The following is a 71,511-nucleotide window of genomic DNA, read 5'->3' as shown; positions in this document are numbered from 1 at the left end:
CTAGTGGTAGTTGATAGATTTTTCAAAATCGTTGATAATTTCAGAAGGGGAATGTTTTAAATTAAATCGAGCAAGTTTCTACATTGATGAATGGACGGAGGGACGGACGGACGCTATTGGTTTATTTGGAGAGTTAGATAGTTATTTCTGAGGTATCACAACAACGTAGGAATTTCAGTATGTGCAGTCATTACAACATTGAGTTTATCAAGGCTCAGGATTTGGCCAATTGGGCTGCGGGCTTGGAGCCTCCCCTGAACTCCTACGCTTCCAGGTAAATCAGAATCAACGATTGTAACAATTTCTTCAGTCATTGAAAATTTATTAGTTCATAGCAATTAACGTCACATAGCAATTGAGCAATTAACAAGATCAAAAATATATTAAATAACTAGACAAACTTTTAAGCAACAAAGCAACTTGTTTTTTCACTTTTTACTTGAGTTTTTCATCATTTCTCTCTATATGTTATTTGCTAGATATATATACCTTGAGTGATAGTGCAAGATCAACGGTTGCTATCGACACGTGTTGTCTACTACGATTTGTAAAATAGGCTCTGATTTAATTTAGTCTAATCACTAAAATGTTTGACTTGTATTCTCTGAGAATTAATGTTGTTTATAGGTTCGTCGAGACCAAATGTGGCTCTCTGGCTACAATGTTGATGGACGATGAGCTAATCGATAGGAGCGTAGTTCCCAAAATTGGTCACCTGATAAACATGCGGGAAAAGTTGGCATTTTTGGTGAGGGTATTATATGACATCAAGGACGAAACTGTGGAGAGCTTGGTGGTAAGTTGCCCTTTTTTAATGACTGGTCTTGAATGAAATTTTAGGACAAGAAAATTGATTGAAATGTAAATATTTGAGGAAGCAAGTGCGGTATGACGCTGTTCCGAATAAATCAACAATAAATTAGTCAGCTAAAGATATGTCATCTAGATGGACTTTATTTTGAAGTTTAATTGTTCTCAAAGGAAGTTTGTAGGAATTATATTAGTCCTAGTGGTCATTTTAAATGCGGTTTTGCGTACTACCGTTTTTCGTCTGATAGTATTTTTTCGTCTGACAATTTGACTTTTCCTTATAAACTGGATAATCACGTAAAGCCCGGAGGGCATTAATCTACTGATCAGTTGTTTTTATAAGTCTCTAAGTATACAATTCACTAATTCTTCACTTTGAATTCACGTGATGGGCGGTTCTTAACCTTAATAGGTTGACAACTACCCCCTAAAGTTGAGAGCACTTCGCCCGAGGTTAGTCGGTTGTTTTGTTTCTTCACTTCCGTGAATTACTCTTCACTTCACTATCTTTTGGTTATCTTCGTTTTGTAGACTTGCTTTAGCGCGAGTGTTCATTTGCTTAGGCCTCGTGGTTATTAAGTTCTGTCGAACAAAGTTTGGAGTTTTTGTCGTAGTTATGTTTTTTTACAACTGGAAGAGAAGTATTGGTATTCTACATTTTTTTAATGCTGAATCAAGTTTGTTCATGATTTGAACTTTAACTTACTTGGTTTTGAACATTGACTAACACGTAAGCCCCACCCTACGTTCACGCTTGACTTCTTGGTTCTTAACTCGATCTAAAATGTTCCCTCTTTTAGAAATTTTATACAGCTGAACTCAGTTTGCAGCAGTTTACTACAAAATCTCGAAATGAAAAGCGGGCCTAATTGGTTTCTTTTTATGGAAGTTTTATTGGCCTATTTGAACATCATAACTTTGTTTCAATCCTCTTTAAAACTGTTGCCTTGTTACTACATTGTTACCGCTACTAACTCCTCTTCAAGCGTGATGAAGCAGGCTACACTAAAATTGGGCTCTAGTCATTCGTTTGAGATTAATTCGGTTGACATCATTCGATGGTTCTTTTTTACAGGGTTTTTGGTTAACGATTTGAGTTTGTGTTGAATGATACGAGATGCTGGTAAAGACCGCCGTTGAAGTGCTTTTGCCGACGTTGGTCGGTTAATTTCTGTTCTTACTGTCGTATAGAGTTGTGTATAGTTGCTTTTTCTAGAATTAGATATTTTACGCACGTCTTTGTTTTTTCATGGCAAAATGGAAAGGATTAAAAAGTAGTGGTCTACAGAAAATGGTTTTGGATCCTAAACCTACGTTCTTCATGCGTTAGGTCGGAATAGAATTATTATCTTGCCTTCGAGGCTCCATATTTATTCTGTTTTTCTGCAGATGAAGTACCAAACAGGCGCCAGATCACTTGAGACCATTATCAGAAGGCGGAGGTATGAGTTCGCGCCACAACAGGTCCACTCGGCCACACGAGCCACAGTGCCCAACAATGTATTAAGTCACGTGTGTGACATCATGGCAACCGGAAGAGACATCTGTTCGTGGCTGATCAAGGCACCCTTCTCAGATGGAACTGGAAGTTACAAAGAGTTAGCCGAGACATTTATGCAGAATAACCGAGAAATGGGTAAGGTCTAGAAGCTCATAATTATCTATCTAGAACTTCTAAATGTGGACACGGATCTGTACCGAAACAATGGATATTGTGTTTTTGCCTTAGTTGTGACTAAGCATTCTCACTTCTCATGAAAAAAGGCCAATGATCTGGAGCTCAAAATTACAAACGTCACAGTTGGGGGGGGGGGCGAAATAGACTATAAGTATTCATCTATCAGTGTATACTGTCACTCTTTTATGCAAAGTAGCATTGATTGGGATTTTCTTTTGTTGAGCTGTGTTTGATTTCGTTATGTGTTCGAGCTGTGTGCTAGGGTACTCTGTGGTGGGTGATAGATGGACTCATGAGTTGGAGGACTTATTAGTGAATCAGTGCAGGAAGATGCAAGAGTTGTGCCATAACTTCATTGAGAACTGCACCGACTCTTCTATCATTACTCCCGCTTTTCTAGAACAGGTATTGGTCTTAAAGCACATCTTGTTGTTCCGAAGCCATTATATGGGGGGAGGAACTATATACTGAAATGGTTTTTTTGTTCAGTCAATTTTCGCCGATCGATATATTCAATATAGTGAGTTATGAGAGGTATCGTTAAAAAGCTTGTCCAGCGTAGATTATAGAATTGTTATCGGAGTCCAAAATTTTGTGAACAGTCGGACATTTTTGTTCACAAGTTTCCTATTTTTTTTCTAAAATGGTGGCCATAGTCCCATTGGTTTCACATTTAAAGATAAAAGGGAATTAGTGAATTGTTTGAACCTAAAATTTTTCCTAAATTTTCAGCTAAGTATTTGAAAAATCAAAAGCTTTTATTCATAATAAAAGCAACTATTGCTTTTTGGCCTTTTTATCCAGTTTGACAGTTAAAGCAGACATAAGAACAGACGCAATCTCTGTTTGCTCAGCAATGGGCTTGTTGTACATCTCGTTCAGAAGAAAGTTTTCTGGAAATAACATTTGTGCGATTTTCCGCCAATTTACCGATATTGACACATGCATAGTTTTTTGATTCATAATGATTTTCTTTTGCCAAAGAACACTACGAAACGTTTTAGGAAAACTGACTTTTTCAACAGCCGCGCACGATACGAAGGCCAATTTTGGTCACATTGTCATCTTTTCAATGGAAAAAGTATTGGAATACGTTTTGTATCTGTCTTTTTTAATTTTTGCAATTTTTCATCCCAATTACATTCAAGTCTTTTTCATTTTAAAAAATGCAAATAAACGCAGGTCCCATTTTCGTTCAAATGAGATTGATGTGAATAAATGTTATGTATTTTTGGTGTGGCGCATGGATTTTCTCCATCCGACAAGTGTTTTCCTAAAGTGGAATTTTGTAGTTAATAAATTTTCGGACTTGTTGCGCGCTCTGTATTTTTTTAAATGTGGTTTTCCTTTTTGTGTCTTGTATCTGTTAGTTACAGAACAGAATGATTTCATATCAAACCTCACAGATAAGGCCTCACATTTTACTCGCAGATGAAGGCCAATGATTGTACTTGATGATCTCAGCGGAAACCATATCTTTTTTGCTTCAACGTCGTTTGCGTGAAATAGTTTGCGAAGTTTTGTCTGAGAGTTCTGTCTGTCGTCGTTGTTAATTTGTAGTCTTTGACTCTCTCTCACTTATGACGTATCCAATTGGCTAACTAAGTAGTAGCAAGTCAATTTTCTATCATTTTTCATTTGAAAACTCAGTTGTTATCTCTTGCGGTTTTACAATATTTATATTAAAAAAAGGTTTTTCGAGATTTGGCACTTTGAGTCTTATTTTTGCCAAGTTTTAGCGTAGTTTTGTCAAGGAGATTTCTCATTCTTTGTCAAGTGAATTTCAGTTGAGTCTTCTTGGTTGTTTTTTTATTTAAATAGTGGTTTTTGGCGTTTACTGCGAGTTTTCATAATTTTTCAATTTTTTTTAAACTTTCCTTTTTTGAGGTTCTCTTTTGTTCGATCGTCACATTAATGAAACTATAATGAGAAGTGGCATCGTTGGCTTCGAAAGAAGGCGAAATTGATTGTTCACAATATTTTAGTGAATAGATTGTGATTTTATGTGTGTCGACCGTTTTATCGCAAAATTGAGTTGACTGTTTGATTCTTGGATGTTTTTTCTTTCTGTAGTCGTTTGCCATTCTGATAATGACAAGTCTCAATGGTTTTGTTTGAAGTTATACGTGTAGTCATGGAATGATTTCAGGTTATGGCTAATGGCTTTAAAAACTTGAATTTAATTGTTTTCAAAAAGTGTGGACGTCTTTTCTAAGTTTGTCCTTTTTGTTTTCTGTCTACTTATTGTTTATTCTCAATTATGACAGGTCAATTTTCTTTTCTCGTGAAATGCAAGTCATTCGGTGTAGTTTTTTTTGTCGGATGCTATTTTGACTTTTTCATTAAGTTTTAAAAAATAGATGGACAGGGAGTTTTGGGCTTGAGTAATGCTTATTTGATTTTGTTGTTTGGCTTGTCTCTTACTCTCCTTAATGTCGGTGATCATTGGCTCTCTACTGTTTTATTGTTTAATTTGTGTAGTGGTTAATAGCCGCCCTCATCTTCTCAGCCGGCTATTATAGCGCTCCTATTTTTTTTTTTAACTTCGTCGAATAAAAAAATGTTTCGCTTTACCTCATTTTGCCGCCTTTTCAACATTTTGCGTGAAATCTTTTTGACTTCTCTTGGCTAGTTTCTCTCTTCTCTCATTCTGCTAAAAGTGATTTTGAACATCAGTTGCTCAGCAAAGCAATTCAAAATGAACAGAGTCAGTATAAAAAATTGAAGTCAGAAATAGAAACGGGATAAACCCATAAAGCCCAATTTTAGATGCCCGCTATTTGAACGTCGTTCCTATAAGTAATAGTTACATCTCTCTAATGCTTATTGTTATTGATAGTAGCCCCTGTAGCCTCTCTCTAAGAAACAGAAGTATGTTCAACTACGAAATGCCATCAAAATAAATCGGACTTAAAAAAATGTTTTTGTACAAAAATCTTTTTTTTTTCAATATCTTCTGTTATTTCAATCCCAATCATGCTTATTGGAATCAACGGCGGCTATTTTCCGGCAATCTGCCGGGTATGTTTTGAGATTAAAGAGGTTTTAAATGTTTACACAATTTTGGTTCGAAAAAAATCGATTTTTTCTCATTCTCTTCCTCATTTGGTGGACAATTAAGTCAAAAACGTGTTTTAGCAGGGTCGGAACATTATGCGCAAACTCACATTTCCGAGCCTCTTGGTTAAATTCATAACGTTGGTTTTCTTCGTCAAAGTATAGGTTACTTGACTCTGAAGTCTCTGTGAAAATGACATTACTCGAAAAACGCGTAGTTACTCGAGATTTAAGCCATAATTCCGAAGTGACTTAATCTTGAAACATGCTCTTAACAAATTTATTATCTGGCACCAAATATAGAAAAATCTAGAATTCAATAATCTAGTCCTGCAGAGGTTTGGCGTTTTAAAATTTGCAATAATTGCAATTAACGTTCCACGAATTGCACATATTTTTCACTGATGCCATTTTAAAGGCATTCAGAGAAAGAGTTCCAAAAATCGATTTAAGACCGGGCGTAGCTTAATATTTTAAAATGATTACAAACATTAAGTGCGTATTTTCGCATGCATTTAATGATAACTTATTTGGTCGTCCTGACGTTTGTTTGGTTTATTTCTGCGATAAATTAAATTTGAAATTTTTCAGGTGACCTTGAAACGTCAAACGCCAGATGAACCCTTAGGTCTACCCTTCAAGTCTAACTTAGAAGGCATTATCTGTGTGACCAATGTTCGTCCAAATTCAGTTGCTGCAAGGACTCAAAAAATCGATGTCTTCGACGATATAGTTCAAATTGACCACACATGTGTACTTAACTGGACAACGAAAAGCTTCACGATCAAAATGAAGTCACGTAATGATATTTGCCTCACTCTGAGAAAAAGACCTCGTCATTTCAGTATGAATTACCAATTTAGAAGAATGAAAGTTATGTGCCCGCCGGATCCGAGCAAAATCATATATCGTCAACCCAAAACGCGCTCAAGAAAGTCAACTATGGAATCTAAACAAAGTTCATCCGGAAATGAAGCTGATCTCAAAACTAATGCCTTAGCAGTAGAAACAACCAGAGCATCGCTCAACCCATTGCTTAGCCCAGATAGCAGAATACCCACTGATAGCTTGTCTTCATCGTACAACAGAGCTTCAGCGACTCGTGCCAGTGGTACTGCTGGTCGCGTGGGTTCTCTTAGACGACGCTCGCTATCAGCAACTTCGCTTATGAATGAACCGAACAAACAGAATGTGAAACCTTTGATAACTGTCGTTAGTCCTGCAAGCGGAACTCCAACTGCCGCGCCCTTCTATCGTGAACAAATGCTGACCAGTGTGAGCTCATGTGACCCCAGTACGTCATCGGGGGCCTTAAGCAGTGACCAAGATTCATCGTCCGTTTTTCAAACGCCGGCAGTTCAAGTAACACACGAAAAGCACGCTGTGATTGATCGCCGAGTTTCTCTTAAAGACCTCGGCGAAACTGAAATAAGCGGAAACCTGTTCAGAAAGAAAGCAGACAATGATTGGAGCTTCTGTTATTGCGTCATCAAGAATGGCTATTTTTATGTATTTTCATCACAGAAAGCTGAGAAGGCGGATGTAGTTGTCCATTTGAAATCCGTTGACGTTGCAAAATCTGATCAAGAAGATAGTTTTAAATTTGTTTTCACCATAAATTTTACATATCAACAGAAAAAGTACGTTTTTGCTGCAGAGAACAGGTTAGAACTTGGTCATTGGGTCAACAATTTGCACACTGCGAAGTTGCTCTTAAACAGTAAAAAGACAAGTGTAGCAGCTAGGAACACATTAGCCGTTGAAAATGAAGTTGATGAAAACTTTGCGTTAGAAAGCACAAGTTTGGACAAATCCTTCCATGCCAGCTCGGACAATTTTTCAGAAACGGACGACGAAGATGAAAAAACAGAAAGATGTGAAACAAAAGTTGCAACAAGTAATGAGTCTCTCGATTTACTGAAGTATTCATTATTGGCTACGTCTGGACATAGTCCCTTTTCTCGAAGTTCGACCATTGAGGAATCGTCGGTACCTGGGTTTCCTGGTGCTCATGGAATTCCATCTGAAAGTTCCTTGCAGCAAATTGATTCCAGTTCTTTTTCAACACCTCTGCGGCTAAGAATCCCGGCTTCTGCTTCAAGCGAGCACGCTCCAAGTTCCAGGAACTCGTTAGGCGAGAAAGAATCCGAAATGTGTGAGTCAACTCAAAGCGTGAAACTGGTACTAATGTCAGAAATTAACGAAGAAGCAGCTGTGAAAGTATGGGAAGAACCAAGAACGGAGCTGGATCAACTTAAAAGTAAGCTAAGAGCTTTAGAACGAAAATTACTCTCGAAAGAATCGGATCTTGCAAAGATCGAGAGTTTGATTGAAGTTGGCGAAAAGGATCCTTCCCAAATGATGTTGTCACCTGTTTATCATGAAGAGACTTCTGCTATTCAGTGGCACGCATCTACTGACGATGAATCAAGCACAATTGATACAGAATTATAGTATAATAGTAAACCATATTAACAAGAAAACTAATTTAAAACTCGAGGCTGTTTGAAGTTAATTGCAAAATGCGTTCGTAATGTCGCATTTCTATCTTTATTGAATTGTCTTTATAGTTACCAAAATGAATTTGAAATCTGGTTTTAAAAAATCGCTTTTGTAGCGTTTCCATTGATGCGTAATATTTGAAGAATGATTCCTGGTCCGTTGAAGGTGTTTGAAATTAATTTAAGACTTCCAAGAAATCTTTGAAAATGCACTCAATATTGCCGAGGTTTGAGTCATAGCAGGAATCGGAAAATCTAGTGAACACTTGCAAAAATTTTGAAAATCTTGAATGCGTTAGAGTTTGATTGATTACCTTTAGAGATTGATATATCATAAATCTTTACTGATATATCATAATCTAGTTGATTTCCTTCGTAATTAGTCAAGCGTTAATGAGTCCCTATGGATTTCAAGTTTATTTTTCAGAATGGTTCACGGAATGATTTTTTAACCTAATTTTTGTGCGAATTAATTTTTTCACGTAAACGGCCGAAATTACTCCAAATGGCACTTGATTACTTTTATTGCGGATCCTAATGTGTTCTGTGGAATCCTAATGTGTAAGTGAACGCTAACAGAGAGCATTATCTGATAGTACCCCTGTGATTCTGGATTTTTTCATCGTCTTGAATCTGATCAGATAATTACTAAGAATTTTTTATTGTTTTAAATCTGATAGATAGTTACCAACAGTTTTATTGTGTTAAATCTTATTAGATTGTACACGAGAAAGTTTTGATGATCAGAATTTCTACAAAATAAAACCTGACCAGATATCTCAGCAGTTAAACTTTCTTCAAAATAGAGTTATTTTTTAAGATATGTGAAAATAAAATAATGGCGCAAGTTATTGTCTGAGACCTGAAAGGAAGGATTATTTTCGTGTATAATTTGGTAAAATTTTGTTGGGTAGGAATTGATCACACTACATAATTAATAGACGCGAAGCGATAGCTAGGGGCGCTCGGGAATAAATTTGGGTGATGTAATTTTTTTTCTGTTCGCACTTACTTTTTTACTTATCTTTGTACTTTTTTTATTAAAAACTTTTTGATCGTACACAATTTTTCTATAAAAAAAACAACGATTTGAACTTTTTCCTTGCATTATCGCATTTTACGTAGGTACGTTGTTTGAAGCGCTCAATCTTTTTCTGACTTAAGCTCTATTTTTCGTCGTTAGATAAAGGGAATTTTTGAGATTTACCTGTGTTTATTAATTGCTCCGAACAAAATTTGAAGCAAATATATGTGTCTTCTTAGTCTTTTTATGCGTTTTTATGCCAAAATTTTCGTTTTTGATTGGTTTATCGTTTTTTAAAAGTTTGACCCTTTCCCACTTCAAATCGCCCTCGTCCGCTTCACCTCCACGTTTTTCCACACGTAAACCAGCGTGCTCGCCCTCGTCCCCTCCCATGCTCACCCTCGCCGCCCTATTGAGCTGTCGCGAGCCTCCCTAAGCCACAGCTAGCTAATAACCAAGACATCTGCTCGCCAGTTGTTTGAGAGGAATTCGCCCGACGTTTGTTGTTTTTTGTCTCATCACGCAATATTTTTAATGACAGGTCTCATCTGTTGTTAGTGAGGAACAAGTAAGTCTATTAAATTGGTCGAATTCATAGCTGATGGACAACAAACATAACTTGGACAGTTTTAGTGTTCAAAGTTCAAAACCTTTGAGTTTTGCCCGTTTTTGTTTTTCATTTCGATGTTGTAACAATTGCTATCGTTAAATGATGTCATTTTGGTTTTCTAACGAGGCAATGGTAAGTTGCTTAAGTATCTCAGTTCATAGGTATTAGTTTTTTTTTACTTTTATTCTTTCTCCGAGATTGTGTATTGTCATTAAACTCCTTAATTGTTCTCAAAGGAAGTTTGTAGCAATTATATTAGTCCTGTCGGTCTTTTTTATGCAATTTTTCGCTTGACCAATTTTTCTTCTGACGCTTTTGACTTTTCGTCCTCAAAAACGGAATAAACAGGTAACGCCCAGCGGGCATTAAGTGTTCTTAGAGCCTTTCAGCTCTGTTTCAGCTCAAACTGTTTTGGAGACTTATGCTTATGGTGTGAAGGGCGGTTCTTAGAGGTTGAAGACACGTCCACTGTTGACCCCTCCTATTTCCCCCCACCGCGCTAATGCCCCCCCCCCCCCCCACCCGTGGCTACTGACGAACAAACGATCGCTAAAAACACGCACTTTTACACTAATTTTCACATTTTTTTCAAGCTTTATAAAAATTTTTGTCATTTTTTGATCTCTTTCAGCCCTAGGTGTCCAGGAACCTCCTCTAGGATTTTATAATAGGTTACAGCCTAGTTTTAGTTGTAGTGGACTGATTTCAACTTAACATCACGAATTTTTTGTATTTTTTGCCAAAACGTGCATTTTTTTTTCAATTTTGCATTTTTTTTTCGTTTTTAAAGTCTTTTCAGAGCTGGGGCCAAAAAAAGTCCTTAGGGGTTCGTAATTAAGTTACTGAAAAAATTTTATTTGCCATTGAATATCTTTCAGTTTTTTAATTTGAAAAGTTTTAGCGATTTTTTTTATAAAACTTACGTTTATTCAAGTTTTTTGAAAGTTTTGGTCGATTATGGGGTTTTCCAGGCTCAAGAACCAAGGAAACTCCTCTGGGATTCTGCTCCATCTTATAGAATACTGCATAGCTTCTAGATGCAATGGAATAATTTTCAAGATTTTAATATCAGCATTTTTAAAATTTTTTTTGAATCTCTTCAAATTTTTTTTTGTCGGCTCCGGGGTCCTCCTCCAAGGTTTGATAATAAGCTGTTGAATAGTTTCTAGAATTAATGAAATGGTTATCAATGTTTTAATGACTCAAGCTTTAGCAATTTTTTGATAAAAATTTAAATTTTTTTCATTTTTTTGGAAAATTATCATGTTCCATGTTTTTGGATCTCTTATGAGGCAGTGAAGCTATTTAAAACTTGAAATAGGGATATTGGGTAGTCTTTTGAGACAATGAAATGGTTTTGAAGATTTTAATATCTTGAATTTTTGCAAAATTTTGTTAAAACTTGCTATTGTTATCAAAATTTTTGAATATTCTGTCCTTTTCTGAGTTTAACGAACATTAATGGCCAACGGGGCTGTTCAAAGCTTGCAGATTAGTTATTTGACATAACTCCAGAAAGAAAGAATAGTTTTCAACTTTTCCACTGCGAAATCTGGAAGCTTTTCTGCTAAATTTTGCAATGTTCAAATTTTGAAATATCAATTTTTTGATTTTTTTTTTACTAACAAGGCTAGAAAACAAAGTTGTAGAGTGGAATCAAACAAATATTAGCCTCGCTAAACTGTGACTGGCTTTTGACGAAGCCAACTGCTCGCAAGTCGTTTGAGAGCAATTTGTGCGACGTTAGTCGGTTATGTTCATTTTTTGAAAGTTACGCATATTGTCTCTATTTCTCTCTCTCAGCGCTTGGTACTGTGGTTTGGATGAATCTATATTTTATGTCATAGCCATTGGTGTTTACGACTTTGATGCCATTTCATGTAATTATTAGTGAACTCAATTATTGTTCCGACCCCTCTTGAGGAGGGAGGAACTATATACTCAACTGGTTTTTTTTGTTCAGTCAATTTTGGCCGATCGATATATTCATCGTAGAGAGTTGACTGGTATCATTAGAAAGCTTGTCCAGCGTAGAATATGGAATTAAAAAGATTTTTTTGATTTTCCTTTTTGAAAGGGAGATATCGAGGTTTAAATCTTCGAGAAAATAGAGTGAATTCCGTTGATTTCATTCACCTTTTTTCGGAATTTTTACAAAAATTTCGCCAATTTTGATAAAATTTAATAAATTTTTTCATGAAAATGTTGTTGATTTTACGTTTAAAAACAAAATACATTGTCGGCCATTTTCATTGAATTTTTATTTGTCATAAATTCCGGCTAAAATTCAGACTTCTTCATCAAAAACAGCACGAAATAAGTTTCTTTAGTCCACTCTGATTAAATTTGCAGGAAGTGCACACCCAACCACCACTAAAACAATCTTTGTAGACTGAAAAGGGGGCTAATTCCGCTTCCGCATCCGTTGAGAGTGCTCTGTAAATAAAACTTTGCCGTTTTTTGCTAACTTTATTCGTTGATTATCAAAAACGAAGAATTTACTTTTGATTTTTTAACAAACAAAATACCTATATCAATGACATTCCAAAATTTAAATATTCCTAATGGACAATCAACATTAGCAGGACTAGTTCTGTACCAATCTTGGGCCGTTACAATCCAAAAAAATAATTCGGATCGTCATCAGTCGGTTTTTTAAAAAAAAATCGATCTTTTTTATATTAATTAAATAACAGAACATTTCAAATAAAAGGTCACTAGTGAGAGGTCCTATTGGCTTCCTAATTAGCTGAAAATTAGTTTATCTAGTTGATTGCTCGAAAACTTATGGTCGTTTTGACTTTGATTTTTAAATAAAAAATTGCTGATTGAACTTTGCCTCCATTTTTCTCTTACTTTGGTCAAATTGTAGCTTAGTGTCAGCAATCAAAGAGTGCTCCTTCTTTCTGCTGAATTCAAATTTAGTCTTTATTGCGGTTTTATGCCTTAAGTTATCGTTTTCTGGTTTTGATACTACTGGATTTCACAAATTTTTCTTAATTTTTACGTATTTGCCCATTTTTCATGTTTTCTAATTTTGTCAAATTATCACGTTATTGTCTGTTCATATATCACATTTTTCGCGTTCAAAATAACGCACAATTGATAATGTTTAAATCCTTAAGGATATAGATTGTGGTTCTTTACCGCGTCGATAATACTTCCTTGAAGAATTTAATTGAATTTTTTATTTTTGTCTAACTGTCGTTTTTACTTTGTCTTTTTAGTCGTTCTTAATTTCCTGTACAATGACGCGGTTTGATTGGATTTTCCTGGAAGAGTAGATGAGCCGATGTTCTGATATTAGAAGATAGATAATGGTGTTCATGACTTTGAAAACAATTGTTTTCCAAAATAAAAAAAAAACATTTCAACTTCGCAATTTTTTTCCTTTTATTGTCTGTTTGTTAACTGGTCTCGTTAATTAAAGGTTAAAAATGACATTATGTTTGTCAGGGGAAGTTGTCAAAAGAGATTGTTGTCACAAAAAAATCTAACTTTTTTAAAGAATTCGTTATGAATTTACTGGCTTCGACACGGGTTTTTCACAAAAAAAATTAAATTAATTTTTGATTTATGTCATATTTGACGTTCTTTTTGTAGACGTAAGACATGTTCTGGATAATTGGAGGTCTCGAGGGCTTCCTTTGGAAGAATTAACGTACCTATTCAATTTTTTCATTCTGTAATTAATGGCTTTCATGTCTTTGGAAATAAATTTTTTTCGACAAAAACAAGTTTTACATAATCTTGCTTTTGTTCTTTTTGGTCTAATTGTTACCTAGTTTCATTAATGAGAGGTCGCATAATACTTTCAAGGGAAGGTGTCAAAAGGGATTGGTGTCACAAAATCTAATATTTAAAGAGAATTCGTTATGACTTTATTGGCTTCCACACGGGTTTTTCACAAAAAAAAGTAAATGAATTTTTGATTTTTGTCATATTTGACGTTCTTTTTGTAGACGTAAGACATATTCTGGATAATTTCAGGTCTCAAGGGCTTTGTTTGGAAGAATGGACGATCCTGTTCAACTTTTTCATTTTGTAATTAATGGCTTTCATGACTTTGGAAATAAATTTTTTTCGAAAAAGAACTTACAATTTTGCATTTTTTTCTTTTGTCTAATTGTTGCTTATTTTCATTAACGAGCGGCCAGATAATACATTATTGGTGTTCGACTAATGTGCAATCGAACATATTTTGGGGCCAAAGTATGTCTTTACGGCTTCCAAAGAATTTTCTGGCAAGTTTTAATTGATTTTTAGTTTGTTGTCTATTTGTTGTTCTTTTTGTAACTGCATAAAAAATTGAATACCAAGAGTTTTTAATTCCCTTCTATAGAAGCATTGGTAATTGTAAACCTATGGGATATTTTAGTTGATTCCAAATGGTTTTCATTACTTTGAAATTAATTGTTTTTTTTTTAAATTCAGCGAATTTTCTAACTTTAAAGTTTCTGTTCTTTTTGTCTAATTGTTACCAAGCTTTATTATGAACTGGTGAATAACAATTTTTTTCTGGTGAAGTTCAAGTTATTTTGTTTATTTTCAGTTTTATCTGACGCTATTTTGACTTTGTTAAGTTTTGTTTTTTCAAACGGACAAATTTTTTGTTGTAATTAATGTTTGTTGTTGTTGTTTGATTTTGCCGTTCGTCTTCGCTCGCTTTCTTAATATCGGCATATCTCATCAATCTAATGCATCATTTTTTACTCCACTGAGTTATTTGCTTTGGAGGCTATCTTTTCATTCATACACAAGTTTTTTTTTTGAAAAATACTTGAATTTCTATCTGTTCCTCATTTGCTAGACAATTATGCCAAAATTGTGGATGAGCGGGGTCGGAACCTTATGTGCGATCGCACATTGCCGAGCCGCCTTGTTAGCCTCAATAATCAAAGGTCTCCTCGAACTTCCGGTGCGGCGTAATTTACTCGTTCAATCCTATTCTGTTTTTAGCTTGTTTATTTTTGCAGTTTTCAACTAAAGGAATTGAAGAAAGATGTTTTATGATCTCTAATGTAATGTGGTATCGTGTATATAGGGGTCTTGCTTTTTTTTGGAACATTTACCATCTTTGACCCCGCTAATTTTCAAATGAAGTCCGATTTTTGCCAATTTTTTTGCTGTTTTTGCCAATTCATTTTCATTGATATCCACATTGATGAGTTGGTGTATTACTTCTTATGTTTTAATTGATAGAAGTCTGAGAAATCGAAATTTGATAGAGGTCAACTGAGAAATTAAATTTGATAATAAAGATAATTTGAAGCCGGGATGTATTATGAATGGCAATGTTTCTTCTTGGTCAATTTAAGACAATTTAAATTGGAAATTCTTCTTGAGACAATTTAAATTGGAGACCTTAGTTTCTTTTGCTTGCTCATTGTTATCAGTTATTATTATTATTATTTCGGAACAGATATTTAATCGCGCTTGTGAATTCCTAAAAATATCACGTTTTTATTAGCTTTAAAAACTTAACTCATGAAATAAACAAGTGATCTTAAATGCGCTGTTATTTTTCAATCTGCTTGGTTTTCATAGTTTTGCTCGTTTTGTGGTCTTTTTGGTGCGTGTTCTGACTGTATGTGATCTTTAAGGTTTTTAACTTTGCGTGCTCTTATTTCAGCGCTACCAAAATTTGAGACAATATTGCGAATGATGTTTAAATTCTACAAGTTTTGATTGCTCAAAAGTTTTTTTCTGATGTTTCTCATTTATATGCTACTTCTTCGATTTTAATATGTTTGTAAAAAGATATCAGCTTTTGTTTAAGAACAATTTGGTAACAAAATTATTTCTAATTTGAGTCGGGTGATCGCTCTTATTTTTACTGTAACACCTCTCGTCTACCCTAGATCTCTTATTTATTAATTTGGTATTTTAACTGCACAGATACTTCTCAAAATACAAATAGCAGAGAATCTTAAGCTCAATGCATTTTGCTGTTAATATAAAAACTTTCTACTTGAATTCTAATTCGTTTATTATTGCAGATTGCGGATGGCACGAAAGTATCCACGGAAAAACCGGAAGAAGTTAAAATGGTTCGATCCCTTCAATCGAAACAAGCCTTTGGAAGTGTTTGCAGATTCAGATGACGAATCGCCGTCCAAATTAGCCGGAGTTGCCAAGCGGAAACAGAACAAAAAGCCATCCAAAGCATCAATGGAGCAAGAAGTTCCTCGTAATTTCAAACAGTTCATGAAGGGAATCAAAGATTTCGAAGCTGAGGAAAATAGAAAGAAAGAAATAAGTACTTTATTATTTACTCCATCTGCAAAGAAAAAGGCGATGAACTCTACCATGAACAAGGATGATAAGAGCGTGAACGAGAAACAAGGTAAAGTGAAAAAGATTTCGTCTCTAGAACAGTGGCGGCGTGACACCAGACGGGAGAAGAAGGAAGATAAAGAACTGGACCAGGAAGAGAAGGAATATTTTCAGGATAGAGTTCAACTCCATGAACGGGTTGATGTCCCGCCACTTGACCTGAAACCCCCGGTTGCCACTTTAAGAAATGTCCAAAAACAAGGTTTTGGAGTCAACTCTAATTTGCTAACAACGCCGAAGTCGAAATCTGTTTCAACACCCAATTCCAAATTAAAAACTTTAACATTATCGGCCAAAAAAGTGATCAGTTCAGTTAAAAATGACGCTAGTTTTAAACGGAAGAGGTTGATAAATTTGACGGAAGTTAAGCCGAGAGGAATGTCCAATGATTTGACAGCAGAGCGTGAGCGAGTTGTCCAGGCATATCGTGAATTGAAGTTCAAAAAGAATAAAAACTCTATTGGTCAGTTTAATACTCAAGTTTTGACTCCGGTTGAAATTTAAAGTTGTTCGCTTTTTGAACCCGAGCTCAGCTTTAGGCTGTATCTTTTACAGTGGGATTAGAATTCTTGAATTCTTTCATGGGCAGTTTTTAAGCTCTTAATAAATAAATTGTTTTTGTCTGTGCTAATTTTAATTTCATGAAACACTTTTGAAAAATCACAGGAAACGTTTTATATGCCAGTTAAGCATTAACGTCTTTGGTGAGTGTTTGTAGTGATGTTCAAACGAACGATAGATTTGATTTTATTTTCAGATAATTTTCAAAATGTCCGAGGATAAAACCAATTCTGTGTCAACAAAGGAAGTATCAGAACAGTCAGAGAATTTGTTTAGTTCTGAGTCGTCTAAATCGGCTGCAGGAAGTTCAAATACGAGTCCAACTTCCGGAGGAACACACATTCAAATTCTGCTGAAAACCCTGACCCATGGTGATAGAAAAATTACCTGTTCATCTGAAATATGTGTTAAAGATCTGAAGTGCCAAATAAGCAGAGAATTCCCATCACAGCCAAAAGTGGATGACCAGAAATTGATTCACGCTGGCATTTTGCTGAAAGATGACGTGAAACTGAGTACAGCGTTTAAAATGCAGATTCAGTTTGCAGCATCGAAGGAAACTTGTTCAGAGTTTATTGTGCATTTGGTTTGCACAGCAAAGGGGAGCCCCATTTTCAAACGCCATGAAGCAAATATGTCGTCTACATCAAACAACGCCTCAGAGCCTCAATTTTCTGGGACAAATTTGACACCAGGTGCGACAAACGTGGCTTCAAATTCCCAAAGTTCATCAGGCTCAGGTAATCGCAGTGCAAATGCACCTCTCAATTTTGATAATACAGCTTTACAGAGTGACTATGTTGTAAATTATATCAATTCGAATATTACGAAAGAGCAGTACGCAGAGATGGTAGCAGACATGCATGAGCAACACAAGACCTACTATGAATCGGTAAAAGATGAAGTCATAAAAAATTTCAAAAAGCAAAAGTTCGAGCCTTCAAGTTATTCGGATTTGAACAGTACAATCAACTTGTTACTGGGTAAAAAGCCTTTAAACACATCAAGTTGGGCGTCCGGTGGCAGTGCAGTCGTCGCGGAACCATCGGCTGATTCGGGAAGAGCCGATGACGTTAATGCGGACGGTGACAATGAAAGAAACGTCCGACAGGACAATGATGAAGCTCGAGCAATTCTGGAGCAAAGGCAGCGTGAAAATGCAGCGGTAATAAATGCTGCAGGAGGGTTCGGTGGAGGTGCCGGGGCTGTCCAGAACGAGGAAAATGGCGAAGAAAACGATTGGCTTTCATGGTTTTATCGAGAATCAAGGCTTGTGATATTGCTCATTATTCTGTATTCGTACTCATCGCTGAACAGAGTCTTGACTGTTGGTGTCATTACAGCCTTGATGTACTTTTTTCAACGAAGGTGGTTGCCTTTGTTTGGAAGAGAGCTCATGCGAAGAAATGACGACAACAATAACATAAACAACGATAACGAAAACAATCAACAAAACGCTCCTCAAAATAATGAAAATGAGGACCATAACGAAAATGATGGCGATCCGTATGACGAGTTTGACGGCGAAAATGCGGTCCGAAATCGAAGGAATCCAGAATCTTCTGAAGCAAGTAACACGACTGGAGCGGAGACGCCAGTGCGTGTGCAGAATAATCAACCCGAAGCCCCCACGCGATTGGCAAGAGTCTATTCTGCAATGGAGACATTAGTCGTTGCTGTGACTACATTTTTCGTATCATTGTTTCCAATTGAGTTAAGACAACAAAACGTTTAGAATGCTATATTTGGGAATGACACATTATTTTTTTGAATAGATAGCTTGAAATCTATTAATCTCCTGTTTATTCGAAAGTGTGCTCTGAAACTCTACGTATAGGGGAGATAGAAATTATATTAAATGTTCTCTAAAACTGTGTTTTTGTTAGTTATTTGAGTTAGGGGAATTCATTTTTTGCTTTTGTTTTTCTCATTATTAATTGTATTTTGTAAATGTTGAGTTATTGATTCGTATATAGTTGCGTCAAAAGGGCTTGGCAATGTTGACATCAAATTTCAAACCCTTTCGAAATAAATTCTAACTTTGAAAAAGTGGCCTGTGATTTGCTCATTCAATGCATCAAATGCAATACAATTACTTATTTCCATATTCATTCCAACGTAGTTTGAAACGTTATTTGTCTAATGTCGAATGGACTGTAATTACAAAAAATGGGAGATCTTTATGCTAGCCCCTTTGTTGTTCAGACACTTGACTTTTTTGAATGTTTAACAGATCATTACGTTACCTTCCTACAACTGTCAGTTTTGGAAATAAAATACATCAGAATTTCGAATAAGCAACAAAAAAGTGTTTGCATGATTTTTATGCTAATGCGGATCAAGTTTTTGTAAAATAAGTTCTTATTTTTGATATTTCAGGTGAATAGCAACTGCTTTGAGGGTATCTCAGAAGAACCTTGATGTTTTCTTTCTAACAATGTCGCTATAAAGTATTCAAAAACATTTTTAAAAATGCATTTTTTTAAACACTACATTTTTAGCCCGCTTTTAGCTTGTTTGATCAATTTTTCAAGTCAATTTACCCATTTTTCTTTTCCTAATTTTGTATAGCCACCGTCAGCGTCTCACAGTTATTATTCAGGCGCTCTCCTTTTTTTTAAAATTTAAATCGTTTGAATTGTATTGAAGAGCTGTCTGTTCACACATTTTCATAACCTTTGAATTCAAATTTAACTGATGATTTTGGCCACGTCGAAACAGAAAGAAGAGCGAAGAAGCAAGTGGTTTTGAGCGTGAATTTTTTTGCTCTATTTTTAAAGTAGAGTGAAAAATGAGGTTTTAACAAAAATTCGCTTCGTCGCTAGTGGTTTTTTTGTTCACATGCATTTCACTTTGGTTGTGTTGGTTTCTCTCTGATTTTCCCAATCCCTTCATAGTCCATTCTAGGTTTTATTTTGGTTTTTTAGTCAATAAAAGTTATTTGAATTGTTTCAGAAATTGTCTTGCTATGTTTTCAATCCGCTTACCTTTTGATCACATTTTTGGTTTTTTTGATAAGACACGATTTTCACGTCTGACTAGCGACTTACTTCACTCTCTATTTCAATTGAGTAGATTTTAAATTCTTTCACTCATTGAATTACGCAATGTAGTGCATACGATCAATATCAAAAGAGCAAAATCAAATGAAACTGGATAAACCGACGAAGATCGTTCATTAAGTCATAGTACTTTTTATATTTTAGTTTTTTGAGAAACAGTCGACAATAATTTTTTGGGATATGTGATAATAATTGTTTATAAGTTTCCTCCGAGAAATATCAAAAATGATAAGTCGAATCGAACAAAAAAAAACTAAGAAAAGTAATGTGTTTTATGAACAGTTTAGTTCAGAGGCGATTTTGAAAGGATATAGACCAATTGGTATTGGCTCTGCACCGCCTACTTTTCGCAACCCTGAGAAAAAGCATATTCAAAAAGTTAAAATTATTTTAAGTTTGATTTTTAAAATTTCACATTGACTTTGGGCGTTGTTTCTTTTTCAATCAGTGTTTAAAACGAACAATTTGAGTTTAACGAGCACTCTCATCTACTCTTTTTGCTATTATTAAGCTTTTAATTATACATTTCAGATAGTATATATCTTAATGTATCTTTTCTTAACGAAGTTTTACGCAATTATTGTAAACGTATCTTTTTATGCAAAATTTTTACTTGACCTTTTTTTTGGAGCCTTCTTTTGATTTTGTTTCTCGAGTGACTTTTTTACGCTCGTTTGTTGATTTTTTGAGTGATATGATTTGAGTTTCTCTGACCTATGACACCTAAGTTGTTTGCCTTGCCTATCGTTCGACAGCAATTCGTCTGCCGTTATTCGATTAATATATTGAAGATGTGCTGACATATTTCGATTTTTTGGAATTCTATTTGAGTTCAAATTTGTTTTGCGATTTTACTAGCATCGGAGCAGTACAAGTGTGAAAAAATGATTAGCTTGAGAACGTGAAATGTTACATTGAAATTGTGACAAAAACAGAGTTTCGCGAGTTTTTATTCATTGCTGTATTTTTTGCGGATGTTTTTTCATTCCTTTTGTCGGCTCCATCACGAATGCTACTGAAATTTAGAAGGATTTTGAAATCGATCGGAATCTAGTTGCAATTGAGCTACTCACTTAATAATAATTGAGACTAATAATTTTTTGCCTTTGATGCAATTTCTTCTGTTAGTGAGAACTTGTTATCTCCATCTCTAATCTCGAGCTTTTTGGTGATTTTTGCAATAATCAACAGTGGTTGACTTTATCAGCTTAATTTTCAGCTTTTTATAGATTTCATTGTCGAGTCTCTCAATTACTTATTTTTTCTTTAATTTCTCTCAATTTTGTCCAGATCTTAATTTTCTGTTCTAGTGTCCAGATATGCTGTTCCTTTGTCAAATTGTTTGAGAGTTCTTTTTGTTTTTTATAATGACACATTACTTTATTTCAGAGGTCAATTCTGCGGCTTCGACTTCTTTTGTTCAGAAAATTTTATATTAAAAAACATGAGTTTTCGTCGTCTGCCTCAGTTGTTTTTGTGTTTTGTCTCAAAGCCCGTTTTTATCGGGCATTCTGAATGAAAATATATCGTATTCTGTTTCCTTTTTGTTGATAATAGACGGTTTTAACTATTTTGACAGTCCTTTGCTCAGAATAGTTTGCGATTTCTTCGAGCTCCAGTCATAGTTGTTGGAAATTTCCTCAAATCATAATTAATCTATTATACGTGGTTGATCACTTATATTACAAGGTACCTTTAGGACGTCATTCTTCGGTTTCGATGATTTTCGAAGTGAATTTTGAATTTTGGCCAGGCTGGAATTGAAGTCGAGTGCAAATGGGGGTGATTTTTTGTTGTGCAATCTTGTTTGCTGTAATTTTAAGACACAGAGTTTTAAAAAAGTGTTTGAATAAAAATTTGCTTTTTCGATAGTGGTATTTTGTGCACAGCACAAAATACCACTTTTGTGTTTACTGTTTTTATCGTCGTTCTTTTAGTAAAAAGGTTTTTAAAGTCCATACCTACCAGTTCGAACAGTTTTTGTTATGACCTCGTGTAATAAAAGAGAGGTATATGCTAGCCCGGATTTTTCTGTTGTTCTGTCATTTTTGACCCCCCCCCCCCCATATTGATTAGAGGAGGACATTAGTGTTGTCATTCAAAATTCCTTGTAGCATGGAATATTTCTCCATGTTTTTCCATAAATAGGTTTTTTTCAATTTTGTTTTTGCTGAGAAGGTATGATTTTTTGAAAATAAATGGTTTTACCCTAAAAAACTATCGAGATATTTCGTCAAATTAAAAATTTCTGACTTCAATCGAAAAGATTAAAATTCTCAGTTTTTATTCTAGTATTTGCGTTACTTTAAATTTTATTAGCACTTTCTGTGGAACTATATGCTCAAGTTTGTTTTGTTCAGTCAATCTTGGCCGATCGGTATATTTGACCTTGAAAGATGTGAGTGGAATTTCTCAGAAAGCCGGCCGAGCGGGAAAATTGCAATCGAATCATTTCTTGTTTTTCTAGTAATTTTCGATATTTGACAATTTGTTAATTTTTGGCTGATTTTCACTATTTTTGTTCATTGTTTCCGTACTTTTTCCAAAATTAGTTGAATTTAGTTAAAATTTTAAAAAATCATTAGCAAAATGGTATTGGTTTAACGTTAATAGTTAAATGATGATTGTTGAATTGTGTCGCTCAACTTCTTGAGCAGTCTTCGGAAATATCGCTCTTAATGACTAACTGACGCAAAATCAGCCTGTTTTTGCCCATTGTGCAATTTTTTTCCAAAGCACTGATCATAAAGATCGCCGGCGCGTCCTGCGTAGATTGAAAAGAGTTTTTTCTTTCTTTCACTTTCCAGTACTTGCACTTTCCAGTGGAGCAATGTGGGACCCCCATATTGATTAGAAGAGGGCATTAGTGATGTCATTCAAATTTCCTTGTAGCATGGAAGATTTCTCCATATGTTTTTCCATAAATAGGTTTTTTTTAAATTTTGTTTTTGCTGAGAAGGTATGATTTTTTGAAAAAAAAATGGTTTTACCCTAAAAAAGTATCGAGATATATCGTCAAATTGAAAATTTCTGACTTCAATCGAAAAGATTAAAATTTTCAGTTTTTATACTAGTATTTGCGTTACTTTAAATTTTATTAGCACTTTCTGTGGAACTATATGCTCAAGTTTGTTTTGTTCAGTCAATCTTGGCCGATCGATATATTTGACCTTGAAAGATGTGAGTGGAATTTATCAGAAAGCCGGCCGAGCGGGAAAATTGCAATCGAATCATTTCTTGTCTTTCTAGTAGTTTTCGATATTTAACAATTTGTTAACTTTTGGCTGATTTTCAGTTTTTTTTGTTCATTGTTTCCGTACTTTTTCCAAAATTAGTTAAATTTAGTTAAAATTTTAAAAAATCAGTAGCAAAATGGTATTGGTTTAACGTTAATAGGTGAATGATGATTGTTGAATTGTGTCGCTCAACTTCTTGAGCAGTCTTCGGAAATTTCGCTCTTAATGACTAACTGACGCAAAATCAGCCTGTTTTTGCCCATTGTGCAATTTTTTTCCAAAGCACTGATCATAAAGATCGCCAGCGCGTCCTGCGTAGATTGAAAAGAGTTTTTTTTCTTTCTTTCTATGTACTTGCACTTTCCAGTGGAGCAATGTGGGATGAAGTTCGGCCGGTTTGTTTAAATTAAATTAATTTTTAATTTGCACTGATTCTAAGCCATTTTTTGCCACTCCGAACTTCTCAATGCTTTTGGTATTTTAGTGTTTTTGGTATTTATTTCCAGCTTAACAGGTTTGATATAATTTCAGTTGATGTCTGGTGGTTTTGTGGCCATTGGAGTTGGCCTCCTAGCAGTGTTGCTGGTCGGCTACTTTGGCCAGAGACACCTCCCACCACCAAAGCCCACCTTCATTGGTCTGGACTTAGGCACCACCTTCTCATGCGTGGGTGCTTATCATCCTGTCTCGGGAAACGTCACCATCTTCTTAACAGACCAGGTATGAAATATGATGAATATTGTTGTTCATGGTGCTTCTTTGCGGACAAGATGTTGATATCAGCTCTGGGCATTATTCTTTTAAAAAATGGAAATTTAATGATTTTGATAAATACTGCAGCTGTAAAGTGTTATGAAATAAAGAGTGGTGGTATGTAGTCCAGTGGCTGCTAGTTTGCTTTTAGAAACAACAGTCTTGACCTTTTATCAAGGTTGTCAAAGCTTTTTCTTTTGAGCAATTGGAAACAGTTTATGCAATTAAACTTAACTTTTTAAAGGAGGTACAATTTTCTAACTACAAATTTTGCAGAGACCACTACTCGCAGGTTTGATGTAATTTGAATAAACAAGGCTCGAATGATTCTGTGTGTGTGGCACAAAATGTTCCTCACATCCGCATTTGGAAGCGTATAGTGCATTAATCACGATCTCTGACACAGCATTGGAGAAACGTCCGAGCACTTATTGATTTATAGCATTTTACTGTCAAAATGGCGACTGCTTTTTAGCTTGATTTCGAACAAAAAGCAACAGTGAAGCATTATCTGAAAAAAGCCGCAGTGAAACAATGTTTTCACATGAACCAAAATGCCTTAGTAACCTAAAATTACGAAGCAATATTTTATTCGCACTTAATTTCTTCGAAAATTGTGAAAAGAAGGCTGTTGCTATGATACATCAGCATAAAAAATGATTTAGCTTAGTCAGTTAATCCGGTCTCTTTTTAAAAAATTTTTGGCATAATTTGAGAACTCATTACAACTTAATGTCAATTCCGAATTTCTAGTTCCCAATTCGGAATTATCTGTATTTAATACTGCGTGCTTTTCCAGGAAGTTAACTGTGGTCAATAACCAAAAAAATATAGTTGTAAAAATGTCAATAATGTTATACAGATACAAAATTTTTATGGTTTTTTTCTGGTTAATTGACAAGCAATGAAAACCTGATGAAATAGCATATGCAACTTCTGAAGTTTGGAAAAAATACGATAAGTTTCTGAGGAATCAAAAAGCCTTAGTAATCTTGCATTACGAAGGCATTCTTCATTTGCGCCCAGTGTGTCAAAATTTAGATACCGACAAAAATCAGCTCAGTCCCAGTTTTTAGCTAATGATGGCTTTGTTTAGCTTCATCACTTCTGGTTTTTGTTTGACCTTTAGCAGATATGATAGCCATAACCATTTTAAGGCCATTTCTATCGCCTCAATTCAATAAAGTTTTGTGTTTGATACTGCACGCACTTTCACAGGAACATCACTGTTTACAAGCACGAGCAAATATGGCTGTAGAAATTTGAATACTTTTAATTCATACTATACGATAACAAAAGATTTGCATGCTTGATCCTGATACTCGAAAGCCAACCAAATACATGAAACGGAAACCGCAGAAGCAAAGTTTTCAATTCGTCTAGAATTTAGTACACTGTTGAAGATTGTATTTTGTGTTGTTTTGACTAACTAGTTCGGGTGAAGCTAAAATGTACATCAAGAACAAAAATTTTTCAATATTTTTGAAATTGCGGCTCAGCAATTTTTATATAAATGCATTTTAAATAGATTGATTGAGTAAAACTAGCGTTCTGACATCTAAATACATTTACGCAAAATGTTGCAAAAGCAGATGGAGTAGGTATAGCAAAATGATTTTTATAACAAATGAATTTTTTTTGACAAAAACACCATGAAATATAAATTTCACTACACTAACTGATCATAAGAAATTAACCTGAATAATTGAGATAAAAAACAAAAAAGATGTTATGAAACTTCATATTACAGAGCACCATGTACGTCAGTTTCCTTAAGATTTTACTTGCTGTGAAATTATTTGAACTTTGGCTTCCTGGGTAAGCACAAACTACTAAGTGAGGACAAATTAGCAATGGGGTCATGAAATGGAGGTATAAATAGCTATAAAATAGCCGCTACCAGGTCCGAGTTTTGGAACCCAAAAAAATTCTGAGTATCACACCTAAATTAAATTATCCCCGCCTGTCGTTCGAGAGCGATTCATTGGACGTTTGTCGGTTTATGTTTTCAATTTGCGAAAAATCAAATGGATCTAAACAATATAGAGAAAACAAAAGATGTAATACGAAACTCCTTATTTGAGAGCTAGCCTGTTTCAGACGTCTATTTTCAAAGTTATTGGAAAAATAGATTACATGATCAGAAAATGGTCAAACTTGCCACACTAGGAAAGCACGCACTAAAAACTTCAAATAATTTTGCATATAACAAAACATGTAACCATGGTTACATTAATTATCAAATCAGGCATCATTATCAAATCCACGGAGGCTTTTCAAAATCAATGCCGTTATTTTAATGATACAACTTTATTTTTTGTTTGACAGAACAAGTAAGATAATATATAAAAAAACATATCTTGAGTGAGTGGAACTAATTGGGAAATACAAATATGTACAGAAGTGACATGAGGATAAAATTTCTAATAAGAGATGTGCCAAAAGTTTCAGGAACTGTTAGCTAGATACAACGTTTCAAATAGAAGATGATACACCTTTCTACACATTTGAATAACAAAATACAACAGACGGGGACTTGAAATACAGTTTCTTTCATTTGCCTTACAACGGTCGCCTAAATTAATAAAGAGATGGAGCAACTGACGCCTCAAATCTTTTTAAATAATAGGATGAAATAAAAGTGAAGTGGAAAACAAGATCCGCACAACAGAAAAATTGTGTTTGGCGACTTGTAAGAGCCGAAGTTAAAAGAGCCGACTGAAACAGTGCTGAAAGTTGATTAAAATTGTTAGCCGATAAGTCAAGATAAATTTTGCAGTCAATTAAGTTGCCTGCTGAAATTTGACTATCAAATGCTCAACCAATCATAACTCTGTATTTGGGAAATGAATTTTTAATATTTTCTAGTACCAGAAACAAAGCGAATTAATAAATAATTATCTTGAAATTATCGCGGGCCATGGCCATGCCTCAGCGGCTTGTTGGACTTGATATGCAACTATCACAAACGAACATTTGAGCAATTAACCCAATTAAATACTTTTCTTGGTATTCGTCGAACAATTTACGTTAATTAAAGGCATCTTTGCTTTCGGCTTTTTAAATTAATTTTGTTTCGGCAATCTTTATACTCGGCTCTTTTTAACGTCGGCTCTCTTTCACGTACCGTAACTAACGAAGTGCATAGACTTTAAAATGAAAATTTTAAAGTGATGAATCTTTGACTGTCTCACAAAGAGAAGAGCACCAGTCTGTAGAGATTCTCAGACGAATCTCATGAATGAACTATTAGTAAGAGCTCATAAAACAATTTCTAATGTTTTTATAATTAGGGAAAGTGCGTCAAAGTCATCAAATTTATAAAAATGTCATTATTGATCTAAGTAACTGCAATGTAAAATAGAGAAAATTTGTTTACTGTTTGAAATGAAGTTCAAGAAGTCGGACAGCGACAAAAGTAAGTCAAAGGCCATACTTAAAAATTGATCGCGAAAATCTTCTCTAACTCTTGCTTTAGCTTTGACGCCCTCAATCGACTTCGTTATGATAACTGAATTGCTCCAGCGTAACTAAATTCACATCCAGTGTTTGTTCAAAAAGAATCAGAATGTGAGATCTTTTAAAACAGGACGTTCAGATAACATCCAATAACTATTATTGTAAAGTTATGATTTTCTTAATAGTCAACTGAGTTATATTGGGACAAACACCAAATTCTATTCTGAAAAGATAAAAGCAAACCAAAAATTTCTGAGATGTTGTTTTTCTGCTGATTTTTTATCTATGTTGTAGACATTAACTGGTTAACGACAAATTTTTGAGGTCATGCTGCTCATGAAAAGCCTTATTTGCGTTTAGTCTCTTTTTTTTTAAATGAACCATATTTGGACAAACACCAAATTCTGATCTGAAAAGATAAAAGCACACCAAAAATTTTCTCAGATGTTTTTTTTCTGCTGCCCATGAAAAGCCTTTTTTGCGTTTTCTCTTTTGAAAAATGAACCATATTTGGACAAACACCAAATTCTATTCTGAAAAGATAAAAGCAAACCAAAAAGATTCAAATGTTGTTTTTCTGCTGATTTTTTTAAATATCTATGTTGTAGACATTAACTGGTTAACGACACATGTTTGAGGTCATGCTGCTCATGAAAAGCCTTATTTTCGTTTTGTCTCTCTTTTTTTAAAAAATGAACTATATTTGGACAAACACCAAATTCTATTCTGAAAAGATAAAAGCAAACCAAAAAGTTTCTCAGATGTTGTTTTTCTGCTGATTTTTTTGTCTATGTTGTAGACATTAACTGGTTAACGACACATGTTGTAGCTGCTGGTTGCTATTCGTTCAATTGTGACTCATCGCAAGCTATGTCTACAGCCTCGAAGTTAACTGAGTTTTGAAAGTTTGTGATATATTTTTACAATATTCCTTTATTTTTAAAAAGTTGGAGAAAAGACAGTAAAATTGTTCTAATGATTCAAATCAAAAAGTTGATCAAAAATGGGAAGAATTTTGTATCCATTGTTTTGAAAAAGCTATTTTGCATTTGAATTATAGTTTTTGACAGTCTTAGGAGAATGAAAGATGAAAACTCTAATAAGAGATGTGCCAAGAGTCTCAGGAACTATTAGCTGTATACAAAGCTTCAAATTGATGATACACATATATAGCGGCCCAATAAGATCTGTAAAAAAAACAAAATACAACAGCCAGGAACTTGATATACACAATTTATTTTGTTTTCCTTACAACGGTCGCCTAAATTAATAAAGACGGATCAATTGACGCCTCAAATCTTTTTTAATAGGACGAAAGAAAAGTGAAGTGAAAACAAGTTCCGTACAAAATCCAAATTGTGTGTAAGTAACGGTGAATTGTAAAAGAGCCGAAGTTAAAAGAGCCGATTGAAAGAGCCAAAATTTATTGAAATTATTAGTGGATAAATTGAGACAAAATTAAGTTGCCTTCTGAAATGGGACTACCAATTTCCCAACCAATCATAACGCTGTATTTGAGAAATGAAATTTGAATTTTTTCTATTACCAGAAACTGAAAGCGAATTAATTAATAAATAGTTATCTTGAAATTATCGCGGGCCTTGGCCATGCCTCAGCGGCTTGTGGGACTTGATATGAAACTATCACAAACGAACATTTGAGCAATTAACCCAATTAAATATTTTTCTCCGTATTCGTCTAACAATTTAGGGTAATCAAAGAAATTTTTTGCTTTCGGCTTTTTAAATTAATTTTGTTTCCGGCGCTCTTTATATTCGGCTATTTTAACGTCGGCTCTCTTTCACGTACCGTAACTAACGAAGCGCGTCGACTTTAAAATGAAAATTTTTGAGTGATGAATCCTTGCCTGTCTCACAAAGAGAAGAACACCAGTCCTTAGAGATTCTAGACGAATCACCAGAATGAACTATTAAGAAAACAGTAGAGCAGTTGATCTAAGTAACTGTAATGGAAAATAGAGAAAATTTGTTTACTGTTTCAAATGAAGTTGTGATGAAGTCGGACAGTGAAAGCAGTAGTCAAAATACCGCACTGAAAAAATGATCGCGAAAATGTTTTCTCTCAGATTTCTGCTTTGGTTTTTGACGCCCTTAAGCGACTCCGTTCTGATAACTGTACTGCTCTCGCAGGACTAAAATCACAATCAATGTTTGGGTTCAAAAGGAGTCAGAATGTGAGATCTTTATAAAAGACTGACATTCAGATGAAATCCAATTTCTATAAATTGTAATGTTATGATTTTCTTAACAGTCGACTAGATCGTGGCGACTAGATCGAGTGAGCATGCTCTTCATAAGAAGTCATATTTTTGTTTTTTCTTTTCTTTAACAGGAATCATAACTGGAGAAAATTAAATTCTATATTGAGAAAATAAAAAGCAAAAACAAAGAAACTCTCAGAAATTGTTTTTTAATCCGATTTTTTTCCTAAAATCTTAATGTTACTAAACATGAACTGGTTATTTGCCCATCCGGTAATTGTTGGTCGACTTTTTAAAGTTTTTGTATTTTTACAATTTTCCACAGTTACAATATTCCACAGTTCAAGACAGTACAATTGATCATATGGTTGAAATAAAAAAGTTGATCAAAAGTGGACCAAATTTTTCTTTTTTGTTTGAAAAAGCCATTTTGTATTTGAATTATAGTTATTGACAATGTTAGGAACGTAAATAATTTTTGCTTTTAGAATGCCTTGATATAGCCGGCTTGGAAATAATCGAAATAAGAACAAATTGTAGAAAGATTCGATCTAAGGTTAGCCTAAATTGACCTGAAATTGTGGCCAAACGGGTGCCAAAACTTTTTCCAGAAAAGCAAGTTTCTTGAAATTTTTTGTTGAGAGTTTCTAGATCCAGGGAGCCGCATATGTGATACGCATAGTCTGATATCACATATGTTAGTCTGAGATGATAAAAATAGTCTAAATTTCTGAAGAAAAAGGTTGGACTGGCATCAAGTTCTCTTATTTTAAATGTGCTCGGTGTGGGTATAATTCGCAAGTCAGAGTGTCCAGAAAAAGAACAAAGTGGGTTTTTGCTCAGTAATTTTGGCGGCTTTTTAATTCTTGAAGTCATGTATCTTGAAGTTGCTAATATCAGTCACAACGAGAAATCGTGATCTAAAACTGTTTCAGGGCTCTCAATGCATTCCAAGTGTAATTGCGATTCTGCCTGACAACGGCACAGTTCTGGTCGGCAAAGCAGCTCTCAACCAGGCCCCTGCCATCCCATCAGCCAATCTAATTTATGATGCCAAGAGATTCATTGGGCGCAGTTTCCAACAGACGTCGGACGAAGATTTCCAACTAATTAAAGACAGATATCCTTTTACAATACGTTTGACCCCCGATAGAAGCAGAGCTTTCTTTGAGGTAAACTCAGAACTAACACCGCAATTCCAGCCGAGAAATCGACGCTCGCATTTTTTATCTCGGAGCTCTTGCTCATCGAAAACGAATTTGTTGCAACTGCAGAATGGTTTTCCAAGAAAAGCTCGGAGATAGATTAATATCAGTTCAAATCGCTGAAACTGTGGCCCAAAACAGGTAGTAGTTAACACAATTTAGATAAAATAATCGGCCTGTCCACTAAACGACTTTATGAAGTTGCTCGGATCAATTAAGCTTCCGGTGATTTCGTTTTTTATTGTAGCTTATAGTTGGTTTATAAAGTAGGAGATACATTTAAGCCGCTGAAGAAATCGAACTGTGGTAGTTGTTGCGGGCTTCAGGTTTGCCGATTTCGTTCCAGGTCGTGCTTTCCAATGGAACTTCCATCTTCTTCTCGCCTGAAGACGTTGGTGCCTATATCCTGCATTATCTGCGTACAACTGCCACTAACTGTCTGGGACGACCCGTCTCGAGGTCGGTCAATAACTTTGAATACTAATTTCTGAATAGATTAGCTGATAATGGCGTCTGGATTGTTAAAAGGACTGTTATTTTTCAGAGTTCGGGCTTAACAACAGTGCAATCCTTTATCTTGTGTCTGGAATTATTTCCAATGCTTCTTTTTGATTTCAATTGTGCCGATTGTTCTCTATGAAGAATACTCGGATAGAAACTTTGGCATTATTTCAATAGGTTGCCGCGTTTTTGAGTATTATAGTTTTTGTCTTCTATAGTTTTGGTTTATAAAGAAAGAAGGAAACAATTAAATTCGTTGCTGTACAAAGATTTGCATACAAACAATTGTGTGCATGATGTCATTTTTACTGGTCAGACGTGACTTACCTCACTTTCAAACTGACTTTTGCTTACTTCAATTAAATGAAATAGGTTCAGTTGAATACATGTCCTGATTGAAGGTTACTTGTGGTCGGCGTTAGTGACTTTTGTGACCATCAACGTAAATATTTATGGATATGACAAGGTATCGCGCAATCACCTTATTAAACTTACCCTTTTTTTCAAAAATGTTCAAGAGATGCATTTTTGAAGAGCGTGTCTCGACAGAAGCAAATATTTTTCTAAGTACGGGGCGTTGCTCAACCTGTTAGTATAGTATCTCAAAGGACAGGATGCAGTTCGTTCAGCTTGACAATAATGATAATAATAATAAATTGTTTCCAGAGGTCAAGAGAAAAAATATCTATGTATATTTACATAGACAAAATCTATATAACTCTGGAAGAGCACTATTAGGCCATAGAGGACTGTTATCAAGTGTCGTAAGCGGAAGAGAAATGTCTGTGGTAATTGATGATAAGAAAACAGGAAAATTAACAATATCAAAAAATACAGAATTAATTAATTATTATTAAACTTAGATAGTAACTCACAATTGTCTATGATGTAATTGTCAAGGAATTTATGACAAAAATCTTTGACTTGAAGGTTTGATTTAGTACGAATGTTATTTATAAAGTTTGGAAAATATACTAGTTAGCAGTTTATCATCTACCTGATTTTAGATCTTATAGAAAAATTAGCATATTAGTTTTTGAGTCGACAAAGTTTCCTAGATCTCGTTCTTTCATTCGTTTATTTAAGAAACTTATCCTCGGAAATTGAACCTGAAACTGAGTTTTTGCTCCTTTTTATTTTTGTTGCTTTTTTACAATTTTCATAGAGTTGTAGCTTTGATACGTTGTAAATGAGTAGTTTCTTTCTTGGTTGTTATGGATTCATAATTATTTTTGAAAGTGAAAATTCTAGCAGTTCTGTTAATCATCATGTTAGAACTCCAGAACCGAGCAACTGGCTGCACATGTTTGATAAACTGTTACAAGCTGTCTCGTGCTTAAAGATTTTCTTAATCGTTAGAATAAGGAACAGAAGGTTATTTTTTTCTTTTGGACTCAGCATGTTGGAAACTTAGATCTTTGTCCAGTAGGATACCAAGCTACCTATTTACTGCAACATTGTATGTTTTCACGTTCTCAATTTTTAGAGTGTTTAGGTAATGGGTATTTTTCTTTTTGTAAAACCTAACTGTTTTTGTTTTATCAATATTCAATATGAGGCGATTCTTTTCGAGCCAAATTGAAGATCTATCTAGAGCTTTTTTGGTGCTCATCACTTTTGGTTTTCAGGTCCTCTTCGGTTAAATTACAGTATCAGCTGCATACAAAATTGTTCCAGTTCGCGTTGTAGCAAAACCAATATCGTTTATATAGATAGCAAACAAGAGGTCACAACATCGAGCCCTGGGGTACGCCAAATCTGATTATTAATAGCCGCCCTCATCTTCTCAGGCGGCTATTATTGCGCTCCTATTTTTTTTTACTTCGTCGAATAAAAAAATATTTTGCTTTACCTCATTTTGCCGCTTTTTCAACATCTTGCGCGGTATCTTTTTGACTTCTCTAGGCTAGTTTCTCTCTTCTCTCATTTTGCTAAAAGTGATTTTGAACATCAGTTGCTCAGCAAAGCAATTCAAAATGAACAGAGTCAGTATAAAAAATTGAAGTCAGAAAGAGAAACGAGATAAACCCATAAAGCCCAATTTTAGATGCCCGCTATTTAGTTACCATCTCTAATGCTTATTGGTATTGATAGTAGCACCATGTAGCCTCTCTCTAAGAAAGAGAAGTACGTTATGTTCAACTACGAAATGCCATCAAAATAAATCAGACTTAAAAAATGTTTTTGTACAAAAATCCTTTTTTTTCAATATCTATTCTTTCAATCCCAATCATGCTTATTGGAATCAACGGCGGCTATTTTCCGGCAATCTGCCGGGTTTGTTCTGTGTTGTTAGCTTTTTACCCCAATTTGAGTAAATTGCACTCTATTACTGAGACATGTTTTCAGTAATTCTAGGACACGCCCCTTAATCCGCAATTCGAGCATTTTTTTAAAAAACAAAATTTGTTGATCAACAGTGTCAGAGGCTTTTTTAAGATCGAGGAAGGTGCATCTAGCTCCCACTGTATTTATCGAGGGTGGTCTCATTTTCTCAACAAGTTCTTCGAGTGCATCAATTGTACATCGTTGTTCTCTGAAGCCAAATTGTTTTCAGGAGATATTCTTTGTTCACGAAAGAGACAATTCTACTGTATAATGTTTTCTCGAAGACTTCCAATTGCTGGTACGATAGATATTTGCCGGTAATTTGATGGGTCAGTTCTATTTCCATCTTTGAAAACAGACCGGAATTATTTTCGCTATTTTCAAGCTTTTGGGATAGTACCCTTACTCCATGCGTCTGTTTGAAATTTCGCATATTAAAGGAGATAATGAAAAGGCAATGCTTTTTTTAGTATATAGGTGTTAAGATTAAAGGCATCAACGCTGTATTTTTTCCAATTGGCAAAGAATTTTGATCATTTTAGATTTTGTTTTACAGAGAAACTTGTAACGTTCAGATATTTTGCTTGAGCTTTCTAGCAAGCTACTATCACAATTAGCTGTCAATTTTTTGCCTTCTTCGGAAAAAATATTAAAAAATCCAAGTTTGTTTCAGAAAAACACGGTTGTGTTGATTCTGGGTCACGTGACAGCTTTTTTACGACCTCAAAAGATTCTCTATTACCGCTGCCGACAGTCTTATGTATATCTTTTTGATAAAATTGTCTCATTTTTGTTCTTACTATTTGTTTGACTAAATGTGATTGTTCATCATATCCGTTTTGCTTCTATGAAGTTTCTCTGAGGTACAATTGCCTTGAATGATTTTTCCTGGAAGCAGCGTTTTTAACTTCGTTGTCAATCCAAATTTTTTATTTGTTGACTGAAATTTTTTTTACAGGCAGCACTTGATGCAATTCTCTATTTCAGAATTCCTCTAACTAAATATTTTTGAAGAAAATGCAGTGTTTACTGTTTAAGCCATCTGCTAAAAGTTTCCACACGGGACTTAACATTTTTTAATAATTTTTCAATGATTCTGGGGTTTTGCAGTTTGGACCGTATGCAGGAACTGCAGGATTCTTTGCTCATATCCCCTGCCTTTGTTTCCATTATCTGCGTTTCAACACAATAGTGATCACTCACAGCATTTTTTGACATTTTGAAGGGAACGGAAGTTTGTGAAATACAACAAGGAGGTTTGTGTTGTTTTTGTCTCCCGAGTGGCAGTATTAGGTCCCACCAGTGGTTAGCAGTATTAGGTCGCGATAGTATTCAGTCCATTTGCTTGCAAGATGGATGTCAGTTGCTTATTTTTTTCCTTTATGAAAAAAGTTTTACTTTGAAGTCACCACAGTGTATATGTGGCATATCTGGTTTCACAACAGTTTTGTCTAAAATGTTTCCCGCTGTATTATAAGGTTTCTCGGAGCAACCTGGGGCTGGGGGTTTGTAATTTGCAAATGTAGCTTGAAACGGCTTCGAATTATTTGTTTGGTAAGTATAGAGATAGTCTGGATAAAGTTTTTCTCCTGTTTTCCAAAGAATTTCTCTTTAGTACTACACTTTACATAATACCAACACTGCCACTTCTTTTATTCCTCGCTGCGCTTATGATGGTATCAAGATTTGGAAGATTAAACAATTCTTTTCTATCACTATTACTTAACCATGTTTCCCTTATGCATAAAACTAAGTGGTTGTTGTTAGTCGCTCACAAATATTTTGAATTCATCGTAGTTTCTGAACAGAGATCTAATGTTTTGTAGTAAACCAGTTTTTAGTTCAGTTTTTTTAACGTTGTTTTTATTTTAGCTTTGAAAGAAATTTTATTAAAGCGCGAACGCTGCAAAGCATAGCCAATTCCCAACAAGTTTTTTACTGTGGTACTTTCATTCGTCGCACATTGATAAGACACGAAAAGAAGCCAAAGAAAAAAAATTCAAAATTTTAAAAAGAAACAAAAAGTTTTGCGGAAAACGATGCACAGTAAAAAAAAAATAGGCATAATTTTATGCTACAGATCACTCTGCGGAAATCACAGAGTTGCTGTTTGGAGTATCGGTCAGGATAACCATCGAACTTCAACAGCTTAATGCGTATATCAATTTGCTAATGAATAGTTGCGGAAATCACAAGCAATATGGTGATCTCTTATAAGTAATTTTTTCTCTTCCGCCGTTAAAAGTTCAAAACTAATTCAGCACTTGAATACTGTATGAGGACATCAGAATTATCAATTGAATAGAAAAACAAAGATTTTAATTATCATATGTTCAAGTGTTTCTTTTTTTTATTCTTTTTTCAGAAAGATCTAATTAATTGCTTCTTTAGTGCGGGGGATAATTATCCTCCGGATTAACGTTAGTTAGTCGTGGATTCTTGTTCTTTTTGACATCATTTACATTTTTCAGCTCATCAATCTCATTGTTTTTTTGTACGTTGGCTTATGTTCGTCTTTTGTCCACCAACACAGACACAGTACAATTGTGAGTGCTTACAATCATGTTTCATTTGGCCGTTTGGGCCTTGATTTGGGACTCTACTTCAGGCAGTGGTTCTTTCAAATATATGTGTTTTCCGTTGGTATGATTTTTCACTTTTCGTAGCACTGTTTTCTTTTCAAATATTTTTAACTTGTCGTCAAAGTATATGAATTTGAATATGACCGTCGGAAGTTGGAACTCGGTTTCAGTATTTGTTAGATTATGACAGGCTTTATGCTATTTCTTAGTAACTTCATTCTCAAAAAGTTCTAAACAATTTCAACGTATGATACGTAACATATTTGCTGGTAGTCTATCTTTAATTTTTCTGGTTTGTGCGAAGTTTTTGCACCTCAGTATCTTGTTTTTTTTTCTAAGAGCTTCAACCTCCTTGTAAAGTGTCTCAATTGTTTGTGGTGGTTTGTGGTTACTCAAAACCTCTGATGTTACACGGGATTCTGCGTACTCATTGTCGCATTGTAGTTGTCATTTATAAACAAATAAAAGAGTCTTGAAATAATAAGTATTAACGTGAAAAGTATGTTTTGAATCAATGTGCAGATATATTTTTGAGAAAAGAAAGGCTTTCGCTGCTTAAACGCGCTGTGTTTCGTTTAGAACACTTTTACGCTCAAGGGCAGCCGACTGTTTCAAATGCTGTTCTCTTTTGACAACCCTTGTGAAAGCACCAGTCCATTGCTCATCTTGCTTGGAGTCAGAATTGAAATGTGCCTACAGATTTTCCTGTTGTTGCTCCTTCGTCTCACGAATTTTTCAGTTATCAGAGGCGTAGAAATAAACTGCTAAGCTGCCAAATGTGAGCCGATTCCATTTCGAATAAATTATAGCTGCTTCCTCGATGCTAAACTTGTGAGATAATATTTTGCCCGAGACTAGTGAAATGAAGCCACATCACGCTTTCTCGTCGTTTGAGAGCAGATCGCCCGATAGTGTTCGATTATTAAGATAAATTTTGATTTTAAACAGTGCTTCTCTTTTTCACTCGATTTTTATAGCCGAAGTTCTGTCCTGGTGCAATATTACTCAAAGTTTATAGATTTATAGCTAGTGTGAATCATTTCGTTTTGATGTACAGGGCAGTGTTGAGTGTTCCGGCTGAGTTTGACCAAGTGCAGAGAAATGCCACCAAAAAAGCCGCAGCGAAGGCTGGACTTGATGTGTGGCGTGTGATCCAGGAGCCGACTGCTGCTGCGATGGCGTATGGACTGCATGAGGAGGAAGGAATACAAATGGTTTGTAAAATTACTTACATAGGGAGGAAAATCTGTTTTCAGCAGCATGTTGGTATGTGCTGTAATATAGTTGTCGCATCAGTAGTACTATTGGACTGTTAATTGCTTGATAGAAAAAGGAAAAATATCGTTCAGTAAAATTTCCCTTTTTATAGCTGCGAAGCTGTAAGCTGAGCGGAGCTATATTGCGGTGCTCTTGGTTTTTTTTACAATTCAAAGAATTTGAATTGTATTGGGGCGCTGTCTTTTTTTTTAAGATCTGTTCACACATTTTCATGATTTTTGAAGTCAAATTGGAGTAGTGATTTTGGTCACGCCGAAACAGGAACTGGAGCGAAAAAGCGGGTGGTTTTTCGGCGTGAAATTTTTTCGCTCTAAATTTAAAGTAGAGTGAGAAAACGGTGTTTGAACAAACATTTGCTTTCTCGCTTCACTTCAGCTTTGCACTTGTTTGTTACCAATAAGATTTAACCAGCGGATGATTTGATTAGGTATTTTTACAGATCTGGTTCTGTCTGTAACCTGCTGCTTTCATACCTCGTGATACCCAACAAGAGACATCTTGTGATTGATTTTAGGTGCTAGTAGTGGATCTTGGTGGAGGAACTTTAGACGTATCATTGTTGAATAGACAAGGTGGAATCTTTCTCACCGCAGCCATAGCGGGAAACAGCTATTTGGGGGGACAGGATTTCACGCATCGTCTGTTGAATCATATCTTGGAAAAATCAAACCTAACGATCGAGGGAAACGGGAACACTACAGAGACTGAAATAAGCGATCAAGTTGTTCTGACTTCTGAAACCTCTAGTGAAGCTAATACGGTTCCTTCGCCTCATTTGAGATCTATTGATCAAGCTACACTGCAGAAGTTACGCCTGCTAGCTGACCAAGTTAAGATAGACTTAACCGACCAAGAATTCATTCATATCAAAATGGAAATGCCAGTAGAACTGGATCTCAACATCACAAAACAAACTTTTAATCAAATCAACGAAGATTTATTCCAGAAAGTTCTGAGACCTATTGAGGTTGTTTTGGAGGAAGTTTCGCTCGAGCGTGAAGATGTGGACGAAATTGTGCTGGTTGGCGGATCAACTCGAGTTCCAAGGGTCCGTGAAGTGATAGGTGAATATTTTGACCGCGACTTATCAAATCCACCAAAAGTTGACCCGGAACTGGCGGTAGCAACTGGCGTATCGGTTCAAGCTGGAATTCTGGGCGGAATGTGGCCACTGCAGGTCAGTGCAGTCGAAATTCCGATGAAGGTAAGAAAAATCCACGTCCTCTGATGTGCTTTCAATGGTGATCTGAAGTTGATATCATGGGAGTTCCTAAGTTCGCGGCATTGCAATTGGGCTTCTTATTAGTTGTTTTAAATTTGACGAGCTGATGTGAAAATTTTTCTCCTTAAAGGACAGGAAAAAATGTTATAAAAAGCATTTTGTGTGACAGAAGTCAATCAGAAAGTTGTGTTCGTTTGAAAACTTTTGAAGTTAAACTCGATGTTGTGTTTTTGTCGTTTTTCTTCCTCATGGTGCAAAGTTAAAATCATTTTTATCTTTATAATATGCTACGTACTTAATGATTTATCAAATTGATCTAATTTTGTTAATATTAGTATACCGCTCAATGTTCAATTTTAGTATTAATATGGTGAAATTGAATTTCAATGCTTTGTGAATAGACTTTCAAAATAAGCCTTTCTGAATTATTTCAAATTATCTCAAAGTTTAAAATTTGCTACTGTCATTTGCTATAGTCTTCTTATGTTTGGCACTCTGGATTGAAAACTGCTTCACATTTTTTAAGCTTGTATGCACATCAGTTAGTCCTGCGGCTGTTAAGGAGAAGCCTACCAGAGTTGAGTTCTCAGAAAGAAGCCCAGTTTGATTGTTCATTTTAATGCATTTATGTATTTTACGTCGGATCGAAAGAAAACGGGATAAAACAAAAAAGCCCGTGAGAATTAATGGAAATCCATAGGTGTACTAATTCTTCTGACCATACCTTAGTGGGGAGGGAGGAACTATATGCTCAACTGGGTTTGTTTTTTTTTATAGCTGCGAAGCTGTAAGCTGAGCGAAGCTATATTGCGGTGCTCTTGGTTTTTTTTAATAGCCGCCCTCATCTTCTCAGCCGGCTATTATTGCGCTCGTATTTTTTTTTACTTCGTCAAACTTTTTTTCGCTTTACCATTTTGCCGCTTTTTTGACATTTTGCGTGAAATCTTTTTGACTTCTCTAGGCTAGTTTCTCTCTTCTCTCATTCTGCTAAAAGTGAATTTGAACATCAGTTGCTAAGCAAAGCAATTCAAAATGAACAGAGTCGGTGTAAAAAATTGATGTCAGAAATAGAAACGGGATAAACCCATAAAGCCCAATTTTAGATGCCCGCTATTTGAACGTCGTTCCTATAAGTCTTAGTTACCATCTCTAATGCTTATTGGTATTGATAGTAGCCCCTGTAGCCTCTCTCTAAGAAACAGAAGTACGTTATGTTCAACTACGAAATGCCATCAAAATAAATCGGACTTAAAAAATGTTTTTGTACAAAAATTTTTTTTTTCAATATCTTCTATTCTTTCAATCCCAATCATGCTTATTGGAATCAACGGCGGCTATTTTGCGGCAATCTGCCGGGTATGTTTTTGTTTAGTCGTCTGACACCTGTTTTTCGTTTTACATTTGTTCACACAGCAAAGCTTAAAAAGTCAAATTTTCTGAATGACTTCTTCCTCTCACTAACGGAATTTGCGCGCGTGACGTCATTTCTCACTCGCTTTAGCAAAAGTTTTTAGGTTATTTGCGTGATTAGATTTTGATCATACGTGACTTACCTCAATGAATAAATTGACTTTTGCACTTTAAAACTTAAGTTTAATTTGAATTTGTTTAAGGTCAAAGGAACTCATTTGTGCAGTAAAGGTCCCTAATAAGAGGCTTCTGTGGAATGAATTTTAACAAGTATTATTAATTTATCGCTGAATGTTTTTTACCTAGTTTTTTGAGCGGCGTCTATTTTCAATTTAGATCTGTATCTGTTTCTATCTCTATTATATGGCACGCAGGTCTATTCTTTCGCAGCTATTCCGGCAATCTGCCGGCTATGTTTGTTCCGTCAATTTTGATCGGTCAATTTATTCATCTTTGAGAGTGTTGAGTGGCATCATTAGAAAGTCAGTCAGAAAGCATAGAATACCAAATCAATAAGGAGTTTTTAAATTTCTTTTTTTTTCTGTGTATTTATTTAGTTATGAAGTTTTATGAACATTCAGCTGATTTCTGTTGATACTGTTGCATTTTCCTGTAACTTTTCCTCAAATTTTCATAATTGTTTTTGAAAATTTGTCAATAAAAATGTTTTTGGTTTTAAATGTATAAAGATAGCAGAGGATTGCTGAACTGTTTAATACGCCTTTTTGAGCTAAAAATTCGAGCACATTTTTAAAAATTCAGCATTTTTTATATGAAAGTGCACAAAATCTGCTTCGTTACCACAATCTGAAAATAGCTGGTAAAATCATAGCTTTCGTTACTCATATTGTTTACTTCGGCTTCCTAAGACAGAGTTCTGGAATTGAAGTTTCCTCGGCCCTTCGAAAATTTAATTTGAAGTTTATCCAAAATGCATCATTTATTTTTAATATTACAATTTGATTTCCCAAAATTATAAATGGATTAAATTTGAAACAACGTGTTTTTAATAGATCCTGAGTTATATCAAGGCCAGTTATGGTCTCAACGTGGGTTTTTACAATCGGAAATAATTCGGTTTGTTTTTGGCTTTGTCTTTTCTTATCTTTGCAATTTTTTGTTTTTCTTATGCCAAATACAGTCATTTAACTTTTGGTATAAAGGATGACATACTGGGACATCCTATTTACGTTCAATTGAGGATCATAAAAGTTCAAGTTGTCAGAGATAAGCGTTGTTTTATTCGTTTGGACGAATTGTTTTTTACGTTTTTTTTTATGAATTTGAGTTTTGTTAGTCAATCATTTTTTAGTGTAATAACTTTCTCCCCAATCGAGAGGTTCATTCATTTGGCTGTTCGAAAAGGTATTGGTGAAACTATCTAATGCTGTCAGCTGATAACTAATGGCTCTTATTACTTTTTAAATATGTTTACAAAACAAATTCTTTGATTCAATCTTATTTCAGTCAGCTTTCTCTTCAGTGACAGATCCAACCTTCTTTCGATTGTAACAAAGTTTAATCTGTTTGGCCGTTTGACTGTTTGTCCTTTTGATATATTAACGTTTCTGTTCTCTTGTAAGATGATCACCTTGATGCAGGTCAGATGTAATTGTGCTGAAGCTATCTCGAGGGCAGTAGCTAAAGATCCCATGGATCGAGAGCCGTTTGTCTGACGTTAATCCGCCGTGTATTGAATTTCTACTCTTTATTTTGGAAGCATTGATATCCAGTGTTTTAGACGGTCTCTCTTAAAATATTTTGACCACTTTTCAAACAAAGAGTTTGGTAATTTTTCTGAAACAGAAGAGCTGTATTACGTTAATATGTCGAGTAAAACATCAAACTTATGAGTCAAAATTTGAATTTTTTATGATAAACTAATGGTTCTTTACACGTTTTTATTATGTTTAAGTTACAAGTTAGTGATTTTTTGAACTTCATCTTTGTTTCAATCTTATTGCAGTCAGCTTTCTCTTTAGTGACAGATCTAATCCTCTTTCGATTGAAACAAAAATTAATCTATTTAGCCGTTTTAACTTTTCTGGTCTCTTGTCACGTGATCACCTTAATGTGGTTTAGATGTAGTTCTGCTGAAGCTATCTCGAGGGCAGTTGCTAAAGATCCATGGATCGAGAGCCGTTTGTCTGACGTTAATCCGCCGTGTATTGAATTTCTACTCTTTATTTTGGAAGCATTGATATCCAGTGTTTTAGACGGTCTCTCTTAAAATATTTTGACCATTTTTCGAAACAAAAAGTTTTTGGTAATTTTTTTGAAACAGAAGAGCTGTATTACGTTAATATGTCGAGTGGAACATCAAACTTATGAGTCAAAATTTGAATTTTTTTTTTGATAAACTAATGGTTCTTTTTACGTTTTTATTATGTTTAAGTTACAAGTTAGTGATTTTTTGAACTTCATCTTTGTTTCAATCTTATTGCAGTCAGCTTTCTCTTTAGTGACAGATCTAATCCTCTTTCGATTGAAACAAAAATTAATCTATTTAGCCGTTTTAACTTTTCTGGTCTCTTGTCACGTGATCACCTTAATGTGGTTTAGATGTAGTTCTGCTAAAGCTATCTCGAGGACAGTTGCTAAAGATCCAATGGATCGAGAGCCGTTTGTCTGACGTTAATCCGCCGTGTATTGAATTTCTACTCTTTATTTTGGAAGCATTGATATCCAGTGTTTTAGACGGTCTCTCTTAAAATATTTTGACCATTTTTCGAAACAAAAAGTTTTTGGTAATTTTTTTGAAACAGAAGAGCTGTATTACGTTAATATGTCGAGTGGAACATCAAACTTATGAGTCAAAATTTGAATTTTTTTTGATAAAATAATGGTTCTTTTTACGTTTTTATTATGTTTAAGTTACAAGTTAGTGATTTTTTGAACTTCATCTTCGTTTCAATCTTATTGCAGTCAGCTTTCTCTTTAGTGACAGATCCAATCCTCTTCCGATTGAAACAAAGTTTAATCTGTTTATTCGTTTTATATATTAACTTTTCTGGTCGCTTGTCACGTGAACACCTTAATGTGGTTTAGATGTAGTTCTGCTGAAGCTATAACGAGGGCAGTAAGCTAAAGATCCATGGATCGAGAGCCGTTTGTCTGACGTAATCCGCTGTGTATTGAATTTCTACTCTTGGAAGTATTGATTTCCAGTGTTTTCGACGGTCTCGCTCAAATGATTTTAACCAATTTTAAACGAAAAGTGGTGTTTTTCTGCATCAGAAGAGCTGTATTACGTAGTTAATATGTTGAGTGGAACATCAAACTTAAGAGTAAAGTTTTGAAAAACGTTTTGTTTCCCTCTTTTGCAAAATGTTCTAATTTGTTTCCTTTTCCTTTTAAAGGTAAAATTTGTCTTTGTTTCAGGTGAACTAAAAATTCTTTTTTTTTGCGCTGATCTATGTACCTTGATAAGTTCTATCTAAATTGTTGAATGTGAAATATATCATAAGTAAAAATGTCAATTATTGGTTGTCATAACTTGCTGCGGACAAACAGTTCCCCGATATTAAATTGCATTACAGAACGACCGTTGCTCCGTAAGAATTGGCACATGTTAGGATTATCATTTTTTTATCGAAAAGGATTTTAATTGCATTCCAATAACATTAACCAATAAAAATGTCAATTATTGGTTGTCATAACTTGCTGCGGACAAACAGTTCCCCGATAATAAATTAAATTACGAACCGACCGTTGCTCCGTAAGAATTGGCACATGTTAGGAATATCATTTTTTTTATCGAAAAGGCTTTTAATTGCATTCCAACAACATTAACCAATAAAAATGTCAATTATTGGTGGTCATAACTTGCTGCGGACAAACAGTTCCCCGATATTAAATTGCATTACGGACCGATCGTTGCTCCGTAAGAATTGGCACATGTTAGTAATATCATTTTTTTTATCGAAAAGGCTTTTAATTGCATTCCAATAACATTAACCAATAAAAATGTCAATTATTGGTTGTCATAACTTGCTGCGGACAAACAGTTCCCCGATAATAAATTAAATTACGAACCGACCGTTGCTCCGTAAGAATTGGCACATGTTAGGAATATCATTTTTTTATCGAAAAGGCTTTTAATTGCATTCCAACAACATTAACCAATAAAAATGTCAATTATTGGTGGTCATAACTTGCTGCGGACAAACAGTTCCCCGATATTAAATTACATTACGGACCGATCGTTGCTCCGTAAGATTTGACACATGTTAGGAGTATCGTTTTTTATCGAAAAGGGTTTTAATTGCATTCCAATAACATTAACCAATAAAAATGTCAATTATTGGTTGTCATAACTTGCTGCGGACAAACAGTTCCCCGATATTAAATTACATTACGGACCGACCGTTGCTCCGTAAGAATTGGCACATGTTAGGAATATCATTTTTTTAATCGAAAAGGCTTTTAATTGCATTCCAGTAACATTGACCAATATAAATGTCAATTATTGGTTGTCATAACTTGCTGCGGACAAACAGCTCCCCGATATTAAATTGCATTACAGACCGACCGTTGCTCCGTAAGAATTGGCACATGTTAGGAATATCGTTTTTTTTAATCTAAAAGGCTTTTAATTGCGTTCCAGTAACATTGACCAATAAAAATGTCAATTATTGGTTGTCATAACTTGCTGCGGACAATCAGTTCCCCGATATTAAATTGCATTACAGACCGACCGTTGCTCCGTAAGAATTGGCACATGTTAGGAGTATCATTTTTTATCGAAAAGGGTTTTAATTGCATTCCAATAACATTAACCAATAAAAATGTCAATTATTGGTTGTCATAACTTGCTGCGGACAAACAGTTCCCCGATATTAAATTACATTACGGACCGACCGTTGCTCCGTAAGAATTGGCACATGTTAGGAATATCATTTTTTTAATCGAAAAGGCTTTTAATTGCATTCCAGTAACATTGACCAATAAAAATGTCAGTTATTGGTTGTCATAACTTGCTGCGGACAAACAGTTCCCAGATATTAAATTGCATTACAGACCGACCGTTGCTCCGTAAGAATTGGCACATGTTAGGAATATCATTTTTTTATCGAAAAGGATTTTAATTGCATTCCAATAACATTAACCAATAAAAATGTCAATTATTGGTTGTCATAACTTGCTGCGGACAAACAGTTCCCCGATATTAATTTACATTACGGACCGACCGTTGCTCCGTAAGATTTGGCACATGTTAGGAGTATCATTTTTTATCGAAAAGGGTTTTAGTTGCATTCCAATAACATTAACCAATAAAAATGTCAATTATTGGTTGTCATAACTTGCTGCGGACAAACAGTTCCCCGATATTAAATTACATTATGGACCGACCGTTGCTCCGTAAGAATTGGCACATGTTAGGAATATCATTTTTTTAATCGAAAAGGCTTTTAATTGCATTCCAGTAACATTGACCAATAAAAATGTCAATTATTGGTTGTCATAACTTGCTGCGGACAAACAGCTCCCCGATATTAAATTACATTACGGACCGACCGTTGCTCCGTAAGAATTGGCACATATTATCTTTTTTTTATCGAAAAGGATTTTAATTGCATTTGTTTGTATATCTCTCGGATTTTCCTTTCATAACACATGAGAGCACCATGCTTTTTTTCGTAAATGACAATAACTACTCGACGACGGCAAAGTCAAAGCTTTCGTATCGGAATTAATTTATGGAGACGACAAAGAGGGGAGAGGCTTGGGATTGATTGATATTAGAGGTTCGGTGTTTTCTGACAATATAGATGTTTAAATCCGGACTCCGATAGAATACAGGTTAATGTGATATGATCTATCTGATAGAACGCAAGATTTTAGTTTGAAGTGTAATGCTGTTAGTTGAACACTAAAGCCTTATCAAGATGACAGCTCACTCGTTTGGAATATTTCTGGCAATTGAAGAAGAGATTTTAGAGGACTTATTTCAGTATGAAGGGTACAGTCATCCTTTTGAACTTATCAACTCTCTATTTTACGACAAGTCCATAGGCACTATTGTTATAACACCTATGAACTCAGATTCCACGACCGATTCTTCTGGTCAAACCTTGGGAACTGACCAATCAAATTCGCGGACCTTGAAAAGGCAAAATATATTCAGAAGTTCCAATACGGTAAGTCGACGGAAAAGAGCAAACTTCAGAAATACAGCTTTGAATGTTGGAAAGGGTCCTAATAGAACGGTAAGCAATTTAAACGAGTCTCATATGCAAACTGGCTCCATTGACGATGATGATGATTCCCCAATGCACTTGGTAAAGCAAGTACAATGTACTTCGACAGGTGAGAAAGAGTATTCATGCAGAATTTGTGGATTTAACTCAATTTACAATGCTTCGATTAGGAGGCATGTCAAAGTAGTGCACTTGAAAGACTCTTGTAGAAAGTTCATTTGTCATCTCTGTGGAAAAGAGTGTAATCAGAGGTACAATTTGAAATCCCACTACAAGCTGACGCATAAGATGCCGGATGGACTAGCCACAGCAGCCTTGTCTGCTGAATTGTATACTTGAACAGCAACGAATTCTCTGAAAACCTTAACTAATCTATAACTCGTTGAAAAGTGCACATTTCAAACAGAGTCTTACGTTTTTTCTTCTAAAGAACCGAACGTTTTGACTTCTTCGGAAAAATTTTGGATAGTTAATTGAAAGATAGTATAATTTAGTTTGAAGTTGGACTTCTCAATAAAGAAATACAAATCATGTTTACAGATTTGCTCAATGGATTCTTTATTTCAGAAAAAGTTCCGCAAATTTGGACTGCATTTAAAAGGTTTTTCATAAGTAGCAAATTGAGTTTTCTCAGAAAGATATCGACTCAACAACGTAAGATTTAAGATTTGAAATTTTTTGTCCTCATAATTTGAAATCATTTCAGTTTTTGTTTTTAAAGCAATTGTGGTTAATTTTTTCTCGCTCTCTCTCAAATCGAAGCAAAATGTTCGTGAAAATCGCCTGCAATAAGTGTCCGGACTTAGTTTGATAGCTTTTGCAATTTTTCCGCCGCAGCTCGCTGTTTTGAACTGAACTCTTTAGCACAATTATAGTGTTTTTCTAGATTTTTAAGGGTTTTGTCGTAGTTATTGTTTTTGCGTTATATATCGTTTTATGTGCATCACAGTATTGTTTGTCGTAACTTTTTTTTTAATTATGTAACCTATATTTCTACAAAAGGACAAGATTTTCCATAGCAATTGCAGCCTTGTAATGAAAAATGCTGTTTTTTTTGCTTTTTGTTCAACTCATTGAAGTGTTTCAATAGTACCAGTTGAACTTTTGAGCTTACATTAGAAGTTTTTAGTCAGCTATCATTTTCTTAGGCCAAATTATTGGGACTCATCGGTTGGATTTGATCAGGGTTTTCAAGTGTTAGAATATAAGGATTCGGTTGTCTCCAAATTCTTTAATATACCAGAGTTCAGATGTTTATGGATTATTTTCAATAGTCACCAATCTAAAAACATGACACAGCTTTTATCGAAAACTGTTCCTGTTTTTTAAGATTCTACTTACTCGTATAATCAAATCATTATTTATAAAATTTTTGGATGTCCAAATCGGAAAAGGGTGATCGTGATCTATGTTTTTGAATGGAGTAGTCATATGCTCGATTGATACCGAAAATTTAATGTTTTTGATGGCTGTGATAGCTGAGTGGTTGATGACTGTCATAGCAAGTTTTTGATGGCTGTGATAGCAAGTGTTAGAAAATAATGATTCGGTTGTCTCCAAATTTTTTAATATACCAGAGTTCAGAAATAAATTTTGATGGATTATTTTCAGTGGTCCCCAACCTGAAAACTTGACACAGCTTTTATCCAAAATTTTCCTGCTATTTGAGATTCTGTTTTCTTGTATAAACAAATCTATATTTTGGAAATTTTTAAAATTTCTATAGCAAATTTATAGATGTGACCAATAGTCAACTAGAATTAGAAATGCTTTAAAAATTCAACTGCTTTGTTTTAACTGTTTTTGATATTTTTAGTGACCGAAATGTGGTAATGAATGCTCAATCACTCTAGCTCTTTAAAAGCGTTAATTGTAATTAATCGCTGAGTTTCGTTTCTTTTTGGGAAACTTGTTTGCTCTAGGTTTTCCAATTACGTGGGTTTTCCTCGGTAATTTCAGATTATCTATAAGATAACACTAATTTTGTTGTACTGAAGTTTTGCGTTTTTTGGTGCAGTTCCCCCTTTTCTTTTTCTATTGTGAATTTATTATGCTTTTTTTAAACTAAGCTTCTAGGACTCACAGAACTATTAAATTTTTGTTTCTGTTATATATAATTAAATGGAAAATCATATCCATCTCGGAAAAGGGTGATTGTGATCTAAGCTTCTCAGTGGAGTACTTGTATTCTTAATTGGTACCGAAGATTTAATGTTTTTAATAGCTGTAGAAGCTAATTGGTGCCGTTATTGTCCTTCTTTTGTCTTTTGCCACACGAAGAGGAGTTGTGATCTTATACTTATCTTAATCGGTTAAGTGTCATTGAAGGGTGTTTAAAATTCAACGCTGCACATGAGACAAGCGATTAGGGTAGTTTTTGGAACTTAAGTTAGGATCAGAGAAAGACAGAGGAATTTTTGTACATGCAATTTTTGAGGGAGAGCCAAAAAAATAACCGCAAAAAATTTTTCCTTCGCAATTTTTTAAGCAATTTCATATCACTGTTTTTGTTTTAGCTCATTGTCTACCGTTCCTATTATTGTTCCGACCCCCACTTTAGTGGGGAGGGAGGATCTATATACTCAACTGGGTTATTTTTTGTTCAGTCAATTTTGGCCGACCGATATATTCATCGTAGAGAATTGTGAGTGGTATCATTAAAAAGCCCGTTCAGCGTAGAATACGGAATTAAAAAGATTTTTTCGTTTTCGTGTTTTACAGGGAGTTATCGAGGTTTAAAATTTTGTGAACATTCGACTGTTTTTATTCACATTTTCAGGAATTTTGCTAAAATTTGGCGCAATTTCGCTAATCTAATTCAAAATAAGTTAATTTTTAACGGCAGATTGTTGTTATTACCGTTAGAGATAGAAGAGTGTTGCTGAATTGTTTGATTGAAGTTTTTTGGCCAAAATTTTCATAAAATTTTCAAAATTCAAACTTTTTTCATCAAAAAGGGCACAAAATATGCTTTTTTGGTCCATTTTGTTAAAGTTTGTCGGACTTAGTGACCTAGAAACCTTAACACAGACTCCCTAATCTCAAAAAGAGCGCTAGTTGCATTTAGGCGCCGTATGAAGTTCTTCTGGAATTAAAACTTTGCCGTTTTTTTGCAGATTTAACTCGATAATTAAACAAAATACGATTTTTTTTCCAATTTTTGAAGAATTCCACTCAACAATTGGTCTAATTCGCAAATACTTGGATTACTTGGTCGGTTTGCTGGACGCGCGACAAAATCAGGGAGAGGTTCGATAATATCATGGACTCTTAGAATCAGAGACTTTTTGGTTTTTATTTCGATGGTGCCTTTTTTCAAAATATTTTGTTTTTGTTCTTTTAATGTTAATTACTGACAATATTTTTTATTGACGGCTCCGTTAATGACAGCTCCGATTTACGTAATTTTGAGGCCGAATGTAGATACACTTTTGTTTCAGAGAACCAAAGGGTTTTTATGGCTTTGAGAAAGAGTTTTAGTACAATTTAACTGAATTTTTGTTTTTTGCCTTCAATTGTTATTCTTTTTGCAGTCTGATTTTTAAGTTTGACCACAAAAAGGTCTAACTTTCTTTCTCGAGAGGTGCAAGTGAAACTTTTCTATACATTCGGTTGTTACCTAATGTCTCTTATGTTATTGAATGTATTTGTTTTAACGAAACTTCTGTGATTTTTTGAACTTGTCAAGTTTTTATATGACTATAGTCAACATTTTCCTTATTGTCAGTAAATTCAGGTCAACCTTTCCTCCTTATAGAACGAAAACTAATTTTGTGGACGATTGTTTTAACAGAAGGTTTTCTTGCTTTTGGTACTACGAGTTTTTGTACAGAGTTTTTTGATTTTGTCCATTTTTGCTGTTGCCCATAATTGCTCATTTTTGCTGTTGTTTTTGTTTCTTTTGTAGTTTGTCACATTATTTAACAATCCAACTGAAAAAAACTTTACATCATTTGAAACTGAACATAATTTTTGTTTTTATAACATATAGTTTGAAGGGCTGCAACACCGTTCTCTTGCAGAAATTGGTAGTTTTTTATTTTTGCCGTTTGTTTGTTGTTAATTTTTGTTGTCATATGCCAAATATTGTGTAGTTGAAGGTCACAATGGTCAACTATAGATAAACAATTGAACTTTAATAACTGATATGGGTAAATAACTAATGTTTGTTTTGACTTTCGAAATACATTTCTGAGAAAAAGAGTAATAGTATTCTTCAACTTATCCTTTTTGTTCTGGTTTGCGTTTTTTTTTTCGGATTTTACAATGTTGTATCATTTTTGTAGATTAGCCTCATTATTAAGAGCTCGTTTTTATGTTTTGTTGAAATAAACAATAAATTTTCTGTTGTTTAAACTTTTTAAATGATGTCGTCAGGGCTTGGACAATTTGTTTCAGAAAAATTTTGTGAAGTTTTGATACTTTTCAGTTTTTGTGGTTCTTTTTGTTGTCAGTTTGTGATAGTCGTTTTTCAAAAAGATGGTATGATGATCAAAGGAGACGCAAATGAAGATGTTATATTCTCGCGGTTAATATCTTATAAATGTAATGGCTTCAAATCTGTGGTTTCGTAAAGTTGTTTTTGAAACTTAATAATTCAGCTTGTATTTAATGTTATTTTATAGTCTTATGACTTAGTCTCATTAAAAACAGTCGCAACTAGTTTTCGGAGTAGTTGCAAGACAAACTGTCTACTCTTTTAGTCGAAAGCTTTTGTTGGCTATGAATTTTGAAAATATTTGTTTTTAATAAACAAAGAGATAGAGTTTTGAGATCTGCCAAATTTATTTCTGTTAAATTGTAGCTCAGCATCTCTATGTAAAATTCACATCTTTTATATTTTGAAATACAATCTGCTCTTCAACGGTTTTATTTTCCTCAAATGGTTTTCTTGGAACAACCAGTTTTCATAAAACCAATTTTTGTGATTTTTGCAAAATTGCTTCTTTTTTGTAGGTTTTGTTTTCTTTTCTCATTATCACAATAATGGGCGTCATTTGACGTACAAATCTTGTCACCTGCAAAAAATGCAAACAAAGATTTTTACTGTTTTTAGTGATCACCTTAATATTTAATTGATAGGGGGCATCGTTTTCGTGCATAATTTTTCGTGCAATTTTTGCCAGTATTTGTCGTTCTTTTTGTAGTCGCATGACATATCCTGGATGATGAAAAGCCTCAATAGCTCTCTATTGAGGTATAAAAGACTCTCTCAATGATTTCTTTTGATCCGTAATGTTTCTAATCAGGTCGAATTTAATTCTTTTTTAAAAAAGGCAATGTTTTAGTAAACTTTGCCTTTTTGCTCATTTCTTTCAAGTTGTTGCCAAGTCGCATCGAGGAAAAGTCCCATATTTTGTTCCAAAAAGGTGCTGGTTAATCTTCTGAGTAAAAATTTTATCTGATGCCATTTTGATTTGGTTATTCGTGGTTTACAAATAAAAGGACAAGGAGTTTTGGTCGTAATTAGTATTTGTAACTATTTGATTTTTATTGCAGTCTTTTCTGTTAGTCATATTATGGTAGCCACAGGTCTCATGGTCTCATAGGCCCTCTAGAGTAAATTGTTTGATTCTTTTAGTAGTTTGTTGAACGATATGTTGATCTGTTTTTTTATCTCTTCCTCATTTGGTAGACAATTAAGTGAAAAATGTAGATGAGCGGGGTCGGAACTTAATGTGCGAACGCACATTACCGATCCTCCTTGTATACTGTCTATCGTTTTTGGCATATATTTTAACAATTATATGTACGCTTGGGATTGCTTTTGACTATTTAGAGCGCAGATTAGATTTCTACTAGCAGTTATGATCTATTTTTGTAATTTTACTGTTTGATAAAAATTTTTACTACTCTCTTACGGCGTGTGTTTGTCGAATTTTTATTCTACGAGGATTTATTTATTTTTTAGTTGCAATTAGAGGTGATTGTCTTTTTAATTTTTTTGGTATCATTTTAATGTTGTTGATGTCACTGAAAATTGACTGTCAGGTCAAAATTTAGTTTTGATCCGCTTCTGTAGATTTACGCCCGTTTCTTTTTTTTTGTGCATTTCTGGATAACGTGTTTCGTGCAAGTGCGTATTTAGATGTATTTTATGAGTATCGTTAAGAAGAAAAGATGATCGACTGTCTTTGGTGAATCTCTTGCTAGATGTAGTGTTTTCAAAAACTTCTGAGATTGTGATTTTATCTGTCTGTCCACTTTCTTCCCTGGTTGTCTTTGTACTTTTCGATCTGATTATTTTCTATCATTTTGCTAGTCATCGATTCCAGATATACAGTATCTCGCTGTTATTTTAAATTAGTTTTTTTTCTCTGAAATTTCCGTAACTTCGCGACCTGTGGCGTTTTAGCAAAAAATCTAGCAGATTTTGCTTTATTTTGTTTCTTTTTGTAGATCCATTTTTTTCAAATTTACTTGTATAAGAAATGAAATTATTTGATTTACTGCGTTAAATTGATGCGCCTCAAGACAAGCTTTGCTTCGTTTCAATTCCAGAGTCGTGGCTATGTTGTTTGTTTTGTCGTCAACATTTTTGTTACCACCATATGATGTCACGCTCACTTCCAATCAGCTTTTGTTCATTAGTTCATGCTTGCTACCGCAGCTGTTTCCTGGTGGTCTGTTATTATTGCAAAGCACAAAGTTAATGATCATTTATTTGCAGTTGATATACAGGCACTTCATATAAGGAAATTGCGCGCTTTTTCTCGACTTTTGCAGAAGGCTAGTTATTGAAGCGAGGCAGAAGAAGTGAGGATAATTATTTTTCTCAATTGTTTATTGAAAACATTTTTTGAATTTATGGAAAACACTTTTCGATATTCACTCAAAGTCGCTCATTCTGGTCCTTTAATCGCATTTTGCCTTCTGTGCTGCTCCGGTTTTTGTGTCGTGTCCTGAAGAGAGAGTATTGGGTTATTATTTACGAATAGTCTGGCATTGCTTCTCTGAAATGAAAAGCTCAAGTAGACTTTGACTTTCAAAATTTTCTGAAAGCACCTTTATCAAAATCAATTTACGTCTTCAAATGTGTCCCGCGTGAACGAAAATGTTGTCGACATGAAAACCTGTGTCACGCAAACTTATACTCGTTTTTCCGCTATTAATAATTTGCAAAAAGTTATCGTTTTCGACACGCTTGATTAAAATTTAAAACTCAAGTCAGATGTAATAATAAAACTGTCTGGCATGTTTTACATCGTGAAAGTTTTATCGCATATTAATCACCTTTTTAATGACCATTTGCGTTTTTCAGAATGGACTGCCTATATTTTGGTTTAAACATGGTGGAAGATTTCATAAGTCGTGTAACGTCTAATTGTAGGAAATCCACCTTTGATATTTTGAGTTCGGAGACATCCGAATTTTACGGTACCTTAAGAGTTGGAGTGGTCGAAAATGAGTTCCGGGTTCCCTTCTTAACCGACAATTCCAATTCGGGAACGTCCAAGCGAGCAATAATGAAACAAGAGGCATCGAACCCTTCTAACGCAAAGACATCTAAGTCGTCCGTTAGAGTTTTTCAAAACTCGGTTCAATCAACTCTTAAATCCTCGAATTCTTCTGTCCAAATTCAACCAAGTTTTCAACAAGATCCGAACGACTTAGTGGGTGCAATGCAATCTTTGGAAACGGGCGAGAAATTGTTTTCATGTAAGTTATGCGGGCTGCAAGGCAAACAGAGACAGAATGTTCGCAGACATGTTGTGCTGAAACATATGCAAAGCTTGATAGAAACTGTTAAATGTTCAATTTGTGGGAAAGAATTCACTCTCAAGTCGAATCTGAAGAGTCATTACATTTCAGCTCACGGGATGCCTGAAAATTTAGCAAAAGCGGCCGTCAATTCGAATTAGAACTCGTATTACTGCGAAAAATTAACAGCTTCTTAGGTTCATCAGGGAGATTTTGTGTATGCATAAACTAACAAATTTAGTAGTCATAGTTTGTTTCTTATTTCTTAATTTGTTTTTTATTACTTCATGAATTCTTTATCTCTTTTGAAGACGTTGTAATTGTGCTGATATTTAAATTGCTATTGTAGAAAGTTCCTTCTAGCATTTAAGATTAATTGTCTTTTGCTTTTGGGTGATGTAGTTCTACCAATTGTGATTAAGTGACTTTTTTTCATGTAAAATTTTGTTAGTGGTATCACCATAGAGTGTACGTTAATTAACCAAAGTTTTGAGGAAAAGTTCTGGGCATTCTCAGCTTTTAACTCGAAAAATTTTGTCCATAATTTTTTCTGCTCGATAAATTTCTATAATTTGTAGCATTATCTGTGTGCTCTATCCCTTTTTTTACGTGTATTGAGATGTTGTTCAACGTTTTCACGAGAAAATGGAGCTGCCATTTCCAAAATTCAGTTTCTCATTTCGATTCCGTTTCAAGAGAATTTCTGTATAATCAACTGCGTGTTTAGTTGGGTTTCATAAAAATTGGTGGTATATTCGTTTTATCTTGGCACGCTGCAGTGGGAAATTGTCTGTCACTTATTATTTCTTTCATTATGGCTCAATTTTTTTCTGGAAAATATTGGCAGAGATCTTTGGGTATATATTGAAGTTGTCAAATATCGTGAGGTATTAAAATTACAGGTTGCGGAAGACGAATGTAAATTAACTTTGAGCTTGGTTCAGTTCCCTTGCTCCTCTATTGAAGCTGAGAATTCAAAGCCCTGCAGCCCCTAATGCGTAAAACTGAGCTGCGTAGTTTCGCTGTATGATTCATCGCATTTGCCGCTGAGTTTCTCTGCAATTAGTTTTATGACCCTGCTTTGAGAGGGTCCGGAAACATCCTGTTTATGCAAACACATGTGGGTTAAAGCTGCTGTTCTCGATTTGGACGACCCAATCTTCGTATTTCAGCTTTTTCAGTGATTAGTGTCTCTTGTTGGCAGGATGAGACCTGAGCAGCATAAATCTGTACATCGAAAAATGTTCTACTTTTGTCCATTTACTTTGATATCTAGACAGGCATCTTCTTCAATGAGATAGGTATCGGTGACTTAAGGTGCCCGTTGCTCCGGCTGAAGTTTTTTTAGCTCGATATCGCAGCAAACCACATGAAGGAGGCTTGCAATGGTTTCTCTGATATAGTCCTGCTTCATCTGAATGTATGCTGATTTTGGATTGTGTAGAGCCCTCTATGTCCTAAAGTGTGCTTCGAGGGCCATCCGGATCTCAAAGATAGGCCATCGTGAAAATCTGGTACAGTCAATTTGAATTCATTTCGTTTTAAGGGTCGTTTGGTGACTGGCCGCATCTTTCTCCGCCGTCATCTGGAGAGCGTATTTTTTTCTCTGAAATGTCAAACTGAACCAAATTCCCACCAAAATTTTACATGTTTTTGTCGCAGCACAAAATTGACAAAAATTTTACAATTTTTGTCACCGCCAAAATTGAGAAAAGTTGACAAGTTTTTTCCATACCCTCGAAATGCACCGCACGATTTGTAACGCGTGGGACGTCCCCACCCGTGACAAAACGTGCATATTACGATACTACTGGTAGCTTTTAACAATTCCAGGTGTCAACGCTGAAAGTTGCTATAAAATCTAAAAATTTCAATGATTGCCGTGAATGGTTGCAAGAATAGCGGTTTTCAGCGCTCACTTCGGCGAATTCGGTAAAAGTCTGATTTTCACCTCTCAAAACAGCAAAGCTTACGTCAATTCTTCTGTAAAAATCTCCACAAACCTTTTTCAGGTGAGTTTTTGTAAAGTTTCTGACTTTTAACGGCGAAACTTTATTTTTCACAGCTTTCTCTTTCTGTTGGTACCAAACGATGAAAAATTTTTTCCTTGTTCTAGCGGTCAAAAAAGTTTCACCGCAAAAAATCTCTAACTTTGCTCAAAATTCACCGCAAAAAACCGCAAATTGCAAATAAAATTAACCACTAAAAATCCCAAATCTCACTAAAATTCACCACTTTCACAGCAGTTGTCATTAAATGTTGCGGGTGTTTTGAGGTGAAAAATATGTAGCACCGCTTATAACCTCAATTATAGCAATTTTAATTATATAACTTTTTGACAACTCAACGTGGTTTATGCATTAACTTTTAAGATTTGTATAATGATTCAATTGGTCGTTTCTTTTAGGCATTGCGAAGTCTTCCGGAGTCAAAATAAAGTGATTTATTAGATATGGATATCATCAGTTATTGTAATCAATTTTTTCAAGATCTGTTATGCAAAAGGAACTAGTTTGTCAAAAGGACCGACAAAGATAGACAAGTTGATTGGAGTTTTATACAACGATTCGATACAAAAAATGTCAACATTACTTTTAATAGCAATAACCGGGGATCACTCTATACATATTGGACATATCAGAAATTAAAAATATTTTTTTCGAAAATAATGAATATTTAAAATCCCTTCTAGGGTTGATTTTTTAAAATTAAAATTATATCAAGTATGCAACTATACAAGGCTATTGCGGCTAGTAAAACTCATTAAAAATATTTCGGTTCTTCAAAATGCTAAAACAATTATTTTTTATTCGGATTTAATCGACAGTTTTTCAATTGTGTTTGCGCAACAATAGAATCTGATTTTCTCGGTTACCATAATTATATTATCATCGTTTCCCGGATATCATAAATATCACTGATAAACAAATGTTAAAATTTTTCTCTTTTGAGAGTTGAAAATTTGTGAGCTCTTTTTTTAAAGATGTTTGTCATGCAGAGTTAAAAATTTTCGTAACGTAACGTAAGAGGCCAAATGACCAATTAAAGTATCAGAATTCGCTTGAAAAATGTCTTCTAATTGCACGCTAATTTTAACTACCCAGATAGCTTGAATTCCACGTACATAATACATACAAACAATGCTGTCATTTCTAGTCAAGGTTTGACCGGTATCATGTGCATATTTTTGAACCCTTGATTTTGCTCTATAATATGACGATAATTTTTGTCTATTTTAATAATCAAATCCTCTATAGACTGGACATTTTGCAGAACTGGACATCAAATTCAATATTTCAGAAGCAGGGTTATTTCAGCCTTTTCAAGCTTTGATTTTTTCAAAATTATCTTTAACACAGGAGTTTCTGCACGTTTAGAATACAGCCCACTATCTCTAATTTATCCAGATTACAGCGCTTAACGATGAAGAAGGTCAATGTGTATCTCTCACTCTGACTCCATTCTGATCATGTCATTTTGCTGGGTGTTCACCAAAAATGGGAACAATTCGCTGACCGATTCTCTGCTTTTTAACTGCGCAAATACTAACTCTGTCTCTAATCTGGTTGTTCAATCAACATGTTTATGCTGCAATAGTTGTATAAAATAGGAGCATGAACAGTTTTTATAATGCTCGATAAAACAAATCTTTAACAACTTGTTACAAGTATTTAATAAGTTATAAATGTGTCTTTTGTGAAGTTTGCCAAAATGGTGGAGCGAAATAACCACAGTCGACTTCGAAATGTTATCTTGCAAGATCTAAGACTGTATATTCTTGTTATTTTTTCCTCCAAAATCGATTTCTTAACTGATATCGTTCAACTTGCAGATAATTTTGCGAAGATTGTCTAATTAAGACAAGAAGGCCGTCTTTGTACCACTTTTTTCAATTTAAGAAGAACTTACAACCAATATAGCTACCTATTTGTTTAAACTGTTGAAGTTCAATCAAAAATTATTTGAAAAAAAAATCTAAGCCCCTTCCGAAATGAGATAATATAAATGTAACGGAACGAAATACATTGCAAATAAAGGTATAATACAAAAGTATCACAACGAATTAGGTAAAATTTTTGCAAAGAAATTATCTAAACATTTTTGTTTGAAACCACAAAAAAACCAAGAATCAATCCAAATTATTTCATTTAACATGAACGACCTGGATCATTTTAACATTGTAAATCAGCGCTGAATCATAGTTTTTCTCAGTCTGTTTTTTACTATGAGCATATTTTGATCATGTTACTTTTTACACTGTTCAGACAAAAATCATAGTAAAAAACCGGCCCTCTGAAAACACTCTGAACAGTCCAAAATCCAATTCTTCGTTTACCATTCACAGTCAAAAAAACATTCTGCAAATATTCTGGATGGCCAGAGTGCGAAAAAATTTGAAAAAAAAGAGAAATGCTTCGGCTACTAATAGAATAAAAACGAGGAGAGACAACAATCAATTGTATCCCTATTTTTATTAATAAAGAATGTTTATGAATACATCTTCAGATTTCCGATAAGAAAAGGTAGCTCAAGAAAAATGATTCCGTGAAAGAGGATGCTTCATAAGAGTCAATAATATACAAGGATGCTCGTTAATGTGAGTTCGCACATGATGTTCCGACCTGAGCTCATCTACACTTTTGACTTAATTGTCAACCAAATGAAGAGATAATAAAATAGATGTTTGAGTTTTTAAAAACGTTTAAAAACCGAACTACTTGTTGAAAAACATAATGCCATGCCTCATCACAGCGCTGACGAGATCTTTCATTGACAAACTACGAGAAAAAAAACAAACAACAAAAGAAGCAAAAACAAAAGTTTCACGGCAAAAACTAAGTATCTAAATTTGAACGCACCTAGTAACAACGCCAAAATTCAATCGTTTAAAAACCTTAATTGCCCAAATTTAATTTGTCCATACTATACAGCAGATGGCAAAGTTACTTAATGAGACTAAGTAACAAAGTCGACTAAAGAAATTAATAAGGCGAAATTGAAAAATCAATCAACTTTTTTGAACCAAATAATTTCTAAAGGCTAAAATTCATCACCTAAAGTCTAAAAATAATTAGCTTTTAACGAAATAAGGAAATAGTTCTTAATAAATTTACTAACCATTCATTATGAAACCAACAAGACCTGTCGTTGGTTAGATTAAGCCATAGGAACGGACTACAGAAGCAGAAAAACTCAAAAAAATAAACAATTTGCGAAAACACAAATTATTGAAGTCATTAAAATCATTAGCTATTATCTGAATAATATGTATTCTTCCTTCCATTTTCATTCAAACTAATGCAACTGAATTTATACTGAAGGATTAAATAAGTGCATTTGTGCCACATTTGAAAATCATTGGGATCTCTTATTACGCGAATGTGCTAAAAGTAGAGAAAAAGAAACATAAGTACACCACTCAAACTTTTATTTAAACGCATATTTAAACAAAACATCAGTTACGATATGATATCACTAGACATTTAAATTTTCGAATACAAGAAGTTGAATGACACCTCTCAATGATGAGAATAAGCTACAAGTTGACGAAAAAAACAACAAAAAATGAAAAGTTTAAAAAATCATTGAAAATGTATAATATCATAAACTTTGAGACTATTCGCTATAAAATGACTGCCTCGGGTAACATCAATCCTTAAATACTCAATACAAGCTTTTGAGACCGGTCGGCATTTTACGCCTACCTAAAGATTAAAAATATGCAAAAACCGCTAATTCAAAAAAAAATTGAGCGAGAAAAGTGTCGAAGCCTTTTCAAAATATCTTTCCGGTAAAGACTTTTCTATCATCCATTAATTTTTAACAGCACGAAATTCTTTTTTTAATATGACTTCAAAATATCAATATATATGAGCAAATACATTAAAACCACGAAATTTCTGAGAAAACTATTGGTATCTACGCCATTAAATTGAATTTCTTACTGCGAAAGGCAATAAGAGCGCCGCTCGATGGGAGCATAAGAGTTATGCTTCGATGGGACGACAAGGATGTTTGTCATTGATAAGTCACCGATACGATAAGACATTACAATAAGTCATTGACTAAGAAACCAAGAACAAATACAGGCAAACCCAAAAATTCAGTAAAGTGAGAGAAGAAAGTGTCGAAGCCATTTAAACCATAAGTTTTTCTCTGAAAACTTTATCCATGATCCATTGAACGTCTTCCCTAAACCCACGGGAGCTATCCCAATTAGGCTAATGTGATAAAATTTCGAAAGGATTCAAAAATACGAAAATGTCAGAAAATTTCAAAACTGTTTTTGAAATCTTGTGGCCTCAAAGTCATAAAAGCAATAGTTAGAAGATGAAACCGCTAAACAGATTAGTTTTGGTTGCAGTAGAAAGGAAGGGGATCCTGTCAGTACTGAGGTTGACTTACAGTTTACAGAAATAAGTTTATGATCGTTAATGTTTAAAAAAAATTTTCGAATTATGTATAAAGCCTTTATAGCCATTAGCTGTCCAATCAAAGCTTTGAATAGCTTCACTAATGCTCATTACGAAACGCATTGCACTTTAAGTCAACCAATCAATGCCATAGGGCTCCAAAAATTCTGTAAAACCTCAAAAAGAGAATCAAAATTTCATTAAAAATTACAAAAGCTCAGAGTCGATGCCATAAAAAATATGTGCGATTCCTTGAAAACGTGTTTTTTGTTCATTAGGCGTCATTTTACTGTAAATCAGGTTTATCATTAACCAAACATCGATATGAAAAGTGACCAGTCTCTAGGTGACCTAAAGTTTTCTGAAAAAACAGCTTTCAAATAGAGTTCGATTTTGTTTATTGTACACTTCCCTATGGGACAAGAACTAGCTTTTTATCACCTTTCGTGTATTAGGAATAAAAAATTGATCCCTTTTTTGGCGTGAAATGTGATTTTGAATGAAAAATTTTTAAAGAAAAGGTCATAATTTGAAGAAAAATTACAATAAAAGTGAACGAACTCATACCAAATATCACGTGTTCACACTAAACTTCAATCCTCGATAACTCCTCGAAAAATACCAAATTCAAAAAAAATCTTTTTTAATTTCAAATTCTAGGCTGGACGATGTTTTTATTTATACCACTCACATTTCTCTACGATGAATATATCGATCGGCCCAAATTGACTGAACAAAAAAACCCATTTGAGTATATAGTTCCTTCCCCCACAAGTGGGGTCGGAACAATAAAATCAGCTCGTAACGAACTTTCAAGAATCGTTTAAGACAACCATCAAGATCGCGCAGCAAAGTCATCGTCATTTATGATCGTGCTAGATAGACATGTTTTACAGGATTTCATGTCAGAATCATTCAGATCTACCACGATACCCTGGCTGAGGTCAGAAACAAAAGAAAATTAATATCCATGCAAAATATAATTGTATCAGACGAAAAACATGTACAGTTTTTCTTTTCTCTCCTCTAATGATTTTTAATTTCAAAATTTTTCGTTCATTCTCCGTTCATTAAATAGTATCTCCGATCAGACGTTCATGTGTTCGTCAGATATTCGGTCTATTTCAAGAATTTGTGAAAACTTTGTGCATTGAGAAGTGTTACTAAATTCTAAAAACTTGGTTATTGAAAATTACGTTGCAAATGTTGTATTTCATTTGGCATTACTGTAAGATCACTGAAAACTTCAGCAGCGTACGATCATCTTAGAAGGAAAATTGTCAACCAGAGGGCAGAAAATTGGAGGCAGTTTTTTATGTTTAGTGGTGACATTTATCAACATTTGCGAAACAGTTTCTTCTAAAGGTTTCATTTTTGTGAGCGCTTCTTGTAAGAAATCTAAAACAGTAATGAAATTTAATACATTTTAGTGTTTTTTAATTCACATTTTTTGTGCGCGCAGACTCGAATGTATTATTGACTTTTGCGCCTTCAAAGTTGCTCAGGTTCAGTCTTTCATGAGTTCAAAATTGCCATGACCAGACTTTCGTGCTTTGAAGGTTGCCTGCGTCCAGATTCCGTGCAGTCAAAAATGGCTGTTTTCAGACTTTCGTCCCTTCAAAGGTTTTCGCTCGTTCAACATTGACGATATGCAAACTTTCGTTCGTTCATGTGTAATTTTGAACCCATGGCACCACCTTCGCTCATTTTGGTCTCGACATGTCAATTCAACACAAAATGATGCAAGATCTACGCTTATAAACGCATTATTAATTTACACGCAAGATTGGCGGTTAGTGCGTTGAATTTATGCAAGATCTACGCTAAATTCAATGCAAAGTTATGTAAGATCTACGCTCAATTTAACGCAAAAATATGTAAGATCTACGCTAAATTCAACTCAAAATTATGTAAGATCTACGCTTGAGAACGCAAATTTATGTAAGATTAGCGTGGAGGCGTTGAATTTAGGTAGGATCTACGCTTGAGCGTAGATATTACAAAAGTCAACGGATTCATCGCCAATCTTACATAGTTTTGCGCTTTGTTGAGGTGACACCTCGGCCCGGGTTCTAAAATGTTTTTGACTCAGCTAACCGTCGGCTATTTGAGCACACAACCCTCTTTTTAAAGCGTAACTGATCAGAAGGGTCACAAATTACGCCGCCTCGGACCAAAAAGATTTGCAGGTCAAACTGAAACCTCTAATCTCAAATGGGAATGCTCAAGCCCCAAGTGGTCCACTGGTCACAGCATCCTTGAGCGAAATGGTATCAGACTCTGGTTAAACTGAATCCGAATTAGTTCAGCTTCATCTTTATTTATTGAATATTTATTTATTGGATATTGAGAATTATTCATTGGATATTTATCTTTATTTATTCGATATTGGAAAAAATGCTCCTCTTAGCAGTTCTCGCTATTAAAAAGTAACTCCTTCTGTTAAAAAAGTAATTCTTAATAAAAAATTATAATTCCTAATATTAAAAAAGTAATTCCTATTAAAAAAGTATAATTCCTTCTATTGAAAAGTATAATTCCTTCTATTAAGAGCAGTTCTGTTGCGTCGCAACACTTATTTTTGTTAATTAGACTTGCTTTAAACGCTTTAAAGACGTAAATGCTTTATGCTTAAGAAGAACTCAAGCTCAAAAGGAAAGTGTTTGTGATAAAATCTGATGAAATTATGATTTCATAGTTCAAATTATGATCACGTGGTAATTCTTACAAGAGCCTTTCAAGTTTTTTGTAAACCCTTAACCTATTTTTTGGTGGACCAATAAATGTTGCGTCTCAACACTTTTTTTGTTAATTAGACTTGCTTTAAACGCTTTGAAGACTTAAATGCTTTTTGCTTAAGAAGAACTCAAGCTCAAAAGGAAGCTCTTGTGTTTGTGATAAAATATATGAAATTATGATTTCTTAGTTCAAATCACGTGGTAATTTATTGTTGCATTTTGTTGCTGATGTCATCTTGTGTTGAAGTTTTGAAGCTCTCGAAATAAAGGTTGTTTACCGCAACATAACCCGGCCTCCTTGAACGAGTTCAAATGAAAAATAATATTGAAGTCACTTGAGACCATTTGACACAAGACACTTCACAGAAAATTTTTGAAGAGGAAATTGTTTTCTGAAAATTGATTGTTGTTTGCCTTGTTGTCATCTTCGTCGTCGTAGTCGTCTTTTTCGTATGTTTGTTGTTGTCGTCATCATCATCCTCATGGTCATTATCATCACCACCGCAATTGTGGTCATCAGTGTCGTTGCTGTCATGAAAATGAATAATTAAGAATTTGCGTGACAGACTGAAAAAAATTAATTGCTGATGTTATTGACTTGAATATTGATTGCTCATTGTCTAGGGAACGCTTATCCTCCGGTCTTGATGTATTGAAATAGGTTGTGCTGCTGACTCGTCAATCCTCATCCATCGGGTCATCCGCTGTCTTCCATATGGGTAACCAAGATTCTTGTTTTTCTTTCTCCAATGGAACAAGTCGGCTGACTGCTCGTATGTAGAGTCCTGCTTGAGTTCTAACTTGGACTACTCGTACCATCTTGTCATTTCCGTCGGAAATTTTTGTAATCCTTGCCAGTGGCCATAGCATTGGAGGCGTGTTGTCTTCCTTGATGACAACAATGTCATTGGCGGCGTACTGTTGCTTGTTATCCTGCCATTTTGGGCGATGTTGAAGTGTTGTCAAGTAGTCGACGGACCACTTTTTCCAAAATGGTCTGACAATATTGTTGATGCTTTTGAACCTTCTTTTTAGTGTCCGGTTATCTTCTTGAGATGACTCCGGTAAAACTGTTAGTGGGCGTCCAATAAGAAAAGGAGCGGGCGTTAGTGCTGAGGGGTCCTTGGCATCGCTAGAGGGGGCTGTCAGCGGGCGAGAATATAGAATGACCTCAATGTGAGTGATCAAGGTTGTGAAATCCTCAAAAGACATCTTTGTTGTTCCCACAGTCCTGTAAAAATGTCTCTTCATGGATTTTATTGCGGCTTCCCAGAGACCTTCGAAGTGAGGCATCCGTGGAGGAATTGTCAACCAGTTTATCTAATGTCCTGTAATGAAGGCATCTACCAGATTCTTGAATTCTCTATCCATTAATAATTTCCGAAACTCAATTTCTCCCCGAGTTCCAATTGAGGTCCTTGAGTTGTCACTATATATATTTTCGGGCAGTCCATGTTGTGATGTGAAGCGTTTTATGGCGTCCAGACAGTCTTCTTTAGTCAATGTTGTCACTGTTTCCATATGAACAGCCTTTGTGCTGAAACATACAAAAGGGCAACTTACATCTGCAGTTTTTCGCTGCTGTCTTTTGTACTGAAGGGTCCACAGTAGTCGAAACCAGTGTGGGTGAAAGCAAATGATGAAACAACACGTTCTGTTGGGAGATCTCCCATTTGCGGCTGATGAATCCTGGCGTCGTGGCGAATGCAGGGCTTGCAGTTGTAAATGAATTTTTTAACAGCTGATAGTCCTCCGGGTATCCAAACTGCTTGTCGAAGATAAAACAATGTTAACGGTGAGTGTCCGTGTAAATTCCTTGCATGAGCTTCTCGTATCAGAAGCACTGTGATTGCCGAATCTTTGGGAATCAGGATAGGAAACCTCTTGTCAATGTTGTTTGGCGAATTTGCCAGTCGTCCGCCCCCGCGAACAACTTTATTGTCTGGGTCGTAGAAGGGAGAAAGTTTGAAAAGTCTTCCTCTTTTTAGAAAGAGCTTTATTCTTCATTTTGTGGTACTGTTGATCAGTTCTTCTCCACTTATACCTAGATGTTGCTCCATTTCATTGAAACTTGTTGGTTTATCTAAATTACCTAATTAGGCTGTACCAAGTTTAGCTACCTGAACCTACCAATCCTGCCTACCTCAACTTTACCAGCCTTACCTACCTCAATCTTACCAGCTTTACTTACCTCGCTTTGACCTACCTTTCCTACCTTAACCTTACCAACCTCAACCTTACCAAACGCAACCCTACCTACCTCAACCTCACCAACATTACCTACCTCAACTTTACCAAGGAGTTTATGACTATGCGCATTGTCCGAATTGTTTTTACCTTTCCCTTCTGTCATTGATGAAGATGACTGACTAACAATGGCGTCAAACTCTTGCAAGTAAAGTTTTTGAATAAAACCGTATTTGGCAATCCGTCCATGTTAAAGATCTGAAGAGCTGAGTTGACCAATTGATCGAAATTAAGATGCTGTTGCAGCTTCCGACATTTTCTGTTGACATCGTTTTGATGATAGGTTCCTCTTCTGTGAGTAGCATTTGGTATCAGATTGTGTTGGATCTGTTCTGCTGGCAAAGGTCTTCTGGCTTTGTTGTTTAGCCTTCTGAGTGAATTTCTTGACATAACAGAAAATTGGAACCAGTTTTCCAAACGAGGATATTCGATTACTTAGCTGAACTATTGAGTTGTTCTCCTGAGTAATAACCATTGTTGTTTGCTTCAGTGTTTGCACTTCATTGTTCACTGCGGGCTAATGTTCCTCAATTGATTCCGCCTTTGGCCAATAATCTTCGCGTTTTTCTAGCCAGTGGGGTCCACTCCACCAAAGGCTGTGTTTGGCTAGGTTTGCGGCTGAGATCCCTCGTGATGCGCAATCAGCAGGATTCTCCTCCGTCGGCACGAAATTCCTATTGCTGGATGAAATGACGTTCTGAATTGTTGCAACACGGTTGGCAACGAATGTATTCCACTTTCTCTGAAACTCTTGCAGCCAAACAAGTGTCAGCGTTGAATCTGTCCAAGCGTCCACCTTCGTTGTCGGGAAACGTTGATCGCTCAAAGATGATGATACCGCTTCCACCAAATTTGCTCCAAGAAGTGCTGCACAAAGGTCCAGCCATTGAGCGCACAAGTTCCTTATTGGATCAACTTTGGTCGTTGCTGTCAACATCCTTGCGTGAACCGATCCGTCGAAAGATTGCCGTATACACAAAACTGCGGCGTAGGCTGTAGTCGATGCATCACAGAAGACGTAAAGTTCAATGTCCAATGATGCTGGCAAGAATGAAACTACCTTACTGGGCAGTGTAATATTTTTCAGTTCCCTCAGTTGAAGTCTGAGTCGGCTGTATTGTTGCTGAAGGCCTTTCGACAAAGCTTTGTCCAATCCAAGTCGGTCCATCCAAAGTAGTTGCACAAAAGATTTGAACTGTAATGTTGTAGGTGAAAGCCATCCCAAAGGATCAGAGAGCCGGGTGACTTCTGACAGCAATTCGCGTTTTGTAGATGGTGTCGTTTCGTCCAGTTTTGCTATGAATCTGAAGTGGTCTGGATTTGGGTTCCACTTGACGCCTGAAGTTCTTATACTATAGTCGTCGCTTTTAATTGTCATCTCGTTGGTTGTTTATCGACAGTTTGCTGGTAATCTTTCAACATGTTCTGAGTTACTTGGAGTCCATTTGCGAATCTCAAATCCTGCCTCTGAAAGAATTGCTATGATTGAGTCCTGCACCTTCATTGCACTTTCCAAATAGGGTGCTCCTGTCAACAAGTCGTCGACGTACATGTCTGTCATGATTCCTAGCTGTACATTTTCGTCCGTAACATCTTCTGCTAAAACCTGTAAGGGACGCCGATGATGCTATTCCGTACGTGACACGTGTCATCCTAAATGTCTTTATATCTGTTGAGTTCGGTTCCTCCAAAGATGACAGTCTTTATTTTTGGGTTCCGGTTGCGCTTGTTTGTACTTTTTTGCAATGTATGCTGAAAAGGCCACAGGATGCATACGGAAACGGATCAGGAATCTGAATAGATCTTTCTGGATCTTGGGTCCCCCCATCAATCTATCGTTCAAAGAAATTCCACTGGTAGTCTTCGCTGAACCGTCAAGGACTACATGCAGCTTCGTAGTTTTACTTGAATTTTTGAACACACAGTGATGGCTGAGACAAAAGCATTTCTCTATTGGCAGTATAATCTCCTTTGCGGGTACTTCATCCATGTGTCCTAGTTTAATGAACTTCTGGATGAACTCGTTGTATCGTCTGTACAGAACAGGCTGTTTTTGAAGTTTATGGAGCCGACTTCTAAGACTTCTAAGCTTGCTGCTGTGAATCCCCCACTTCTCCAATTTCTTTCTTAAACGGCAGTTTTACGGATAAACCTTCCTTCAGTGCTTCTTCTTGTGGTTGACTTGAAGTGTTCTTCAGATCTTCTTTCTTCTTCGGTCAGATGTTTAGTTTCAGGCACTTCCTCGATTTCCCAAAAACGCTGTAAACTGTCTTCAAATGATGACACAAAGTAGGTTTGTAAAGTGGAAGAATTGTAAGATTGCACGTTTTCGCGTCCGACTACTAACCAACCGAATGCTGAGAGTCGATAAGTAACGGGGATGTTTGGTTCTTTCAGTCGGTTGTTCCCAACCATCAAGTCCTCGTTGTGTCCAGCTCCAATTATCAGATCAAATTGGGCGGGCTTGTTAAAGTCGGGATCAGCCAACTGTAGCTCCTTTACTGTCTCCTAATTGTCTGTGTTGATGTACCGGGAGGGCAAATAGTTTGTCATTTTTGTCAAAACCGACGCGTCAATGATAATTGGTGCTTTTTTTTGGTTGAAGGCAAAGGTCAACAGTTCCGCGATTAGTTGAGACTTCATTTCCTCCGAGTCCAAAAACACGAGTATTGTTCCTCTTTCTCTTTAGCTGAAGTCTTTTGTACTGCAGCTTCAGTTACAAGATTATTCTGCGATGCAGAGTCCAGAATTGCTCGCACATATGCAATTTCTCCTTGGACATCAACTGGAACAATTGCTGTCTGGAGAAAAATTTTCTGTGTTTTGTCTTCATGGGTGAGGGCTGCTGTTATCTTTTGATCAATATTTATTTGTTCTCCATTACTGCTTGAAGCTCCAGATGTAACCTTTTGCTGTTCCCCTGTTCTTTTGGCTTTGCGAATTTTTCCGAACGATTTTTTCAATGGATTGTTGACTTGATGCGCATCTTCTCGATGAAACAAAGGGTGATGCTTTCCTCCGCATTGGCGGCATGAAGAACCTTTGCAGTTCTGTGCCCGGTGTCCTGGTCGTAGACAATTGAAACAAAGTCCTTTGATTCTGATCAGCGGGGCTCGCTCATTGACACCTAAACCTTTGAACTTCCCACATTTGAAATTTCGATGTTCCTCTTCACAACATTCGCATTGCTGATTCGTTGTCGTGACATGAGTGTGAAGTTGTCTCTGTGCTTGATTTTGTTTCAAGTGCGATCGTTTTTTGGTATTTGATGAACTGTTGCTTGGTGCTGCTGACTCCAAGGCTTAAACACGTTCCTCCAGGAAAATTATTAGTTCATGATAAGTCTGTAGTTCTTTCCCATTTGAAGAAAGCTCCCAGAACTTCCGTGTTTTGGTGGGCTGTTTTGCCGCGATCAAGTACACAAAGAAGGGATCCTGATGCTCAACTGGTTGTCCCATGTTCCGAAGAGAAATTCTGTGCTCCTTCATTGTGTCGACAAATTTTTGTAATTCTCGCATGTTTCCGTTTGAAACTGGTCGATAGGAGACAATTCCATGGATATGGGCTCGCAGTATCAATCTTTTGTTGTCTTATCGGTTGTGCAAAATTTCCATTGCAACATCGAAGTTGTCGTCGGTGACTGTGATTGAAGTTAACATCTTCGAAGTTTCTCCTTTCACTGCTGACTTCAGATACTGTAATCTCAAACTGTTTGTCAATTGATCGTTATCTATTACTGCTCCCTTGAAGCGATCGATAAACGAGATCCAGTCCAAATAGTTTCCGGAAAAACTGGGCAAGTCGAGCTTCGGCAGATTCATGTTCTGCATATTTCTCGAAATCGTGGTGCTTCCGGCTGCAAATGAGCTCTCTTGTGACGAGTGTTTTGTCGTTCGCAGAACAAACGGATGAACATAGTCGATGTTTTGGCAGATCTTGTCATCATACTCCTCTGTCTCAACATTTTCATCGTTCAAAATGCGGGATCATCAAAAAGAGACTGAATCTTTTGGTTCTGCTCAGATAGGAGGGCTTGCTTCTTCTTCAATAATTCAACTATCTGCTGCAGTCGGATCAGGTCGTCTTCATCGATAAGTGTGATCGGTTTGTTCATTATGCCTTCTGATACATTGTAGAGTTCTGTTGCAACTCCTCTGTGAGCTCCACGCAACTTTCGAAGAAGTTCTTGATTTTCTGGCATGTTTCTGATATGCTGTTGTCTCACTGTTCTTTGCCTTGGTTTTGATGCTGTTTTCTTAGTTGTATCCTTTGGCTGTGTTCTTTGTCTTTTTCTGTTGCTGTAAATCTTTTGTGGCTAAATGCTCAGAAAACAAGTTAAAACAGCATGAAAATTGTAAATATAGGGTTGTATTTATCCCCCCAGCAAAAGTGCGGCCAATTTTAGCGCGTGAACTTAGTCTTAGTACTTCAGGGGGCAAAGTAAGCTAACAAAAACTGGGTTCTCGATGAGAACTAGAGAGATTGATTTCCTCTGAAGTTTTCCAAAAAATATGCAGTATCCTGAGTATAAAGTTGCCCCACTAGATATCCTCTACCGGGTCCCTAGGTTAGGTAAATCAACCTATTGATACAAATTAGTCAACTTTAATAACATGTGGGGGATGATGGTATCTAGTGGGGGGTCCGCTTTTCAATTTCCCTTTAAGTTTCCCCTTTTTAGGTTATCAACAATTTTTTGAGAGAGAGAGAGAATGCTTTGGTTGCTTAATGCTTTGACCATTTTATCCTTAACCTGTTTTTCGGCGGACCATTAGAAGTTGCGTCGCAACACTTTTTTTGTTAATTAGACTTGCTTTAAATGCTTTAAAGACTTAAATGCTTTATGCTTTAGAAGAACTCAAGCTCAAAAGGAAACAAGTGTTTGAGATAAAATCAGATGAAATTATGATTTCTTAGTTCATATCACGTGGTAATTTATTGTTGCATTTGTTGCAGATTTCATCTTGAATTGAATTTTTGAAGCTCTCGAAAAATGAAGGTCAAAAGGTTGTTTACCGCAACAATTTCCTTCTTTTAAAATAAGTTGTAAGCTATTAATGACGACTCAAGAGAGTGTACGCTACTCATAGTTTATATATTTATATAGCATCTGTGAAAATACAGTTTTTTTTCTTTCTTTAAGAAATCCTTGATAATGCTCATGTTTATCTTTAGGACTAAAATGAAAGCAGAAGCTAATTAAAACTAATTGATTTTTCTCAACTCACCTAAGGAAAAGGTAGTTGAACAAATATTTTGAATTGACGGCGGAAACTCAGACCCACTTCTATGATCAGACCCACTTGAAGGCACACTTGTGTGCTTCCAGACTGAAATTACAGGGTCTGAAAAGCGGTTCGAGAGCACAATTTTTTAGACAACCCCAGTGATTATGAAATTCAAAATCTTGCAAGAATCTTTCAAAATAACTTGCAAGAGAATACATATTTCATGAAATATTCTTACAAGAGTCTTGCAAGTTTTTAGTGAACTTGCAAAATTCGTGCAACTTTTTAATCCGCTCATCACTAGGGCATGGTCTGTTTTGGGACTCATCAGAGGCGGATTCCACTGCAAATAACAATAAATCAATTGATGAAATCAACGAACAAGAGGGGGACGCTAAATTCATTTAGTGGACTGTTAATTTAAATTAGAACTATTTAAGCGATGAACCAAGTATTTTAATTGAGCTTTATTCCAAAAAGAGCAAAAATGAAAGCTGAAAATAATGTAATTTTTTAATTGTCACGAAAGTTCTTCCAAGAGGCAATGTTTTTCACACAAAGAACATCTGGTCCAGTATCAGCAGCCGAGTACGCTTGAAAAAGAGAACCTTTCACGACACCATAATCACGATCATCGCTATTCTGGAAATTAGGATCTGTATCCCAAAGCAACTTGTCACTTTCAAACAGATTTGAGGGGCCTATCCAAGTTCCTTCGTCTTCAACATCCTGTAAGTCAATATACGCTGGGTGTTCAAACCGGCGGAGTGGATCGTACGGTTTGTTAAAGTCAGTCAAGAAGAGTTCAAACCCATGTCTTAGTTTGCTATTTTTGCTCAGGCAATAATCTTGTCCCTGTTGCCAAGTCATATTTCCAGCATAATTTGCTTGGTAAACAACATAAGGCACTCCTAATTCAATAGCGCAATATGATTGGTTCACTATTCGTTCGCCTCTATAGCAGTGCATCTCATTACAAATTCGTTCTGATTGAATCTCAAATTCAGAAACATTGAAAACCCGATTAGTTTGATTCAAACATTCTGAAACGCGAAAAGTGCCAATTTTGAACTGCAAGTCACAATTTTCGCCCAAAGTTTTGGACGTTTTTGCATCGTAGCAATCAGGAATATCATTCAAATGTATTCCA

At 35.3% G+C, this 71,511-nt stretch overlaps 5 protein-coding genes across 5 annotated transcripts; 3 read left to right on the top strand and 2 right to left on the bottom strand.

The window, feature by feature from the left end:
• The first annotated feature begins 21 nt into the window (after positions 1–21).
• On the top strand, positions 22–8,244 carry LOC142349008 (CNK3/IPCEF1 fusion protein-like). The gene is made up of 5 exons (XM_075400407.1): positions 22–274; positions 628–796; positions 2,200–2,446; positions 2,751–2,893; positions 6,137–8,244. The coding sequence occupies exons 1-5, from the start codon at positions 180–182 to the stop codon at positions 7,997–7,999; spliced, it is 2,517 nt and encodes an 838-aa protein (XP_075256522.1). The 5' UTR covers positions 22–179; the 3' UTR covers positions 8,000–8,244.
• An 8,533-nt stretch (positions 8,245–16,777) lies between these two features.
• LOC142349884 (homocysteine-responsive endoplasmic reticulum-resident ubiquitin-like domain member 2 protein) lies at positions 16,778–18,498 on the top strand. Its single transcript, XM_075401722.1, has one exon. It carries the CDS (start codon positions 16,786–16,788, stop codon positions 18,310–18,312), a length of 1,527 nt encoding a protein of 508 aa, XP_075257837.1. The 5' UTR covers positions 16,778–16,785; the 3' UTR covers positions 18,313–18,498.
• Positions 18,499–23,371: 4,873 nt separating this feature from the next.
• Positions 23,372–38,824, top strand: LOC142349263 (heat shock 70 kDa protein 13-like). Its single transcript, XM_075400706.1, has 5 exons — positions 23,372–23,595; positions 30,244–30,480; positions 30,860–30,972; positions 36,982–37,138; positions 37,717–38,824. The coding sequence occupies exons 1-5, from the start codon at positions 23,410–23,412 to the stop codon at positions 38,428–38,430; spliced, it is 1,407 nt and encodes a 468-aa protein (XP_075256821.1). The 5' UTR covers positions 23,372–23,409; the 3' UTR covers positions 38,431–38,824.
• Positions 38,825–63,564: 24,740 nt separating this feature from the next.
• Positions 63,565–65,608, bottom strand: LOC142349049 (uncharacterized). Its single transcript, XM_075400461.1, has 3 exons — positions 65,388–65,608; positions 64,450–64,866; positions 63,565–64,117 (listed from the first exon to the last, which is right to left on the bottom strand). Exons 1-3 carry the CDS (start codon positions 65,606–65,608, stop codon positions 63,565–63,567), a joined length of 1,191 nt encoding a protein of 396 aa, XP_075256576.1.
• A 42-nt stretch (positions 65,609–65,650) lies between these two features.
• On the bottom strand, positions 65,651–66,511 carry LOC142349048 (uncharacterized). Its single transcript, XM_075400460.1, has one exon. The coding sequence runs from the start codon at positions 66,509–66,511 to the stop codon at positions 65,651–65,653; it is 861 nt and encodes a 286-aa protein (XP_075256575.1).
• Between the last annotated feature and the right edge of the window lie 5,000 nt (positions 66,512–71,511).

Source organism: Convolutriloba macropyga, chromosome 11 (genome assembly GCF_964194025.1).
Source record: "Convolutriloba macropyga chromosome 11, txConMacr16.3, whole genome shotgun sequence".
Classification (NCBI taxonomy): domain Eukaryota; kingdom Metazoa; phylum Xenacoelomorpha; order Acoela; family Convolutidae; genus Convolutriloba; species Convolutriloba macropyga.
This window is presented reverse-complemented; position numbering and strand designations above follow the sequence as displayed.

Bases quoted from the DNA above. Each gene is read 5' to 3' on its own strand.
- LOC142349008 (XM_075400407.1), top strand. From the start codon at position 180: ATGTGCAGTCATTACAACATTGAGTTTATCAAGGCTCAGGATTTGGCC. The intron at 797-2,199 runs GTAAGTTGCCCT...GTTTTTCTGCAG, and splicing joins AAACTGTGGAGAGCTTGGTG to ATGAAGTACCAAACAGGCGC. The intron at 2,894-6,136 runs GTATTGGTCTTA...GAAATTTTTCAG, and splicing joins CTCCCGCTTTTCTAGAACAG to GTGACCTTGAAACGTCAAAC.
- LOC142349884 (XM_075401722.1), top strand. From the start codon at position 16,786: ATGTCCGAGGATAAAACCAATTCTGTGTCAACAAAGGAAGTATCAGAA.
- LOC142349263 (XM_075400706.1), top strand. From the start codon at position 23,410: ATGTCTGGTGGTTTTGTGGCCATTGGAGTTGGCCTCCTAGCAGTGTTG. The intron at 30,481-30,859 runs GTAAACTCAGAA...ATTTCGTTCCAG, and splicing joins GAAGCAGAGCTTTCTTTGAG to GTCGTGCTTTCCAATGGAAC. The intron at 37,139-37,716 runs GTTTGTAAAATT...GATTGATTTTAG, and splicing joins AGGAGGAAGGAATACAAATG to GTGCTAGTAGTGGATCTTGG.
- LOC142349049 (XM_075400461.1), bottom strand. From the start codon at position 65,608: ATGGTTATTACTCAGGAGAACAACTCAATAGTTCAGCTAAGTAATCGA. The intron at 64,867-65,387 runs GTCGGAAGCTGC...CTTTCTAAAAAG, and splicing joins AAACGATGTCAACAGAAAAT to AGGAAGACTTTTCAAACTTT. The intron at 64,118-64,449 runs GTAAGTTGCCCT...ACATTTTTACAG, and splicing joins AGCAGCGAAAAACTGCAGAT to GACTGTGGGAACAACAAAGA.
- LOC142349048 (XM_075400460.1), bottom strand. From the start codon at position 66,511: ATGACAATTAAAAGCGACGACTATAGTATAAGAACTTCAGGCGTCAAG.